Here is a 72,089-nt window from a genome sequence, read left to right on the forward strand (position 1 = left end):
GTAACAGATGCCTTAAGCTGACAAAAAGGATTGGATGTAGTTAAGACCACCGAGGAGTTAATAGACAAATTGAAAAAAAAGAAAGTGGAATCTGAAGTCCAAATACTTAAAGATGATAATACGTGAATATATGAGATCACTTTTCGGCCTTAATTAATGAAAAGGATTAAGAAATGTTTAAATGTGTGGAAACCAAGTTAAAAACGAGCACCGCCTATCATCCTTAAATGAAGAGTCAAAGTACGGAAATAGTTCCGGAACTGTAAGATATGTTGAGAGGTTGAGTTTTAAGGAAACATTGGAATAATCATTTATCAGTGATGTCAGCTTTGGAATGCCACTTTACCAAGCTTCATATAAACGCAAGTGTAGGTCCCCATTTCTATTAAAATAAAGTGGGAGAAAGAAAGCTATCAAATTCTAGTTAAATCGGCACACCAAGAGTGTAGTGATATTAATTGAAGCAGCTTGGAGTAGATAAAGAAAGAGGGCGAAATTGTATCGAGATTGAATATGAGTATAGAAATAGGACCGGCAGTGTTAATACCAGTTTCATCTTGAAAGAGACTGCATAAGTCTAAGTAGAAGGGACATGTCAATAACTAAAATTAGTAAACCATTCAAAGTATTGATAAATATAGATGAAGTTATTCATGAGTTGACGTTACCGTCACAACAGTATGCACATATAGTGTGTTTAGCCTGTTAATGTTAAAACGTTAAGTATCTGATCTGAATTAAGTGAGTGATTAGGAGCCAATGGGCTCTTGTCCAAGTTTGTTTTGTATATAGTGATCGATCTAAATTCTTGATCGTTAAAGACAAGTCATTGAAAATGAGTGTATATCTATAGTAAGTACATTTAAAATCCTCGAGTAGAAGAGTCTACTTGGAAACTAGAGTCAGATATGCTTGACAAATATCCTCACTTATTTGGTTAGATCAGATTCTGAGGACAGAATCTTTTTAAGGGGGGGAGGATATAACGACTCGTATATTTTATTATTTAAAGGTATAATTATTGAGTAATTAAATAAATAAAATATGTGTATAGGTTCTGTTAGTTTGATATTATCTTATTATTAATTATGTGAGATCGTTGGTATTTAAGGATTATTTGTATGATTGTTTGTTGAGATGTATTGCTTCGTTGTTACTTATAATAGTGGTTTTAGGACCGATTTATTTTCATAAATATTTGGAATGTCTCTAAAATTGTTTTTATAATTCTATAATTTCAATAATTATTTTTAGGACTTTATAAAATTGAGAAATCAATATTTCATAAATTATATATTTATAAATGATTTTCTGAGTGTGTTTAGTGGTAAAATCTATATTTAATTATGAAAATCTTCAAAAATCATGAAACTTATACTTTGTTAAGTTTGTATTATTTTGAGAATTTTAAAATTATTTTGGGAATTTTCGAAGTTAGTTTCACCCGCACGTCGATTCATTTAATTGGTAAAAGCGGGTACAAGTTGCGTTTTAGAAATTATTTAAAAATTTAAAAATTTATGTTTTTATAAACTTCGGGTTATTTCTAATATTTTACGACTACTTTCGTGATTTTATGAATTTGTTTTAAGAGCAGCTCGATTCTTTAATTGTGAAATATGGGTACGAGTCGGGTTTCAAAAATGTTTTAAAAATTATAAAAATTTTATTTTATTAGTTTCGGGATTTTTATAAAATTTTAAAACTAATTTGGTAATTTTTGGATTATTTTTACCCACGTAATGGTTCGTTAAAACGCGAAATGAGAAATAAAAATGCTGGTTTAACGTGGATACGTATTAACTTATGGACACGTGTTTTATTTCTACCAATTTGCCAGCTACGTGGAAGAATTGTATGGGTCGGAATAAAATTAAAACTGGGACAGATAAACACAACACACACACAAACACAGACCCACAATCTCTTTTTCCTTTCTCTCGCTTGTAATCTCTCCCTCCTCCCAGTTCTTCTTTGGGTTGCTGTTTAGTTTCTATTTTCTGATCATTTGAAAAGGTGAGCTTTGCCATCTTAATTTCTGGCTACCTCTGTGCTCGATCATGTTCTGTTCATCGCTGGGTTGTGTATACATACATATACCTGTATATATATGTGCGGGTTTGTGTGATTATTGTGTTACTACCCGATTTTCCTTGTTTTCTGGTTGAATTGCAGTTGCCTCTGTCCTTTCTTTCCGGCCGCCGTCGGGTTCTATTCCGGCGAGGTGGCTTGTGATGGTGTCTCGAGTTTTGCTGCTGTTGCTCCTTGAGTTCGACAGTGTTCTTAGATTCGATTAATTCCAGTCATGTTGTGATGTTGTCCGAAGCTTTAGTCCGAGATCTTCTGAATATTTGTGAATAAATTTGTGATGAAATTGATTCGATAATTGCTATATTATTTATTCGAATTGTTTTGGCAAATTCGAGTAAATTTTTTTATCGATTATTCAAATATTTATTTACCTTACTCGAGAATTAATCGGTGAATGTTCGTGACGGAAACCCGAATTATACGGGTACCCGCGGATTTTACCGCCGTCCGCAATGAATTTTGACGAGCGGACGGTGGACTGTGATGATTATATTCTGAGTCCTAATTTAATAAATAAATGTAAAATATGAGTAATAATTAATTATAGTATTGAATTGACGTTTGGGAAATTGTGAATGTTGGTTGTTGTGAATTATTGTGCTGAAGTGACGTCGAATTGCTCGACGGGTTATTCCGATAAATAAAGGAAGTGCTGCCCAATTTCCGGAAAACTGAACTATATAATTACGAAAACGTATCCGATGAATATCGGAATGTCGAGAGACTCTATATATATGTGTGTGTGTGTTTTATAAGAAACTTGATGGTACGATGTGATGAAATATATTTTTTTTTCTTTTCTAAATCGATAACCCTGATTTCGTAAAATAAAGAGTATGTGTATTTTCCGAAAACGAACACTGAACCGATTTTTCGAGAACGTGAACCCTAAGTGATACGTGTATTATTATATGAAGTATGTTACGAGTCGAATTTTGTTAACGTTCGGGGTAAATTGTTAGCGAGGATATGTCAAGCATAATCGAATGTCTAAATTAGGATGTTTCGACCTTGTAGGTTCTAGTCGGAATGCCCGAGAATTGGAATTGGACAAAAGATAGTTGGTGGTGAGTCGAAATGCTCAGTAAGGTCCCAATCAAAGGACTTAAGTATTGAGGTCGAATCTAGAGTGATATAGTGGTTGGACGTAAAAGCCTAAGCGGCAGAGTTGGCCCAGAATTGATCAGTAATTGTTGTAAAGCCTTATAAGGCAAGTATTTCTGAACTTTTCTTCAAGATATATATTACCAATGTTTTCGAACTGTTTTATAACATATCGCTATTATACAAAATAACTCCTATTTTATATTGTAAGAGCTTCAAACTATTTAACCTTGAACCTTGATTTTCTTGATCTTGAGCCATAAGCCTTATTCCTTGTAATCCGTCCTTTGTTGATCCTCAGACACCAAACCATACAAATATAATACGACTTCCCAAAGGTATAATGACCAAACACCAAACACTGAAAGAGAATGATTTGAAAACACATAAACTTTTATACTCCAATCATTCTTAATAACATCAAAGAACCATATCTTGAAAAATCATTACTGGTCAAATACTGACCCTTGTACAAACTAAAAACCGTTTCTTATACATACCCTGATATACCCTTGAGATATTCATGAGTTTCCTTACGTTTTTTATGCAAATGTTCAACCATCATTGATTTTGATCTTATTTTATTGAATCATATTGTTATCATATTGAACTGCTTTAGGATTGGATAGTTTTTATATATGTGGACCAGATTCGTGGTCAGACCATACTAATGGTTAAGTTAGTCCAATGTGTGCCTTGGATCCAGTAATTAGAGCAGTGCTGTTTGCTTGCTCGGGGTTAGTGCGTGACTGATCAGCAGCCTAACCTTGGTTTTTAAAACTTATAATGAATATCCAATTCTAATGATTAGTTAAAAAGAAACTTGATTCCTTTGAATCATTTCATTTGATCATTGTTTAACCTCAGTTATCGTTATCATGACTTGTTGAGCTAGTTAGCTCACTCTTGTGAATTTTTTTATATATGTTACAGTTGAAAAGGATATGGATGATAGTGAAGTTCCTTAGTCCAAAGTACGGGCTAAGGTTCCAGTTGAGTTGGATCGAGCTAGCAGAAGCTTCATGGGTTAGAGAGATAGTCAAATTGTAAGAATACTTTTATTATCAGTTGTAAGTTAAATTAAAGGGAAATTTGGTACGTTGTAATAAAAGTTAAGGTTGTGGCTTGTTTTCACACTTTAACCTGTTGCGATCATTGGTTTTATGAAGCAGGGTCAATATAAATAATATTTCTTATACAGGTTAATATAATGTGTTTGTGTTGTGGACCCCAAACTTCTGACCCGGGTTTGGAGGGCGCCACAATCTAACTCATCCAGGGTGTAATTTTCATCTTCCTCAAGTTTCAATATAACTTGCTTCTGAGGTCCTTTATTCTTTTGTTCCATAGCTTGAATAGTTGGAACTTGATCTTCTTGCTCATCTTCACTTTCTTCTCTGTCATTTACAATCAAAGCACTGGAACCATCAATAACATGTCCTTGATGTGCTTTCAATGACTTTCTTTGCAACATCTCAAGTTCATAATTTTTTAAGATACCATATAGAGCTTCCAAAGTCATTCTGTTTAAATCTCTTCCTTCTCTAATAGCTGATATTTTCTGTTTAAGATGGTCAGGAAAAGCTAGCAGGAACTTTAGGTTAACCTCCTCGGCTTCATAATATTTATCATGTAGTTGCAAGTCATTTATCAATTTGTTGAACCTCTCAAAAACTTCAGTAATTCCTTCTTTTGGTTTAGCCATAAACCCCTCTTATTGAGAAACCAGAATCCACCTTTGGTTTGACCTAACTTCCTCTGTTCCTTCACATAGAATCTCTATCTTTTCCCAGATCTGTTTGGCTGTGGCACAATTGACAATGTTATTATACAGTACATTATCAAGTGACTTTATTAAGATCAACTGTAAGCCACTGTCCAAAGATACTTTTTCCTTTTCAGGTTCAGTGTATTCTAAAGGATCTTTAGGAGCATAATATACTGGAATAACCATGTCTCCAACTGTAGATTCTTTGACTCTTACCATTAAGGTGAAAGGCCCATTCTTGAGGATCTGAATATATAGTGGATTGACCATCCTTATGAATAACATCATTTTATTTTTCCATAATGTGTATTTAGATCTATCCAAGGTAGGGATTTTGATACTGCTTAGCTTCTGTGTATTCATTCTTCCAAGAACTTTAATCTGTATGCTTTCAGATTTTACTCTGATATCACTTGTTAGGTAATGAATACAATATAGGGGGTGAATGTGTTTTGGATTATTTTAACCTTTTCGAATTGTTATGGATATGGTGAACAAATTAATCTAACTTGTAGAGATAAGATGTTTTAACAGAAATAATAAAACATGCACATGAACACACTATCTTCAAAACTCACGTAATTTTATATTAAAATCAAGTATGTCTTCCTACAAATTTCTGGGTTCTTTGTTGATAAAGAACTTAGCTTCTTTCTGAGAGAGTTATAAGAGTTTAGATCTATTTTGTTACAACTAAAATAAAGCATCCAGTGTTTACTTTATAGAATAGTAAACACAGGTTTTACACAGCATGCAATAACATGTACTAAACCCTACTTTAAGTTAACTAAAACTTTCTATTTCTGGCTTAGTGCGTCTTTGCAAATCGTGCATGTCTGTGACTTTGCTTTGTCAGTTAATCTTGGCCTTTGATCTTGTACTCTTCAAGTTGCTTTTTGTAGATTTTTCAAATCAGTGATTGATTTATTTGTTGATTGATAATCTTAGATATTTAACCGGTTTGCATTTTGTACTTTTAGTTTTACATCGAGATCTCCATTTTGAACTATAGAGAACTGACATCTCAATAATTATAATGACTTATCGAGATCTCCTAGTTCTCTACAAGTGTTTTGACTTATTGAGGTCTTCGAGTTCTTAAATGTGAACTTGACTTGTCAAGATCTCTGAGTTCTCGAATGAGCTTGACTTGTCGAGATCTCTATGTTCTTGAATGAGCTTTGCTTGTCAAGGTCTCCAAGTCTTTGCTTGTGGAATTAACTTGTCGATATCTCTAATCTTTATATTTATTTTGGCTTGTCGATATCTCTGAGTTCTCTAATGCAGAAATGACTTGTCGATATCTCCAATCTTCATATCTTCATTTGGCTTGTCGATAACTCTGAGTTCTCTAATGCAGAAATGACTTGTAGATATCTCCAATCTTCATATCTTTATTTTGGCTTATCGATATCTCTGAGACTTCTGTATAAGTTTTTCTTGACTTCTCGATAAGTCATTCTGGAGTTCACGAATGACTTCTCTATATGACTTGATCTGAGACTTGTAAATTTCTTGACTTAGAATGTTTTTCTTAAAACAGAATTATTCAACTCCAAACTTCTTCACACTTTCTCTGAGGCATGATCTTCATGATTGATAGGGAATAAATAAATCATGATTACGTAATTAAATATTGCATTAATTACATTTGATTTGGGCTATAAGGCCTAATAAGAAGATGTATGACATTCAGACCAAAAAGGTTAACACATTGATCAGGCCTGAGGGACCAGATCAGGCCTGATGGAACAAAGAAGGCCCAAAACCCTGAATATTAATTAATTTCAAAATTAATTAATAAGGAAAAAATCAGCTGTTAAGAAGAGTCCCGATAAGGACGAAAATCTCAGTAGATTAGCCTCTAAGGGACCTAAAAGGATAAGGAATCAGTTTCCTACCACTTAGGACTCCAAAGTCCATTCTAATTCTGAAACTAGACAACCAAGTCTCCTAACCCAAGTCCAATTTAAGGACTCCCAACATCTATATAAGGGGCCTCACCCCACAAATCAGAACTACGTTTTTTGACTTGATCCTTGGCAATCAGCAAGGTACGTAGGCATCTTGTTAAGGCAGATAGAGTCACGAAACACAAGAGCAGTCAAATCGAGCCTCGAAGCTCACGTTCCCTAGTAATAAATACAACAATTATTATACTTTAGTTTTTGATCCATAACATTTGGCGCCGTCTATGGGGAGCATAACAACAACCATGGCGAGAACACGGAGAACAATTAGAGCCCTTGAAGGAGGAACATGAGCGGGGACAACCCAAGTGATTTCGTCAACCGTTGAGGTACCTTCTCATTCAACTTATGCAACCACCCAAGGAGAAGCCCAGATAGGGGCAACAGAACCTCAGCCACAAGGGACGATTCCCTCGGCTACTCAAAGTACGAATCCCCAACTTCAACAATTACATACACCTGTGAATTCTCGACCCATTGGGTATGAGTATTCAACTATTGTGACTACTAACCCCCATATGAGATGCCCCTTTACCCCGAGGTTGGAGGGAGTGGACATGCTGGACGGAGTGAAGCACGAGGGCGATCACCCCCCTATATACAAGGTTTGGCTCATATCCCTGAGGATCAGGAATTTTCTGGTCCTTACACTGAGAGAGACTCCGAATGTTTGGATGATAAAGTTTCCCCAAGAAAGAGCTATGCTGGCAAAGAGCCGATGGCTGATGGTCGCCAACGTCCTAGGAGCACCCAAGGGATGAATTCCCAAGAAGTGCAGGAAAGGATCAGGGCTCATGAGGCTGAGATTCAAAGGATGAAGCGCGACTTGGAGGCACACCAGAACACCAGACCCCCACTACCTCCAAGGGGGAGGAATCCTCCCCCTATCATAGACCTGGATGGTCCAATACAGAGAAGGACTGTTGTCCCAAGGGCTGATCCAAGCAATCTTCTTCCCCTTGGAGATCCTGATGATCCTACCCCACCATTCACTGAAGAGATAATGAATGCCCATATCTCAAGGAAGTTCAAGATGCCCACTATCAAAGCTTATGATGGCACTAGAGATCCCGCCAATCATGTCTGGACATTCTCTAATGCACTATTACTGCAGCCCGTGAATGACGCTATTAAGTGTCGGGCCTTTCCTCAAACCCTGTCGGGTATGGCTCAAAGATGGTATAGTCGTTTTCCCCCGAACTCTATTGGGTCCTTCAGAGAATTAAGTCAGGCTTTTATTAAGCAGTTCATCAGTGGGAAAGTGCATGAGAAAAGTTCAGCATCCCTCATGAGCATTGTGCAGGGAGCGAAGGAATCCTTGAGAGACTACCTGAATCATTTCACGAAGGAAGCTTTAAAAGTCCCAGACCTTGATGACAAGGTAGCTATGATAGCACTATAATAGGGAACTAGGGATGAGTTCTTCAAGATGTCCTTGGCCAAGCACCCCCTTGAGAGCATGTTGCAGCTCCAAGATAGGGCCGGGAAGTACATCAAGGTAGAAGAGAGTATGAGGAAGACCGTAGTGAGCAACGAGCCCGCTGGAGGCAAGAAGCGGAAAACTGATCTGGAGTATGTCGCTAAGGACAAGTATTCTAGAACTAAGCAAAGCAACGACTCAACTCCGAAGAGGGGAGGACCTGGATAAAAATTCACTGAGTATGCTAAGCTAAATGCTCCAAGGAGCCAAATTTTGATGGAAATCGAGAAAGATCAAGATATTCGTTGGCCTAAGCCCTTGAAGGCTGATCCTACCAAGCTAGATAAGAGCAAGTATTATAGATTTCACAAGGATATTGGTCATGACACCGATGAGTGTAGACAACTGAAGATGAAATTGAATTCCTCATTAGAAAAGGAAGATTGAACAAGTGCACTGGAGATGGAGGAGATAGGAGCAATAACGTGAGAAAGAACTTTGATGATCGAAGAAGAGATCAAGATGATCAGGGGCGAAATCCCCAACCTAGGGGACCGGTGATAAATGCAATCTTTGGAGGACCGTGACCCCGAGGGCCTGTGATAAACAAAATTTTTGGAGGACCAACTGCTGCTGGATTATCCAAGAACTTCAGGAAAGCGTATACCCGAGAAGTTATGCATATTATTGGGGAAGCCTCGAAGAGGGCCAGGACAGAAGTAACAATGGCTCTCGATCATTCTGACGTAGAGGGTGTGAAATTTCCCCATGACGACACGCTGGTCATAACCCCGATAATAGGGAACAGCCCGGTGAAGAGGGTCCTTGTGGATAGTGTTGCTTCAGTGGATATCTTGCTCCATGACATCTTTTTAAGGATGAGATATAATGACTCCCAATTGACCCCAACCGACATGCCAATATATGGATTTGCGGGAGTGGAGTGCCCCGTGGAAGGGATAATCAAGTTGCCAACAACCATAGGACAGGAACCAAGGCAAGCAACACAGATATTAGACTCTGTGGTGGTAAAAGCTAGTTCAACTTATAACGCTATCATGGGAAGAACAAGGATACATGCCTTCAAGGCAGTCCCTTCTTCCTACCATTCAGTTATGAAGTTTCCCACCCGGAATGGGATTGGAGAAGAAAGAGGAGATCAAAAAATGGCTAGACGTTGTTATGTGGCCTCACTGAGGGAAAATGGAGTTGGGGGGCAGGTTCCTGCCTATTGAAGATCTGGATATTTGAGAGAATGATGAGAAAAGAGGGGAGCCGGCTGAAGACTTGGTTTCAATTCCTTTAGCTCCTGAAGATCCTGAGAAAGTTACTTTTGTTAGAGCCACACTAGAGGAGCCCCTTAGAAGGAAGTTAGTGAAATTTTTGCAAGAAAATAGTGATGTGTTTGCATGGTCGGTAGCTGATATGCCAGGCATAGACCCAAAATTAATTACTCACAAGCTGAATGTGGATCCGAGTCGGAAGACGGTGAATCAAAAGAAAAGAAGTTTTGCTCCAGAAAGGTAAGAAGCTATAAAACAGGAAGTAGAGAAGCTCTTAGAGGATGGTTTCATTGAGGAGATACAATTTCTAGAATGGTTAGCAAACCCTGTAATGGTGAAGAAAGCCAATGGAAAATGGAGGATGTGTGTGGACTTCACTGATCTGAATGATGCCTGTCCTAAGGACTATTTTCCATTACCAAGGATAGATACTTTGATAGATGCCACTGCTGGGCATGAGATGCTGAGCTTCATTAAATGGATTTAGTGGATACAATCAGATCAAGATGCACAAGGATGACATTCCAAAGGTATCATTCATCACTGACTTTGGTGTTTATTGTTATCTTGTTATGTCATTTGGTCTCAAGAATGCAGGAGCCACCTATCAAAGGTTGGTAAATAAAATTTTTAAGGATCCTATTGGCAAGACTATGGAAGTCTATGTTGATGACATGTTAGTCAAGAGTCTAGTAAAGATGGACCTTATAACCCATTTGAGGGAAGCTTTTGAGGTCCTGAGATACCATAATATGATGTTAAATCCTACGAAGTATGCTTTCGGAGTAGGGTCTGGAAAGTTTTTGGGATTAATGGTCTCCAAGAGAGGAATTGAGGCCAATCCCGATAAAATAAAGGCAATCCTAGACATGGAACCACCAAAAACTATCAAAGATGTTCAGAATCTCACAGGAAGGGTTGCTGCGCTGGGACGGTTCATCTCCAAGTCAGGGGACAAGTGCTTGTCATTTTTCAAGTCCTTAAAGAAAGTTGCAGATTTTGTACGGAATGAGGAAAGCCAGAAGGCATTCGAGGAGTTAAAGAAATATATGGCTCAGGCCCCATTGCTGGCCAAGCAGGCTTTGAATGAAGTTTTATACTTATATTTGGCCGTTTCAGAGAGTGCCTTGAGCGCTGTATTGGTTAAGGAGGAACTGAAAATCCAGAAACCCGTATACTATGTCAGTAAAATTCTGCATGGAGTTGAGTTGAATTATTCAACTATTGAGAAGTTTGCTTTAGCCTTGGTAATGGCTTCGAGAAATCCGCGTCCTTACTTCCAGGCTCATAAAATTGAGGTGCTAACAAATCAACCCCTGAGAAATATCATTCACTGTCCCAAGACTAGTGGGAGGTTGATCAAGTGGGCAATAGAGCTGGGAGAATTCGACATCAAGTATAAACCACAAACGGTAATAAAAGCCCAGGCGTTAGCTGACTTCGTGGTGGAATGTACCATACCCAACCAAGAAGTCGGGGGGCAGGAAGATACCATACCTCAAGACAAAGAAGTTAATAAGGGGGACAAAGAACATGATGATAAGGAGAAAGAATATTGGGTGCTCTATTTTGATGGAGCATCAAAAACAAATTCAAGTGGTGCAGGTTTGGTTTTATAAAGCCCTGATGGGTTCTTGATTGAGTATGCCATGAAGTTAGATTTCCCAATCACAAACAATGAGGTAGAATATGAAGCTCTGATAGCTGGCCTCGACCTAGCAGGGACACTGAGAGTCAAGAACTTGCAGGTCTGTGGAGACTCGAAGTTGGTTATATCCCAGGTTAAGGGAGAGTTTGAGGCAAGGGATGATACGATGGCTAAATATGTCCGCCTAGTAAGGGCTATAATGACCCAATTCGATGAATGCCATGTTGAGCATATTTCAAGGGAGGAAAATGCTAAGGCAGATGCCTTATCAAAGTTTGCTTCATCCGAGATAGAGGAAAGTTCAGGAAGTGCATACTTCCCCATTCTGAAGACACGGAGCATTGATGTTAAGCTTATAGATCCTATAGGTCTAGGGACGTCATGGATAGATCCTATTAAGACTCATATTCAAACCGGTTGGTTGCCTAATAATGCTACTGAAGCACGAAAGTTGGCTGTTCGAGCATTAAGATACTCCCTGATAGATGGGATTTTGTATAAAAGATCTTATGTGGTTCCTTACTTAAGATGTCTCTGGCCCGATGAGGCACACTTGGCTCTTGAAGAAGTACATGAAGGTATCTGTGGACAACACTTGGGGGGCAGAGCACTAGCTCATAAGATAACTCGTTTAGGCTTCTATTGGCCAGAAATGATGGTTGATGCCAAAGAGTATGTGAAGAAGTGTGTCCGCTTTCAGAAGCATGCACCTGTCGTTATACAACCCCCCGAGATGCTGACCTTCATCAACTCACCTATGCCCTTTGCTATGTGGGAAATGGATATACTTGGGCCTTTCCCCATGGCCACGGCACATAGGAAGTTCCTGATTGTAGCCATTGATTAGTTTACTAAGTGGATTAAAGCCAAACCCTTGGCCAAAATCACAACTAAGCAGGTTGCACAATTCCTGTGGGAAAATATCATGTGCCGGTATGGAATTCCCCGCATCCTGGTCACTGACAATGGAACACTGTTCAACAATGAGGAATTCAAGAAGTATTGTGAGGAGAATGAAATTGAATTACGATTCACCTCTGTGGCTCACCCGCAAGCCAATGGGCAAGCGGAAGTGGCGAATCGGATAATCCTGGATGGACTAAAGAAGAGGATCGAGAAGTCGAGGAATAATTGGGTGGATGAAATACTCCCAATACTATGGGCCTATAGGACTACCTGGTAGAGTCACGACTGGAGCAACTCCCTTCATGTTAGCATATGGGGCAGAAGCAGTTGTTCCTATAGAGATATCACATTCCTCCCTCAGGATACAAGCTTTCAATACTAAGGAAAATGAGGAAGGGCAAAGGTTAGCCCTGGATCTAATCAACGAAGTATGAGATGAGGCACATGCGAAGATAGTGAAATATCAGAAAAAGGCTTCATTCTATTATAACCTAAGGGTTAAGGAAAGGTTTTTTAAGCAAGGTGACTTAGTCCTGAGGAAGGTGGAAGCTTCTGGTGTAGGGCAGAAAGGGAAACTTGCCCCGAATTGGGAAGGGCCATACAAGGTCAAAAGTGTTCAGGGTAGAGGAACCTATAAGCTTGAGACTATGGATGGTTTTGAAGTTTCGAGAACTTGGCATGCACAAAACCTGAAGGTTTACTATGTGTAAAATAATTAAACCACAATTCTCACTTATCGGAATGACAAGTAGGTTTAAAAGCACCTTGAAGCTTTGCTTGTTTAGGATTTTTATATATTTAATAATAGAAGATATGTTTAGGTTTTATCAGGGTTGAACCCATCTCATGTAAGGTATCGAGAATACCAAGTTATAATAAAAAGCGTTCAACTTGATCTAGCCTATTAGATTAATACATTGTGAATGATAAAACCAAGTTATAAACTTGAGTTTGAAAACTCAGAAAAACTACGATAATGTCTGGAAAATAAAAGTGAAAATAATCAAAGTCAATTACACAAATTCAAAAACGTCTAAAGAAAATAAAAGTACATAAAGAGTTAGGCCTTAGAAGGCTCGAATTCTTCGGAGCTGCTATCTGTAGTCTCCTCGGACATCTCCTGAGTTGGCCCCTCGGAAGTCTCTTCAGAAGTCTCCGCCGAGGTCTCCTCAGAACTACCCTCGGATGGCTTAGATGCCTTAGGGGATGCTGGTTTCAGAGGCTCCTCCACCCTTGCCTTTTTAATAAGGGGATCGGCCTCTTCCTCAGAAGAAGATTCCTCCTCTTCAGAGCTGGATTCGGGCTCCTTCCTTTTTTGGCCTTGACCCTGGCTTCCTGATGATGCTTTGATCGGGGACACTGAAGTGTCCTCCTTAATAAGATCAGCGAGCTTATCTGCAACGCCTCCAATTGCTGGGACTTGCACAAGGCAAGGGAATGAAGATTGTTCAAGAACCTTAGGAAACTCGTCCTAGATAGCCTCCACAGCAGCATCCCAGCCTTCCTTATAACTGACTGGATGGATGAGGGGCATCGTGCTCTACCATGAAGTCCTTGAATTCTTGAGTATCCATCCAGCCGTCAAAGGCCTTGTCTTTCTTGGCCTTGAGAATAACAATCTCAACTCGGGCCGTTTCAAGATGGAAGTTGGGCTTTAAGAGCCTCTATCTGCTGGTTAGCCTCCTCAAGCTTCTTGTTTATGTCCTCTAGACCAACTTTCCAAGCCTTGGCTTGGTGAATTGCCCCTTGAAACTGGACGTTCGCCCACAAGAGACAAAGGAAAAGTGAGAAATGAGAAAAATTATGACAGAAAACTTTGGATACCAAAAGAAACAGACATACCGTCACCAAGGCCTGAGCTCCGAAAAGCTCGTTAGCTTCCAAGTCCTGTTGAAGGACAAGGTCATGATAGTCTACGGGGGTAATAGACTAAATTGACCACTCCATGGCTAGTTTTGTATTTCCAACGATTGAGTCCTTCCCCCGAATCCCCCAGGCAGGCTGGAAGAAGGCCCCCGGTTTTTGTTTTGTATGCAAGGGTTGGCTGGGGCCTTCCTTGTCTCCTTCCCATTCCTGGAAAAGGAACTCTGAGAAGCGATCCCCAAGGCGCGGGTCCTTGAAGACCTTCCCGGCTCTCTTCATCCTGGTCGTTTCCAGGTCTTTAGGCTTGGTAGCCTCTTCGATCTTTTTAGCAACTACAACGAATAAGTAAAGTGAATTGAGAAAATAGTAAAGTAAAAAAGTAGGAAAAATGAAGGCAACTGGAAAAAGGAAGAAAACGTACCTTTTTTAGGAACGGGAGAAAGGCCACGTTCCACAAGAACAGTCTCCCTGATTAGATCCCAAGAGTGGGATGTCCCATTATCCTGGGTAAGGAGGTTGAAGGCCCTGGTCTCCTCCTCAGATAAAACTATGTCGTTCGGGATCCCATCCACAGCTTGCCCAAATGACGAGCAAAAGAGGGTGCCCCAATCGCCGCCCTCATAAAGGACGTACAGAAACTTCTTCTTCCACCCGAAGTTATTGTCAGGGATGGACTTCCCATTCACTATGTGTGGAACATTGGGGCGTTGGTTCAAAGAAACCCACCCCGGATTCTTGTCGGGGCTGTTCTTGAACTGAAAGATTTTTCTGAACACAGCAACCGAGGTAGGGACGTTGTGCTTGGCACATTGCGACAAGTAACAAAGAATTAGCCTCCAAGAGTTTGGAGGAAGTTGGCAAGAGCTGATGCCCACATCAGCTAGCAGAACAGGGATAAAAGGATGAAAGGGGAGTCTGATACCTACCCTTAGAGTGTCCCTGTAGACGCATAGAGCGTCTTTCTTCCATTGACAGGCCCTGTCGGCCGAACCCGCAAGAACCAGCTTGAAGGGTTCCTTGATCTTGAAATAAGTACTCAACTTATCCGGCTCCTTTGGATCCCAAAAGATACTGATGTGATCATGCGCGTCCAGATGCGCGTCAGACGGGTACTCATCCCCTCGAGTGTTGATCATATCAATCAAGGAAGTGTACCTTGATCGAATGGGGAACTCATTAGACTTTTTGGCCACGTTCATCTTGGCCTAACGGGTCATTCTCTTATCAGCCATCTGAAAAAGGGCATAAAAGAAGACAATTTTAAACATAAACTATGCAAAAACGAGCAAAAGAAAAGAAGAGGGAAAGGTATTTACCTGAAGTAATGCTGTAAAAAGGGGCTGGCTTGCTAAAAGAAGGCTTTGGGGCTCAAAAACTCCGACCTACAGTTATTTCTCTGAGATCTTTAAGAGAAGAAAAGAGAAAGAGAATTCATAAATGAGAAAGTGAGAAATGAGTGACCCTAGTCACTTCTTTATATAGGCGGAAAAGGGAAGATGAAAGGGCAAAAAAGCCCATTAAGCTGAAGGCCCAAAGGAAAAGCCCCAAATTCTGGAATATTCCAGAATATCTTTGGAGTTATTCATATCTTTGGAGTTGTTAAGTTCTGGAACCTTCCAGAGTATCTTCAATAATTCTGAAAGCCCATCTCAAATCCAAAAAGGACTTAGAGAAATAAAGGCCCAAAACGAGGCCCAAATCCAAAAAGGATATGGAAAAGTGAAGGCCCAAATGAGGCCCAGGTCCAAATAGGATTTGGAAAAATAAGCCCAATAAAAGGCCAAATCCAAGTTGGATTAGGAAAAGCCCAATAAAGACCATATATCAGGATTGAGGTCGAATTTGAGGTCATGAATCCTGTTCAAATTCTTTTGAACAGGCGCCCGAAAAATGCATGTTAAAAAGACCAGGATGGAGGTCGAAGTTGAAGTCATGGATCCAGTTCGAATTCTTTCGAACAAAAGCCAGAAAAACACCTATCAAAAAGACCAGGATTCAGGTTGAAATCCTGGTCGTGGATCAAGCTCGAAATTTTTCGAGAAGGAGTCAAAAAGGGACCAAAACTTCGACCAAGATCCAGGTCGTGGGTTCGACTAGGATCCAGATCGAAACCCTAGTCGTGATTCCTAGTCGAAACATTACGAACAGGAGTCAAAAAGGGACCAAAACTTTGACCAAGATCCAGGTCGTGGGTTCGACTAGGATCTAGGTCGAAACCCTGGTTGTGATTCCTAGTCGAGACATCATGAACAGGAATCAAACAAGGACCGAAATTTCGACCAAAATCCAGGTTGAATGTTCGACTAGGATCCTGGTCGAAACCCAGGTCATGGAACCTAGTCGAAATTCTTCGACCAGGATTAAAAAGCTGGCCCAAAATTCGACTAGGATCCATGTCGAATTTTCGACTAGGATCCTGGTCGAAAAAGGGCTGAAAATTGGAAAACGTTTCTGAAAAATTGCAGAAAATTCGGAAAGTTCCAGAAATTAAGAAAAAGTTCCGGAAATTAAGGGAAGATTCCTAAAAAATACCAGAAAATTCCTAAAAAGATGGAAAAATGTAAGAAAATAATATGGAAGTTTTTAAAACAACCCTGAAGCCGCGTACAAGGCAAATCATTGTAAATGTGTAGGTCGCTCCACACTTTACACCAAACGATACCCTGTAAGGGAACGAGTGAAATTAACTTTTGCGAAATCTTTTATGGTTTCCTAAAAGTTGGGGGGAAAATGATAGGGAATAAATAAATCCTGATTACGTAATTAAATATTACATTAATTACACATGATTTGGGCTACAAGGCCCAATAAAAAGATGTATGACATTCAGACCAAAAAGGTTAACACATTGATCAGGCCTGATGGACGTCTGATGGAACAAAGAAAGCCCAAAACCCTGAATATTAATTAATTTCATAATTAATTAATAAGGGAAAAATCAGTTGTTAAGAAGAGTCCCGATAAGGACGAAAATCTCAGTAGATTAGCCTCCAAGGGACCTAAAAGGATAAGGAATTGGTTTCCTACCACTTAGGACTCCAAAGTCCATCTAATTCTGAAACTAGACAACCAAGTCTCCTAACCCAAGTCCAATTTATGGACTCCCAACATCTATATAAGGGGCCTCACCCCACAAATCAGAACTACGTTTTTTGACTTGATCATTGGCAATCAGCAAGGTACGTAGGCATCTTGTTAAGGCAGATCGAGTCACGAAACACAAGAGCAGTCAAATCGAGCCTCGAAGCTCACGTTCCCTATTAATAAATACATCATTTATTATACTTTAGTTTTTGATCCATAACAATGATCTTCTTCCAGAGTTTATTCTTAGGCTTGAGACTGTTTACTGAAAAAATACTCCAGTCTAATCTATTTACACTTTTACAGACTCAAGTGATACAATATAAAATGCAAACTTATATTATAATACAACTTACTTAGGGCTGTCAATTTGACTTAGTCTTGTATAGTACAGGCATGTCTTGTACAACAATTTCTATGACATACCTTGGGAACACAATCAATACTGTGGGGGCCTACTCACTTCTGCTCCTCAGATAATAAAAAATGGCTTGTGATTGGCTTGAATATGCATAAGGCTTTGTATTATTTTCCTCAAGTAAGGCCAGTTCTGTACATAGAATCATAAAGTTGTGAGATTGTTTCTTTTTAACTTTTAATGTGAATAAAATATTTAAATATAATCGATATGAAGCAACGCACAATCAACCTATTAGTCTTGTCATTAATTCTCATGTCTACTACTTCGGGAAAAAAATATGCCCTTACCGAGTAGTTGTGCTTCACCAGCACCAGAAACGAATCCAATAGCATAAAAAAAGGAATGAGAAAATTGGTGGCTGCAAAATTTAAGCAATAGAGAGCATGCATATCTGTAATTAATTCACAATAGCATAAGAATAAGTGTTTGATATATTATAATGGAAATTGTCAAGACACGATTTATTACTAAAACAATCCATCTCCCAAAGGTAAGAGTTAATTACGGTTAAGTTAAGTACAATACAAATATGCTTAATTAGATTTGATTTAATGATATATAATTATTATCGTGTCCAATGTTACAGACTTGAATGACTTATCTTTTACGTATCATGTCAATTATAGTTCACAGATGTGTATCAGTTCGACCACCTACCTAATTCTCAATCTAAGCAATGCAAACACTTTTGAAATAATTTAATATAAATTAAAACAACAATGGGGGCATTTAGTTCAGTGTAACTTGTTCAATTTAGCAACATTCTACTCAGATGGACATTTAATTAAACACCTTAGTGTCACAGTTTAACAAATAGAAACATTCACATAAATACAATGATTAAAAAATAAATACGTCCATATAATTTAAATGAATGATGAGAACTGTGAATTGAGAATTACCTTCAAAATTAATTTGAGTATTGAGCCATATGTGTGTTTTCCGGGCTATATTCATGTGTATGTGTGTATGAGAAAGCAAGAGAAAGAGAAAGAAGGAGAGAAAGAGATCGGATTTAAAAAGAGAAGAGGATACCTGAATAGAGAGAGGAAAAGAGAAAGAGAGAGGGGCGGGAAAATCAAAGAGATTGGATATCAAGAGAGAGGGAGTAAAAGAGAGAGATCGAGAGCGATAAAAATGATTAACGAAGATGATGAGAAAATAGATCGATGGAAAATCGGTCATGAATGAATTTTTTTAAAACCCGGGGCAGAGGCCACAATTCTATTAGCCGGATAAAAGTTAACACATTCCCATTCTCGTTCATCTAAAAGCCAAATCCCAATATCATGTTAATCCCCGTCCAAACACTCGCCAAATAAATTAAAAGTGATATATATATATATATATATGGGTTACTCTAATATAAACCAATTTTAGAATATAAACTAGAAACCAGAAACCAATTTTTTTTAAATTACTTCGAAATATAACACATATGGTATAATACCCCATATTTTATTTGGTACATTGTTGGTGCAATAACTTAGTAAATATTTATTAATTAATTTTAGAATTCAAAATTATGGATAATGTTTTATGTAGATAATAGGCTGTTAAAAATTTGAATTTTGTAAGCTATCTTTTAGTTGTTTAAAATTTGAATATGAGTCAAACCAGGTGATAAGAGTTTCATAGTTTGTTGGGCTACTTATAAACAGAGTCACCCTGTTAGTGTTTTCACACAAAAACTCATCTTAGAGCGACAGATAACAAAATGGAAAATGAGTAGTATTATATAACTTATGAGTGAGATAGAAGAGTTGGTGCATAAGAAAGGAAGCTTTGGATATACATGTGCAAGAAGGTCAGAGAAGAGCTAACTGGAGTGTCACTGTTAAAATATTGGGTTATTAAAGATTAAGAGAAGGAGAAATAGATTTTTGGGTTATTAAAGATCAAAAGGAGGAGAAAGATAGCTAGGTCGGCCAAAAACTTTCAAAATTTTCAGAGAAGTGTACATCTTGAGGAGGTTTATTTAAAATTTGATTATGTAATTTAAGATGATCATTATTTATATTGTATACTAATATTAATCATTTTATTTTCAGGTTTATAACTATTTGTACACATTTTTTTTACATATTAAATCAGGCTCTAAATTTAGGTAAGTTTTATCAAATTATTATATTATTTGTTTATGTGTTTATATATTGTGTTAGGTTATTGTTTAATGCATGTTTAATTGATTTAATTGATTAATTGTTATTTGTATTGGCTACAAGATTTTTAATTAGTAGTATTTTAATTAGTCATGTTCCTGTTATTTTTGTTTTTAATTTTTATGTCATTAAGTTGGTTTAAGAAATTATATGATTCTCAGGTTTTTTTTTACATTTTATTAAGTGGATGATATGGTACATTTTAATATTGTTAGTGTCTGGCTAGTTTTGTTAATTATTATTTATTATTTACTAGTTATGTGTGTGAGTTGTTCACAATATTATCATGTTATATTATGCTAGTTTGTTAATATGTAAAAATATTTATAAAATAAAATCTATTTTTACAAGATTTAGTTTATTGAGATTTATTAAAATTGACAAAATATGTATTTGTAGGACTAATGATATGCATAGTATTTTATTTTACAGGAGATATGTAGTCAAAATATTTTGTTAATTAAGTTAAGTAATAAACAATTGGTTGTTTGTTTATCTAAAATTATAAATTGTTTACATTTGTTAATCTTATTATATTTTCCTCATAACCTATTTGTTACTTTTTTTTACCAATATGTTATTAATTAATAAATGTGTGAGAGGTGGATTTGATAAATATTGTCGGTATGTGTTGATAGACAGAGAGCATGCTATATTTATTTTTATCATTTTCTTAAATTCTTGTTACAATTTAATGTGTTAAATTAATGTATAATTTAAGTTTGTCTACTTTTATAAAGTCATATATTTAAAGTTTTCTACACTACTTTTATAAATTAATAAAATATCTTTTATATTTTGTGAACCAGCTTGTATATTATTCAGATTATTTGTTAGTTATATGTTTATACTACTCTAGCATGAGATGGTGATAATCTGTATTAATTGTGGTAGCTGTATAAAATATTATAATTTTGTTAGCTTACTTTTTAGTGGGTTTTAGAGTTTGGCGTTTATAAATTATATTTGTGTTGATATTATAGATTGGTTTGGAGGTTGATTTGGAGCTAAGTAGTGATTTAATAATTTAGACTCATTCCAGGTACGAGTATCTTTCATTCTCCCTTCATTTAAAATATATTTTCTTCCCCTGTACTTATTGTCCCATCATATTTATCTTATCAAATTTTATTTTGTTAAGTGTATATGTACACTTGTTAATTTTTGCTCAGCCATCTTTGATCCATGTTGTTGCTTAACCACTTTTGATCTATGTTATCTATCAGTATAATTGATTTGTCACATGCAACTTTTATTTTCAATATTATTGGAAACACTTTGTAACCATTTGTTATGGGCTCTTAAACTTATCTGTGTGGGTAAATCACAGACGAGGCACATAGAGTTTTTGCAGTCTTTGGCGCTCTCGGCACTAACTCGTATCAGTGTTGTGAGTATACGAGCATGTCTCTGGGGTATGAGGCATGATTAAGATCATGATCATTTTGTTTGTTTGGGAAATGTTTTATACATTTCATTTTATCCTTCTTGTGGATAACCGGAGAAGGAACTGTTTGCACTGTGTTTTGCTTAGTGTTTACTAGCGAGCAGAGGTTTTATAAGATGCCCTTATTAGTACCCACCTTACTTGTTCTCAGCCATTTCTTTGATTTTGTTTGGATTAGTTGGTTCCTTGCTTCTAAATAATTACTGTCATATTACTCATCTTCTTGGCTAATTATTAAAATCAAATATATTCTTTTGCTTTACCTTTTAATGATATATTCGTACTGGGCATTTGGCTCACTCGTATTTATTTCTTTCCACAGGTAGTCGAGGGTAAAGCGGGGGTGTGATGAGTGCTGCCCAGATTTTAGCTTGTTATCTAGTTGAAAATAAAGTCAAGGACATGTTTTATTCCATATTATTTTGGATCTTGTTAGAGAACTTTATGTTGAAGATTTTGAACTTTTATTAGTTTAATAAATTATGTTTAGCTTGTTTTGCTTTCATTAATAAATAAGACTTAGCTTGTGTAGCATCTACTTGTTTAAGTGGGGTGTTACAACGTTGGTATCAAAGCTTAGGTTATAGTTTCTGTAGACTGTCCTTTAGGATTTGACCTGTGAGTTTTGGGTTGACTCCATACGGGTGGATTTAAGATTTTGGATATGATTTTGTGATATATGTGTCTTTGCACTCATAAAATTTTGTGCAGGATGGCAAGAGGTAGCAGTAGTCGAAATACCGGGGGGAATGATAATCAGCAGATTGTTATGGATAGGAGTACTTTTATGGAGATGTTGCGGGAAGTTCAACATGGACAGAATCCCACTGCTAACGGGCAAGATCGAGATGGTCAAACTATGTTTGATCATTTTATGAAGCAAAGACCCAATTGTTTTAAGGAGGCCAAGACTCCCATGGATGCTGAAGCTTAGATAGATCACATGGAGAAAATTTTCAGGGTCTTGGAGTGTTCAGAGGTAGAAAAGGCTCGATTTGCTACTTATCATCTTGAGGGGGATGCTAATACTTGGTGGAAGTCTGTGGTAGCGTCGCATGCACCTGGCTATGAAAATACTCTTACTTGGCAGGTATTCAAAACTCAGTTTGACCAGAGGTATTTTCCAGCCAGCATACGTGAGGAATATGTAAGGGAGTATCAGAGTATTACTCAGAGAGATGATGAGTCGGTGGCAGACTTTCAAGTCAGATTTCAGAGGTTAGCTGGTTATGCAAGATCTGTGGCTGGGTCAGAAGCGGATAAAATCATGAAGTTTAAGTGGGCATTGAAGAATTCCATCCGCAACCATATCATCTCTAACCGCTATACATCTATGGACACCTTGGTTGACAGTGCCAGAGATCAAGAGCTTCATCAGGCTGACTTTCTCAAGAAACGAGACATGCAAAATCAGAAAAGAAAAAGAGAAGATGACTTTTCCGAGCGTCGACATGGATTTCAGAAAAATGGTGGTTCTTCAGGTGGATTCAAACCAAATGATCAGAGGTATAATACTCGGAATTTTCAGCAAAAGAATGGAAATCAAGGAAATGAGCAAAAGAGGTCTTTCAACCAAACTGGAAATAAGGAAGCATCTAAGTGTGAGCATTTTGGGAAGATGCATGGAGGAAGCACTTGCTATTGGGCTACTAGAGCATGCTTCAATTGTGGAAAGAAGGGTCACACTATTCGAGACTGTCAGATGCCACCAAAAAAGCCTTGGGATCGTAAGGATCAGGGAGAGAAAAGCAACCAGAAGACTTCCGGTCGTGTGTTTTCCATCACTGCAAAAGATGCTGCAAGTACTCCAGGTACCATTTCAGGATCACTTTCTGTCGGTAATGGAAATGCTATAGTCTTATTTGATACTGGAGCTACACATTCATTTGTCTCTACATCTTATGCTAAACAATTAGACATTGCATCCACTGCACTTATATCGGATTTTTCTGTTGGCACTCCTATGGGTGTAACTATACTTGTAAATTCTCAGTATCTTGATTGTGTAGTTAGAGTAGATGATAGAGAACTACTTGTAGATCTCTTACCTATTCAGATGAGGGACTTTGATATCATACTAGGGATGGATTGGCTGGAGCGACACAAAGCTACAATTGATTGTCCAGGAAAAAGAATAATTTTTGGCGACTCCAATTCACCCGAGTTCATGTTTCAGGGTTCTAAGCCTAGTGGTTGTGGAAAATTCATTTCGGCCATCAAGGCTAAGAAGATGATTGCTCATGGATGTGAAGGATTTTTGGCTCATGTGATTGACACGTCCAAAGTGCAGCCAGACTTAGAAGATGTTCTTGTTGTTCGTGAGTTTTCAGATGTATTTCCCGACGATTTGGAGGGTCTTCCTCCAGAAAGAGAGGTGGAATTTTCTATCGATTTGTTACCAGATGCACAACCTATTTCTAAGGCACCTTATAGAATGGCTCCGTTAGAGCTACAAGAGCTGAAAGAACAGCTGGAGGAGTTACTTGATAAGGGTTTTATTAGACCCAGTGTTTCACCTTGGGGAGCACCAGTTCTATTTGTGAAGAAGAATGATGGTTCGATGAGACTCTGTATTGATTATCGAGAGTTGAACCGAATCATAGTGAATAATAGATATCCATTACCGAGGATCGATGACTTATTTGATCAGCTTCAAGGAGCAAAATACTTTTCGAAGATTGATCTATGGTCAGGTTACCATCAACTAAGAGTGAAGGCAAGTGATATTCCAAAGACAGCATTCAGGACTCGTTACGGACACTACGAGTTTCTTGTTATGTCTTTTGGATTGACAAATGCACCTGCAGTTTTCATGGACCTAATGAACAGGGTATTCAAGGATTTTCTGGACAAGTTTGTGATTGTGTTTATTGATGATATATTGGTGTATTCAAAGTCAAGGGAGGAACATGAAGAGCATCTTCAAATTGTGTTGGAAACACTACGGAATAACAAATCGTATGCAAAATACAAGAAGTGTGAATTTTGGCTTGATCAAGTTGCATTTTTGGGACATATTGTATCAGCAGATGGAATCAAGGTGGATCCAGCCAAGGTTGAGGCTATTACCAATTGGCCAAGACCTAGCACTGCGACGGAAGTGAGGAGTTTCTTGGGACTCGCAGGCTACTATCGCCGATTTGTAGAAGGCTTTTCGATAATTGCGATGCCATTGACACAGTTGACTCGAAAAAGCAACAAGTTCATATGGACCGATGAGTGTGAGACTAGTTTTCAAGAATTGAAGAAGAGACTTGTGACATCACCAGTATTGACACTACCATCAGGATTGGGAGGCTATGTGATTTATAGCGATGCTTCGAAGAAGGGACTTGGCTGTGTATTGATGCAACATGGAAAGGTGATTGCCTACGCTTCAAGATAATTAAAGCCTCACGAGGTGAATTATCCGACACATGACTTAGAGCTTGCAGCCGTCATTTTTGCATTAAAGATATGGAGACACTATTTGTATGGTGATAAGTGTGAGATCTTTACTGACCACAAGAGTTTGAAGTACATATTCACGCAGAAGGAGCTTAATATGAGGCAAAGATGATGGATTGAATTATTGAAAGACTATGTTGTGAGCATTCAGTATCATCTCGGCAAGGCTAATAAGGTTGTAGATGCTTTAAGCAGGAAAGATTTTGGAAATTTGGCCGCTTTGGTGACGCAACAACAACCTCTTCAACGTGAGATTGAGAAATTTGGTTTGGAGTTTTATCATCAGAATACAGTTGGTATGGTAGCAAGTTTACATGTCGAGCCTAGTCTTATCACTAGGATTAAGGCAGCTCAGGATGGAGATGGAGAATTGTGGTCTTTTGTCCAGAATATTGATCCTGAAAAGCAACCAGGATTTCATTTTGATGATTGTGGCGCCCTCCAAACCCGGGTCAAAAGTTTGGGGTCCACACACACATCTTAATTATAACCTGCTTATAACAATAATAAAGATAATAATAATATATGCAGTGACCCTACTTATCAACTACCACAGACCGCAACAGGTTAAAGTATGCACACAAGCCAAACACACTAATATATTACAAACCGTTCAAATCCCAACTATTTCAAACTCACACTGAGTATCAAACATTAATACAAACTTTTACAAACTTAAATTTTCCCAAAAGAAGCCTACTAACTCAGCTTCCTCAACCTGAACCCCTAGCTCTCGCGCTGGACTGGGGATCCTCGCTACCAACTGGTTCCTTTTTAACTGGAAAGAATATAAACAACATCGCACAAATGAGCTAACTAGCTCAGCAAGTCAAAATGACAAAACTGAGAATAATGATCATCAGGTGACTATGATTATGATATCAAGTGAATATTGGATTATGATTTAGAATTGGATATTATACTTTTAATTTAAAAGCCAAGGTTAGGCTGCTGATCAGTCACGCACTAACCCCGAGCAAGGCACACAACATTGCTCTAACTACTGGATCCAAGGCACACATTGGCCTAACTTGACCATTATATGGTCTGACCACGAATCTGGTCCACAATTTTATAAAAACAATCCAATTCTAACATAATAACAGAATATGCAATAATAAACAATAACCAAAATCATTAACAACAATGAGTGTTTAACAATGAAAGGTTTTCAATCTTTGTAAGGATCAAATAAGTAGTTTAAAAGCTTGAACGATGGGTAATGAAATAATTTGATAACAAAAGAATCAATATTTCAGGGTTTCAAAGATTTGGGCTCTCAAAGCATAGGATACAATGATTGAATGTACAAGTAATTCAGTTCAGTGTTTGGGATTTTGTTTGCATGTATTTATGGAATAGTATCGTATACTTGAGGTTCGAGTTTGGGTTTACAATAATCAATGGCTTAGAAAGAATATGGTTCATGGCTCAAGAACAATAACTGAAATCAGGGTTTAGGTTTCCGTGCTTCAAAGCACTTGCAATGTCAACAAGACTATCAAGAATTACAATGTCTCGAGAAAGTTCAGAACACTTGCCTGGTATTAGCTTACTACTCTGCACTGACTTCCAATCACAACCGTCTTACTCTTCAACTATTTGTTTTCCTTTCCTACGTCTTGCCTTTTCTGCTCACATATCATAAGTATCTATCAATCATCAACTCATAGAGTTCTATTCAACACATACTTCTATCTACCCTTCATTTTACCCAAATCCGATTAACGGATTGAAATCTATGCAATAACCAAGTAAACACCGAATATATAGACCGATAGTCAAACAACAGGTCACGTATAATACATAATACATCACGTAATCAATGACATATCATCTATAAAGAAGTCTCGGGTCATAACTATGCTTTCGGGTATTTAAAATGATTTTTAAAACATTTTTCGGAATTAAAACGGGTCGTTGGATCAATTTTGGGTTAATAAACAGGGTTCGGTTGGCCAATTCTGGCTCCGAAACAATTTTAGAATAATTATCGAGCCTTGAAAATAATTTAGAATAATATTTTAAAGCTCGAAACTATTTTTCAGAATTTTTAAATCATTTTTAATAATTAAATCTAATTAAATAATTAATTAAAAATCAATTAATAATTAATTAAATCAATTAATCAATTAATTTTCGAATTAATTGACTAATTAATCAATTAAAAATTAACTGAAATTAATTAACTAATTAATTCAGATTTATTTGTGAATTAAAAATAATTTTCGGAATTAAAATAATAATTTTTAGAATTTTCAGAAATTAAAAACGAATTTTTATAATAAAAATAAATAAGAAATATGATTTTTAAATATTTTATAAACAGGAATCCTAAATTTGCAAAGTCTGCAAACCTCAGGGACCTAACTACATCGTTTTCAAAAGTTGGGGTACCAAACTGTAATTTTCCAGCTCTTCGCCGGAAAACTGTCGGGTTCGCCGGAGAACACGTTCCCGGCGTCCTCACCCCACCAACACCTCCAGATCACATCTACACAACATCAGGAACACAACCATGCAATCAATTCATCCTAACAATCCCTGAGTTGGCCGGAATTTGGCCGTGAAGTTTTCCAGTTTCCGGCGAACATCGGAAAACTTCAAAACACAACTCCCTTCTCTACAGACCTCGTTGGTTCATGAAACTTATACGACAAGATTACAAATTTCACAGAGAACACAACCCACTATAACACATCATCAATCTATCACAGAATAAGAAACCCCCAAATTTCAATTAAGAACATTCATACGGGTTAAAAACCCTAATTTTGAAATTCGAAAATCAAACTCAAATTTGAACATGTTATTAAACTCCAAATCAGACGTATGACATATGAAAATCATCAGGAAAACAAGCTCTACAACATGAAATCATCAAATCATACAAACAATCATCCGAACAAAAATTCATATTTTTAATAAAATAAATTCGAAAATAAATAAATTTTTAGAAATTAAACCTTTGATTCTGCAGTGAAACAAAGCTCAGAATCTGATAGAACACCTCAAATCCTTCGTTTTGGTTACTCAAGCTTTAAAAACAGAGATCGGTAACGCCTTCGTTTTGCTGTTTGATTCTTAGAACAGTTTATGAATATAAGATTTTTCTCTGTAAAATTATATAATTATCTGTCTGCAATTGATTTTTATATGAAATAAAATACGGTAAAAGGCTATTTATAATTACGTAAAATTAGTATCCCGTTGGATCATTCCGGATATAAAATGGTACATTTATTTATAAAAACTGATCCAAACGGTATCGGTTTTTGGGATAATTATCCAAATCAGTACAGCTTGTACTGCGGTCTTGGTCTCAGCACCCAGTTACACGTACTACGAAGTGATAAATGGGATAGTTTAATAAAAAGCTCCCGTTTATCAAAAATACGGGTTTTATTAATATACCGAAACGAATATTGTATCGAAAATGTTGTGCCGGGACCCGCGCAGGACAAACCGTACGCCGGATCGAAAAAGTCGAAACATGGAAAATGCTCGGAATATTACAATTAGGTTAGGAAGGAGTTCTCGGAAGAATTTCGGGTTCCAAAAACGTAACAACGGTTGACGTCGGTTGGTTCCCGTTTTTATAAAATAGATTTTAATTACCCAGAAAAAGATTTTAGAAATTTTATATGATTCTTATAAATCCATAAACCAACATAAAAATAATTAGGAAGATATGACAATTATCTATATTTTATTTTGGACATATAAAAATTAAAATACTCAATTAATATTATTTTTGAATATTCAAGTACAGGTAACACTTAACAATTAACTCACAGAATATATACTGAACACACATAATAATTGTATAATAGCAAAAATAATTACACGATATATCCCGAATATTACATCCTTCCCCCCTTAAAAGGATTCTGTCCTCAGAATCTTCTAAGAAAATAAATGAGGGTACTTTTCTCTCATATCACTTTCTAACTCCCAGGTTGACTCTTCAACCTTTGGGTTTCTCCACAATACTCTTACTAACTTTACCACTTTATTTCTCAATACTTTCTCTCTTGCCTCTAGAATCTCTATCGGACTCTCTACATATGATAAATCTGCCTGAAGCTCTATTGGCTCATATTCTATTACATGCCTGGAGTCTGGATTATATTTCTTGAGCATCGATACATGAAAAACATTGTGAATGTGCTCCATATGCGGAGGTAACGCCAATTCGTAAGCTACTTTGCCAACGCGCTTTAGGATCTCAAAAGGTCCGACATATCTTGGGCTTAGCTTCCCTTTCTTCCCAAACCTCGTTAGTCCTTTCCACGGTGATACTTTCAATAATACCAAGCTCCCTTCTTCAAATTCCATGTCTTTCCTTGACTGGTCTGCATATCTCCTCTGACGATTTTGTGCGGCTATTAATCTCTTCTGGATAATTTCAACAACTTCCTTTGTCTGTTGCACCAATTCAGGTCCGAGTATTTTGCGTTCTCCTACTTCGTTCCAATATAATGGAGATCTACATTTGCGTCCATAAAGGGCTTCATAAGGTGGCATTCCAATGCTGGCATGATAACTGTTGTTGTAAGCAAACTCTACCAGGGGTAAATGTTCGTCCCAACTTCCTTTGAAATCAATAGCACAAACACGTAATATATCCTCGATTGTCTGGATCGTTCTTTCACTTTGGCCATCCGTTTGGGGGTAATAAGCCGTACTCATATTCAGTCTTGTTCCAAAACATTCTTGAAAACTCTTCCAGAATCTTGAATTAAACCTTGGATCTCGATCAGATACGATAGACACTGGAACTCCATGATGAACTACAATTTCTTTTAGGTACATATGGACCAACTTGTCGAGCGAAAATCTTTCATTTATAGGCAGAAAATGAGCTGACTTGGTAAGTCTATCCACTATAACCCAAATGGCATCATGATTAGCTCTTGTCCTTGGTAATCCAACTATGAAATCCATGGTAATATGTTCCCACTTCCACTCTGGAATCTCCAATGGCTGTAGCAATCCGCTTGGTCTTTGATGCTCTGCTTTAACTCTCTGACAGGTATAACATTTGCTAACCCATTCCGCAATTTCCCTCTTCATATCTGGCCACCAATAATTTTTCTTTAAATCTCTGTACATTTTGGTACTCTCTGGATGGATGGAATATCTTGAACTATGTGCTTCTTGTAAAATTTCATTCTTTAACTCCGTCACTGGTGGAATCCAGATTCTAGATGAAAATCTCAAAATGCCTTGATCATCCTTCTGCGTGCATAATTCTTCACCTATCAAATGATTTATATCTTGATCCATTACATCTTTCTGACATTTCTTTATTTTCTCCAACAACTCCGGCTGGAAAGTCATACTGTACACTTTCGCTTTCTCAGGCTCGCAAACTCTAATTTCCAATTCCAATTTCTGAAATTCCTTATATATATCTTCAGGTACTGATAATTCATTTAACTTTTCCTTCCGACTTAATGCGTCTGCCACCACGTTCGCCTTACCGGGATGATAATTAATCGAGCAATCATAATCCTTGATCAATTCTAACCATCTCCTTTGCCTCATATTAAGTTCCTTCTGGGTAAATATATATTTCAAACTTTTGTGATCTGTGAAAATCTCACACTTTTCTCCATACAAATAATGTCTCCAAATCTTCAAAGTAAAAACTATAGCTGCTATCTCCAAGTCATGAGTAGGATACTTTTGTTCGTGTGGTTTCAATTGCCTTGACGCATACTTAATCACCTTGTCGTGCTGCATAAGAACACATCCTAATCCTTTGTAGGAAGCATCGCTATAAATTACGAAATTCCCTTGATTGTCTGGAAGTGACAAAACAGGTGTTGTGATTAATCTCCGCTTCAATTCCTGAAAACTTTCTTCGCACTTGTCATTCCATACAAACTTTTCATTCTTTCGTGTAAGCTTTGTTAATGGTGTGGCAATCCTTGCGAAATTCTGAACGAATCGTCGATAATATCCTGCCAATCCCAAGAAACTTCTTACCTCAGTGGGTGTTCTCGGTCTTTCCCAATTCGTAATTGCCTCGATCTTTGCTGGGTCCACTTTGATCCCTTCGTTACTGACTATGTGTCCTAAGAACTGAACTTTTTGTAGCCAAAATTCACACTTCGACAATTTAGCATATAACTTCTTTTTCCTTAAAATCTCCAAAGTTGTCCTTAAATGTTCCGCATGATCCTCCTCCGTCTTTGAATAGATCAAAATATCGTCTAAAAATACTATAACGAACTTGTCCAAATATTCCTTGAAAATTCTGTTCATCAGGTCCATAAACGCTGCTGGGGCGTTGGTCAATCCAAAAGACATCACTAAAAACTCGTAATGTCCATACCTTGTTCTGAAAGCTGTCTTCGGTATATCTTCTGGCTTGATCTTTAGTTGATGATATCCCGATCTTAAATCAATTTTGGAGAAGTACTTGGCTCCCTTCAATTGGTCAAACAGATCATCAATTCTGGGTAACGGATACTTGTTCTTGATTGTCAGCTTGTTGAGTTCCCTATAGTCAATGCACAGTCTCATGCTTCCATCTTTCTTCTTGACAAATAATACCGGGGCTCCCCATGGGGATACGCTGGGTTTGATTACTCCTTTTTCTAACAATTCCTGCAATTGCTTTGCTAGCTCTTTCATCTCAACAGGCGCCATTCTGTACGGGGCTTTGGATACTGGTTCTGTTCCAGGTGCGAAGTCGATCGCAAATTCAATTTCTCTATCTGGAGGAAGTCCTGGCAATTCGTCGGGAAATACGTCTGGAAATTCATTCACTACTGGGATATCTTCAAGTTTTGCTGGCTCCTGACTTTTGTCAATCACGTATACTACGAAATGCTCGCATCCTTTCCGTAGTAACTTCTTGGCTTGAATCATCGTTAAGAACTTCTTTACCTGCTTCTGTCCCTTGAACGTTACTATTCTTTCGTCTGGCGTTTTCACCATTACTTTCTTATTTCGACAATCTATCTGAGCATCATGCTTAGATAACGAATCCATCCCTAATATCACATCAAATTCTCCTAACTTAAATGGTATCAAATCTACACAAAACTTACTACCAGAAATCTCAATCTCACAATTTCCACAAACTTGGTTTACAGTTACACGTTCTTGATTTGCTAATTCCACAGTCATTATTTCATTTAAGCACTCAACTGGACAGTTTAATTTACTAATAAAATCTTGTGAAATAAACGATCGAGTTGCTCCCGAGTCTATTAACACTTTGGCACATAAAGAATTCACATTAAGCGTACCTGCCACGACATCCGTATCCTGGATCGCATCCTTCATCGACATGTCAAAAAATCTAGCCCTTGAAGTCTCATTCACTGTTGGGGTAGATCCCATAATCCTCAATGCATTACTGACTGGGGCTGGTGTCTTGCAATCCCTCGCCATATGTCCTGGCTTCCCACATTTAAAGCATGTAAATCCAATGACTGGAACCTTCACTGCTGAATTCCGGATAGGCTGATCCTTATTTGCTGGCTGATTTCGGCACTCCCTTGAATAGTGCCCTTTCTGGTTGCATTTAAAACATACCACATTCAATTTGTTACAAACTCCTCCATGCTTCTTTCCACATACTTGACAATCTGGAAAAGTTAATCTCAACTGATTCGGCGGATTCATATTAGCTGGACGATTGCCCTGGCCTCCGTCTCCTGCATTTTGTCTCCTGAAATTAAAATTTCTCCCTGGCTGAAACTTGCCCTTCTTAAAATTTGGAAACTTCCCTGTTTGTGACTGACCCTCACTTCCCTCAACTTTACTTTTCTTGCTTTCCTTATCTTTCTGGAACATCTCACTCTCTGTCTCTGCGATCATAGCTTTCTGTACAACCCCGGCGTAGGTATCCAATTCAAAAATAGCTACTTTCCCCCTGATCCATGGCTTCAAGCCTTGCTGGAATCTCTTAGCTTTCTTTCTATCAGTATCAACATACGATGGCACATACCTTGACAATTTCTCAAACTTCCCTTCATAATCTGTTACCGACATATTCCCTTGCTTTAACTCTAAAAACTTCAGCTCCATTTGATCCTGAACAAACTGAGGAAAATACTTTTCTAAAAACAATTCCTTGAACCTTTCCCAACTAATAACATCTGTGCCTTCCAATGTCTTCACCATTTCCCACCAATAGGTGGCCTCATTCTTCAGATAGTAACTTGCAAACTCAACCTTCTGTTCCTCTTTCACTTTCACTAAGGCAAATGCCTTTTCTATTTCCTTTAACCAAACATTTGCTTCAATTGGCTCTAAGGAACCCTTGAATTCTGGTGGGTTTATTGCCTGAAAAGTTTTGAAAGTTACCTGGGGATTGGTCTGTCTCTGCTGTTGTTGTGCCAGGTGAACTGTTTGTTGGGCCAAGATTTGAAGAATCTGGGCTATCGCTGGGTCCATAGGTCCTGGGTTCACATTCTGGTTTATATCATTTTGATTGTTATTATTGTTGTTGTTAGTTTCTTCATTCTAGGTGTTGGTGCGGGTATTTCTTTTGGGAGGCATTTTCTGTAAAGAATCAATCAATTTATTTAGCTTTTGAATCAAATATTTGCATAAAAGAAAAGTTTTGGAAAACAAAAATATCTCTTTTTGAAAACAGTTGTAACTAAGTAAATTGCATGCTTCTTTACAGAATATAAACAGTTAGAGAAAACAGGGTACATGGTATCACAGGGTATACTGGTGCCATAAATAAGGTAAAGTAAAACAGGTGCAATAAAATAAATGACAGTGTTGGAAAGGAAAAGGTATTGATATATAGATCAAAAGTTTTACGTAGTACAAGCGTAAAGACGCTTCAAAAATAAAAGCAGAAAGGGGTACAACAACCTACTCACTAGTCAGCATCGCTAGTCTATAAATACAACTCAAAAGTCTTCTAATACACACTACACACTACTGTCCATACTACATAACCATACAACACTACTCAGCATCTTCATCTCAAAATCTCTAACTCAGCTCCAAGGAAACTCTGGTCCTGCTAGCCTCTCAAAGTCCTCCATCACCTCAGTAGCCCAGCCCAGCAGTGCATCAGGGCCCCTGCCAGGTAGTGTAGCTCCATGTAACCTAGCCTCAAGAACCCTCCGGGTCACATGAATCTCCTCTCGAAGCTCCCTCACACCACGATTAACATCTGTAGTCCTAATGATATGCTGTAACTCTCTAATCTGAGCCAACAAGGAATCACGCTCCAATAGAAGAGCCTCATACCGGTAATAAGGAACTGGGGGCAATGTAGACTGGAATGGGGCACTCGCTACTGAATGCCCAGTGGAATCTGAATCAGCTGGTGGGGGTCCTCTGACAGGTGGCCTCATGCCTGGAGGTGGAATAGCCTGCAGTGGCACGGGCTGCAACACCGGTGGAGGTAGAATAGCCAATGCTGGTGGAATCACAGGACGTGGATCCGATGCTGGTGCTCCAACTGAAGGCTCTGAGTGATCAGCTGATACGGGAATAAAAGAGTCGGCCATCTCTGCTATCTGAAATTATATCGTAAAATAAGAATCTCGTTCCATAACGCAAACTATACTAATACCTGATATACCGAAGCACTCAACCTCTCAACGTTCTCTTATCCTATGCCTTACTTCTAATCTTAACCCTCTACCCATTCCCGTTATCCTAGGCTTGTGTCAGTGACTTATAACCTGTAGCTCTAATACCAAACCTGTGGCGCTCTCCAAACCCGGGTCAGAAGTTTGGGGTCCACACACACATCTTAATTATAACCTGCTTATAACAATAATAAAGATAATAATAATATATGCAGTGACCCTACTTATCAACTACCACGGACCGCAACAGGTTAAAGTATGCACACAAGCCAAACACACTAATATATTACAAACCGTTCAAATCCCAACTATTTCAAACTCACACTGAGTATCAAACATTAATACAAACTTTTACAAACTTAAATTTTCCCAAAAGAAGCCTACTAACTCAGCTTCCTCAACCTGAACCCCTAGCTCTCGCGCTGGACTGGGGATCCTCGCTACCAACTGGTTCCTTTTTAACTGGAAAGAATATAAACAACATCGCACAAATTAGCTAACTAGCTCAGCAAGTCAAAATGACAAAACTGAGAATAATGATCATCAGGTGACTATGATTATGATATCAAGTGAACATTGGATTATGATTTAGAATTGGATATTATACTTTTAATTTAAAAGTCAAGGTTAGGCTGCTGATTAGTCACGCACTAACCCCGAGCAAGGCACACATCATTGCTCTAACTACTGGATCCAAGGCACACATTGGCCTAACTTGACCATTATATGGTCTGACCACGAATCTGGTCCACAATTTTATAAAAACAATCCAATTTTAACATAATAACAAAATATGCAATAATAAACAATAACCAAAATCATTAACAACAATGAGTGTTTAACAATGAAAGGTTTTCAATCTTTGTAAGGATCAAATAAGTAGTTTAAAAGCTTGAACGATGGGTAATGAAAGAATTTGATAATAAAAGAATCAATATTTCAGGGTTTCAAAGATTTGGGCTCTCAAAGCATATGATACAATGATTGAATGTACAAGTAATTCAGTTCAGTGTTTGGGATTTTGTTTGCATGTATTTATGGAATAGTATCGTATACTTGAGGTTCGAGTTTGGGTTTACAATAATCAATGGCTTAGAAAGAATATGGTTCATGGCTCAAGAATAATAACTGAAATCAGGGTTTAGGTTTCCGTGCTTCAAAGCACTTGCAATGTCAACAAGACTATCAAGAATTACAATGTCTCGAGAAAGTTCAGAACACTTGCCTGGTATTAGCTTACTACTCTGCACTGACTTCCAATCACAACCGTCTTACTCTTCAACTATCTGTTTTCCTTTCCTACATCTTGCCTTTTCTGCTCACATATCATAAGTATCTATCAATCATCAACTCATAGAGTTCTATTCAACACATACTTCTATCTACCCTTCGTTTTACCCAAATCCGATTAACGGATTGAAATCTATGCAATAAACAAGTAAACACCGAATATATAGACCGATAGTCAAACAACAGGTCACGTATAACACATAATACATCACGTAATCAATGACATATCATCTATAAAGAAGTCTCGGGTCATAACTATGCTTTCGGGTATTTAAAATGATTTTTAAAACATTTTTCAGAATTAAAACGGGTCGTTGGATCAATTTCGGGTTAATAAACAGGGTTCAGTTGGCTAATTCTGGCTCCGAAACAATTTTAGAATAATTATCGAGCCTTGAAAATAATTTAGAATAATATTTTAAAACTCGAAACTATTTTTCAGAATTTTTAAATCATTTTTAATAATTAAATCTAATTAAATAATTAATTAAAAATCAATTAATAATTAATTAAATCAATTAATCAATTAATTTTCGAATTAATTGACTAATTAATCAATTAAAAATTAACTAAAATTAATTAACTAATTAATTCAGATTTATTTGTGAATTAAAAATAATTTTCGGAATTAAAATAATAATTTTTAGAATTTTCAGAAATTAAAAACGAATTTTTATAATAAAAATAAATAAGAAATATGATTTTTAAACATTTTATAAACAGGAATCCTAAATTTGCAAAGTCTGCAAACCTCAGGGACCTAACTGCATCGTTTTCAAAAGTTGGGGTACCAAACTGTAATTTTTCAGCTCTTCGCCGGAAAACAGTCGGGTTCGCCGGAGAACACGTTCCCGGCGTCCTCACCCCACCAACACCTCCAGATCACATCTACATAACATCAGGAACACAACCATGCAATCAATTCATCCTAACAATCCCTGAGTTGGCCGGAATTTGGCCGTGAAGTTTTCCAGTTTCCGGCGAACATCGGAAAACTTCAAAACACAACTCCCTTCTCTACAGACCTCGTTGGTTCATGAAACTTATACGACTAGATTGCAAATTTCACAGAGAACATAACCCACTATAACACATCATCAATCTATCACAGAATAAGAAACCCCCAAATTTCAATTGAGAACATTCATACGGGTTCTGAACCCTAATTTTGAAATTCGAAAATCAAACTCAAATTTGAACATGTTATTGAACTCCAAATCAGACGTATGACATATGAAAATCATCAGGAAAACAAGCTCTACAACATGCAATCATCAAATTATACAAACAATCATCCGAACAAAAATTCATATTTTTAATAAAATAAATTCGAAAATAAATAAATTTTTAGAAATTAAACCTTTGATTCTGCAGTGAAACAAAGTTCAGAATCTGATAGAACACCTCAAATCCTTCATTTTGGTTACCAAAGCTTTAAAAACAGAGATCGGTAACGCCTTCGTTTTGCTGTTTGATTCTTAGAATAGTTTATGAATATAAGATTTTTCTCTGTAAAATTATATAATTATCTGTCTGCAATTGATTTTTATACGAAATAAAATACGGTAAAAGGCTATTTATAATTACGGAAAATTAGTATCCCGTTGGATCATTCCGGATATAAAATGGTACATTTATTTATAAAAACTGATCCAAACGGTATCGGTTTTCGGGATAATTATCCAAATCAGTACAGCTTGTACTGCGGTCTTGGTCTCAGCACCCAGTTACACGTACTACGAAGTGATAATTGGGATAGTTTAATAAAAAGCTCCCGTTTATCAAAAATACGGGTTTTATTAATATACCGAAACGAATATTGTATCGAAAATGTTGTGCCGGGACCCGCGCAGGACAAACCGTACGCCGGATCGAAAAAGTCGAAACATGGAAAATGCTCGGATTATTACAATTAGGTTAGGAAGGAGTTCTCGGAAGAATTTCGGGTTCCAAAAACGTAACAACGGTTGACGTCGGTTGGTTCCCGTTTTTATAAAATAGATTTTAATTACCCGGAAAAAGATTTTAGAAATTTCATATGATTCTTATAAATCCATAAACCAACATAAAAATAATTAGGAAGATATGACAATTATCTATATTTTATTTTGGACATATAAAAATTAAAATACTCAATTAATATTATTTTTGAATATTCAAGTACAGGTAACACTTAACAATTAACTCACAGAATATATACTGAACACACATAATAATTGTATAATAGCAAAAATAATTACACGATATATCCCGGATATTACAATGATCATAGCATTCTATGGATGTATAATCGTCTATGTGTGCCTGCTAACAAGGAACTCAGGGAGGAATTGATGGAAGAGGCCCATAGATCACCATTTTCTATTCATCCAGGTGAGACAAAGATGTATCGAGATTTAAAGGAACACTTTTGGTGGAGCGACATGAAACGAGATATTGCCGATTTTGTTTCGAAGTGTTTGACTTGTCAACAGGTGAAGATTGAGCACTAGAGGCCAAGTGGCTTATTACAACCATTGGAGTTACCTACTTGGAAGTGGGAGAATATTTGCATGGATTTAGTCATAGGACTGCCTAAGACTTTTAAGAAACATGATGCGATATGGGTGATTGTAGACAGACTCACTAAATCTGCTCACTTTTTGGCAATCCGTGAGAATATGAACTTGGAGAGCTTAGCGCTATTATACAGAAATGAGATTGTTAGACTACACGGGATTCCAGTTTCGATCGTGTCCGACAGAGATCCCAGATTCACTTCAAGATTTTGGAAAGGATTTCAAAAGGCATGGGGCACCAAGTTGAACTATAGCACAACTTTTCATCCACAGTCGGATGGGCAGTCAGAGAGGACAATTCAGACCTTGGAGGACATGTTGCGAGCATGTGCATTAGAGTGGTATGGAAATTGGGATGACTATTTGCCTTTGGTTGAATTTGCTTATAATAACAGTTGGCAGAGCAGCATTGGTATGGCTCCTTTTGAGGCACTATATGGGCGCAAGTGTAGAACACCTATTTGTTGGAATGAAGTAGGAGAGAAGCTTTTAGAAGGTCCCGATCTAGTCCAAGTCACTACAGATAAGGTAGCAGTTGCTCGAGAAAGACTTGAACAAGCTCGATCTAGGCAGAAGAGTTATGCTGATAAGGGTAGGCGAGAATATGAATTTAAAGTAGGAGATAAGGTCTTCCTTAAGGTATCTCCTCAGAGAGGCATTCAACGATTTGGTCAGAAGGGTAAGCTAAGTCCGAGGTATATAGGACCTTTTGAGATTCTTGAGAGGGTTGGAGCTGTGGCATATAGAGTTGCTTTACCGCCATAATTGTCACGGGTGCACAATGTGTTTTATGCATCGGTTATGAGGAAGTATGTATATCATCCTAATCATGTTGCTCAGTATCCCTTAGATGCATTTCGTGAAGATTTGTCTGGTGAAGAAGAAGCTGAAGCTATATTGGCGAGGGAGGAGAGAGTGTTACGCAAGAACACGATCCCTTTTGTTAAAGTTTTATGGAAAAATCATGATATTCGGGAAGCTACTTGGGAAACCGAGGATTTAGTTCGCGCAAGATATCCGTACCTCTTCGAATCAGGTACTTCACGAGAATTTCGAGGACGAAATTATTTTAAGGAGGGAAGAATATAATACCCCATATTTTATTTGGTATATTGTTGGTGCAATAACTTAGTAAATATTTATTAATTAATTTTAGAATTCAAAATTATGGATAATGTTTTATGTAGATAATAGGCTGTTAAAATTTTGAATTTTGTAAGCTATCTTTTAGTTGTTTAAAATTTGAATATGAGTCAAACCAGGTGATAAGAGTTTCATAGTTTGTTGGGCTACTTATAAACAGAGTCACCCTGTTAGTGTTTTCACACAAAAACTCATCTTAGAGCGACAGATAACAAAATGGAAAATGAGTAGTATTATATAACTTATGAGTGAGATAGAAGATTTGGTGCATAAGAAAGGAAGCTTTGGATCTACATGTGCAAGAAGGTCAGAGAAGAGCTAACTGGAGTGTCACTGTTAAAATATTGGGTTATTAAAGATTAAGAGAAGGAGAAATAGATTTTTGGGTTATTAAAGATCAAAAGGAGGAGAAAGATAGCTAGGTGGGCCAAAAACTTTCAAAATTTTCAGAGAAGTGTACATCTTGAGGAGGTTTATTTAAAATTTGATTATGTAATTTAAGATGATCATTATTTATATTGTATACTAATATTAATCATTTTATTTTCAGGTTTATAACTATTTGTACACATTTTTTTTACATATTAAATCAGGCTCTAAATTCAGGTAAGTTTTATCAAATTATTATATTATTTGTTTATGTGTTTATATATTGTGTTAGGTTATTGTTTAATGCATGTTTAATTGATTTAATTGATTAATTGTTATTTGTATTGGCTACAAGATGTTTAATTAGTAGTATTTTAATTAGTCATGTTCCTGTTGTTTTTGTTTTTAATTTTTATGTCATTAAGTTGGTTAAAGAAATTATATGATTCTCAGGTTTTTTTTTACATTTTATTAAGTGGATGATATGGTACATTTTAATATTGATAGTGTCTGGCTAGTTTTGTTAATTATTATTTACTAGTTATGTGTGTGAGTTGTTCACAATATTATCATGTTATATTATGCTAGTTTGTTAATATGTAAAAATATTTGTAAAATAAAATCTATTTTTACAAGATTTAGTTTACTGAGATTTATTAAAATTGACAAAATATGTATTTGTAGGACTAATGATATGCATAGTATTTTATTTTACAGGAGATATGTAGTCAAAATTTTTTGTTAATTAAGTTAAGTAATTAACAATTGGTTGTTTGTTTATCTAAAATTATAAATTGTTTACATTTGTTAATCTTATTATATTTTCCTCATAACCTATTTGTTACTTTTTTTTTACCAATATGTTATTAATTAATAAATGTGTGAGAGGTGGATTTGATAAATATTGTCGGTATGTGTTGATAGACAGAGAGCATGCTATATTTATTTTTATCATTTTCTTAAATTGTTGTTACAATTTAATGTGTTAAATTAATGTATAATTTAAGTTTGTTTACTTTTATAAAGTCATATATTTAAAGTTTTCTACACTACTTTTATAAATTAATAAAATATCTTTTATATTTTGTGAACCAGCTTGTATATTATTCAGATTATTTGTTAGTTATATGTTTGTACTACTCTAGCATGAGATGGTGATAATCTGTATTAGTTGTGGTAGCTATATAAAATATTATAATTTTGTTAGCTTACTTTTTAGTGGGTTTTAGAGTTTGGCGTTTATAAATTATATTTGTGTTGATATTATAGATTGGTTTGGAGGTTGATTTGGAGCTAAGTAGTGATTTAATAATTTAGACTCATTCCAGGTACGAGTATCTTTCATTCTCCCTTCATTTAAAATATATTTTCTTCCCCTGTACTTATTGTCCCATCATATTTATCTTATCAAATTTTATTTTGTTAAGTGTATATGTACACTTGTTAATTTTTGCTCAGCCATCTTTGATCCATGTTGTTGCTTAACCACTTTTGATCTATGTTATCTATCAGTATAATTGATTTGTCACATGCAACTTTTATTTTCAATATTATTGGAAACACTTTGTAACCATTTGTTATGGGCTCTTAAACTTATCTGTGTGGGTAAATCACAGACGAGGCACATAGAGTTTTTGCAGTCTTTGGTGCTCTCGGCACTGACTCGTATCAGTGTTGTGAGTATACGAGCATGTCTCTAGGGTATGAGGCATGATTAAGATCATGATCATTTTGTTTGTTTGGGAAATGTTTTATACATTTCATTTTATCCTTCTTGTGGATAACCGGAGAAGGAACTGTTTGCACTGTGCTTTGCTTAGTATTTACTAGCGAGCAGAGGTTTTATAAGATGCCCTTATTAGTACCCACCTTACTTGTTCTCAGCCATTTCTTTGATTTTGTTTGAATTAGCTGGTTCCTTGCTTCTAAATAATTACTGTCATATTACTCATCTTCTTGGCTAATTATTAAAATCAAATATATTCTTTTGCTTTACCTTTTAATGATATATTCGTACTGGGCATTTGGCTCACTCGTATTTATTTTCTTTCCACAGGTAGTCGGGGGTAAAGTGGGGGTGTGATGAGTGCTGCCCAGATTTTAGCTTATTATCTAGTTGAAAATAAAGTCAAGGAAATGTTTTATTCCATATTATTTTGGATCTTGTTAGAGAACTTTATGTTGAAGATTTTGAACTTTTATTAGTTTAATAAATTATGTTTAGCTTGTTTTGCTTTCATTAATAAATAAGACTTAGCTTGTGTAGCATCTACTTGTTTAAGTGGGGTGTTACATATGGTATGTAAATCGATCATTGGGAGATGAAAAAATACAGTGATGTTGTATTTTTTAAAAAAACTTATCCTTTGACGGGAAAAATCAAATTAAAAATGGAGGGAAAAAGATGTGATTGTGTGTGAGGGTGCAGATTAATTGGATGTTGTGCTTTTTAGGGGGGCCATTAGATTAGATTGATGTAATGACTTAGATTAGTTTCTAGTTTTTATTTTAAGTTTAGTTTCTATTTAATCATTTACACACACACACATATATATAGGCTTTTGTTCAAGTACAAATTGCCCTTAAAATAAAAAGTAACCCCTCTTTGTAGAACTAACCACCCACCCCACTTTCACTTCTCTGATCCTTCTCTATTTCAAAACCACCCAATCTCAAAACCACGCCCCGGAACCTACCCAACCGCTACTACCGCCATCATCCCCCACTACCTCCATCATCCCCACCACCGTCATCACCCCGATCGATTCCCTTCAATTTTTTCATGTAATTTCTCTTTTAATAATCTATAAACTTTTCTTTTTTTGATGATCTTTCTCTTCCCCACCTTTCTCTCATTCTCTTCCCCACCTCTTTCTACACATAATAATTATTGTATTAATAGTTATAGTTTTTTTATCGCAAGGAACCGGCAGCCGCTATCCTTCAGATGCGCACTGGGTAAATCCCACGGGCTCACACAATAGCCTGCAAACCACGTGAACCAAGGTAAACCGCATTTAAGCGACATGGTCTGACTCCCTTGCGGGCGTATTAATAGTTATAGTTAGTTATTTTTGTTTGTATTATGGGTATTGGTCAGCGATGGTGGTGAACTAATTGGAGGTGGTGATAACGGCGAGATATGAGGTAGTAGTATAATAACTGTGTATAATATATAATGACTATATATCAATTTTTAGTGATTTTTAAATATAAATATGTGATTTAAATAGCACTTATTAGTGATTAGTGTAAGATAATCTAATAATTTCAGCGTTAATCCAATATTTCAGTAATATCAAAACCTCACAATTGAACCTACTCACCCGCTACTACCGCCTTCACACTCCATTACCACCATCACCCCCTTTGTCCATCGCCATCCTATCGATTTCCTTCAATATCCCCACCATTTCTCTTCATTTTCTATGAACTTTCTTTTTTTGATTACATCTCTCTTCCCCACCTCTCTCTCTTTTCCCCACGTCTCCACACACATAGTAATTATTATGTTAATAGTTATAGTTAGTGATCTCTGTTTGAGATTATGGTTGTTGTGTGGTGTATCTCGTATATACTATATGATAATCTTTATAATACAAGTTGGTGATTTGTGTTATACAAATTAATGATTATCATCGTACTATTTAGTGATTAAAGTGTAGATCTGGTGATTTGTTTCATAAATTTGTTATTTATATTCATATATCATGTTCAAATTTCAAATCTGTAAATTTATTTAAAATTGGTGGTTGTTGTTGGTAATTTTCAATAATTTTATATTTTATATAACTCCCCATCTTATTTCACAGTAATCGTTCAAAACTTTACGCATCAACACCTTTGCGGCCTGTACATTCAACTCCGATCTTCATCATCATTTCATATTTTTCAAGTTAATGATTTTCGTAATAAATAACAAATATTGAAGATAGATCAGAAATTTTGGTGTTAAGTCATGGTGGAGGACGAAGGTAGATCAGAGATGATGGCAGATATAGATTAAAGATGATTGGATCGATTGACTAGTTGTAATGGAACATGAAGATGTGATCAGAGATGAAGCATGAGTTTATGTTGGTTATATGTACTGTTGTTGTATGTATATCAAGCGTATTGGAACTGATTTAATGGGCTCGGCCGTCCTTATTAAAATGGATTAGGTTAGTTTCAAGTCTACATTATACTAAAAGAGAGTACAACTGATGTCATCCTTGTGATGTGTCAAACTCTCATTAAATAGCTGATATCATCAAATCTTATGTGTCAAACTCACATTAATTTGATGATGTCATCTTTGACTAACATATTCCCCTAATTAATTATACTTTCAATGTATCCCTTTCATTTATAACCTCTACTCATTCTCTCTCTTTCTCATTTCTCATTTTCCCTCATCATTTTTAAAGTCTCCACTAATTCTGTCTTCCTCTAATTTAAATATTCAAAAATTTATTATATATTTTTATAAATAATAAAAAATTTATAATAAAAAATATTATAATATTTTTCATACTCTTTTTAAGCGCATATATTTATAATTTTATTATATTTCTCAACATTATAACATGATATAAATATAATAAATATTGAAATTAAACTATTTTAAAATATATTTTGATAAAAAATATAATATAATCGGGCATGTGCCCGGGATCTAATCTAGTTTTTATTATAAGGTTGTTTCTATTTAAACAGCCCATATATATATAAATAATTGGTGTATGATTTGGTAATTAAAAGTAACAGAGTTATAAATTATATTCTAATAGGTTTCTTCAAAAAAAATGTTACATTTATCTAAAAATTTTATCCTTATTAACATTTACGAAATTTTAATCTTTCAAAATTTATTTTTAAAAAATTAAATAAATAATGAATTAATTTTTTGATTGTTAATAACCAAGCCCGCATTCATACTCGGCGTGTTTGTTCTAGTGATATGATTAAGTGGATCGGTGGATTCGACTGAATTGGTATTTCGGAAAATTTAATCTTCAAACTAGGCATTCAGGATAACTAGAGATTTTTGCCTGCGTTACACGCGCTCAATTAATTTTTAATATTTAAAAAATAGTTTAAAGTGAATAATTTTTACTTAAATATTTTGTTAGTATTATATAATTAATTCAACTGACAGAGGTGTTAATATCTCGCACGTTAAACTTTCAAAAGGTAAAAAAATATAAATAAATATAAGTTATTTAAAAATATGTTAATTTATAACCACTATGTTATGTCTGATGTATACAATTTGCAAAATATAAACATTAGTGCATTATAATTATTTTGATGTAACCTTACACTGACAACTCGTAATTTAAATATTATAAAATTAATTCTTCAAAAAAAATTTATAAAATTAAAATATTTCTTTTCTCGACACAATTTGCTCTAAAATATTTAAAATTACTTAAAATTATTTTAATTGTCAAAATATTTGAGTTAAAATATTTGAGTTATGGCATACTATTGAGAATATCTCTTATTTATTAAGAGAATATAACTTGTCACTAATAATTGTCAAAAAAAAGAAAAAAAAAGTAATAAAAGTTTCAAAATTTAAGATTCATATTAATGATACCATGTATTTTTAAACTTAAATACCAATATATTTAGAAATATAAATATATAAATTTTAATGCCAAAGATTATGAAATTTTTAGAAATTATGAATGTACTTTTACAAAATCCAAAAAGCATAATTTAACATTAACATTTTTCTTCTAAAAAAATATATTCGCAAGGTGATTATATAATGAAATTATAAAAACCGACAACCATCATTTATCTATACTAAATATTAGAGTACAATAGTCATTTTGCTTGTTGAATATATAAAAGTCAATTGGACAAAAAAAATTATATATGCCATTATACATAATTTAATTTATTTTAACTCAAGTTTAATTAAATACTGGCATTGAAATTATTTTGCTATATAAAATATATAATATTTTTTCTTCAAATAATTGGAAAATTGGTTACTGTAATTGATGTGCATAAAAATTTATTTTAGAGCTATAAAGATTTAAATATTTTAAAAATGGTTAAACGGAAAAATGTAATGATAAAATATAAGTAAATTCAAACATTATATGTGATGACCTCAACCCCGGGGTCAGGAGTTGACGTCACCAAATACGACAAACCAAAATATAAACTACAAGATTATTAATATTATTATTAATACGACCCCAAACCAAGATCTGATCCAGGTTCAAGTATGATTCGAGTTACTCATTATTACAAACCACTTATTAAAACCTAACTCACTTGTTAGTCCCTTAACAATATAGCAAGAATTACAGAAGGGGGGTTGAATGGAATTCTTGAACCTTTTTCTTGAAATAAAAATGTTCAACTCGAATATAGATATAATGTTTTGATTAGCACAATGCGGAATAGAAACTTAATTGAATCGAAACATAAGTAATTAAAAAACAAGAGTCTTTAAAAACTTTCTGGTGGATTTAAACAATTCCACCAGAGATATATATAATACATCGAGAGGACTCTGTGTGCAGGAATGCTCACAGCTGCTTACAAATTGAACTACTGAGAATACATGAAATGCTAATGATTCTGCTTACAAAGATTTCTCTGTTTTTGTGTTTCTCAGCTATCTCAGTTATTTTTCTATTTGCTACTCTCTTGGTTTATATAATACCAAGATTACAAAGTCAAAAAGACTGAACAAATATAAAAACTATCAGTCTTAAGCTTTGCTGTTTTTTGTCCTCTATTACCCAGTTAATGGGCTTCCACAGTGTGTTTGTATACATCTTGACGGCTGTGTGTCAGCTTTCACTGTTCAACTGTTGTTTGAATTCTTCATATGATCATCCGTCGACTTTCAGAACATCCGTTGATGGTTTAATTGATCATCCGTCGACTGCTATATTAAACATCCGCTGATAGTCATTTGATCATCCGTCGATGGCTTTGTTAATCATCCGTCGGCAGCTATTTTGGCACTTGATTCTATTTCACTTATGCAGAATTACAAGACATCATTTATGTACAATTAATCAACCTATTCTGCATATCTAGTTAAAGTCAACATGACTTATATGCTACTACAGATTCTAGACAAAGGTGCATATATAACTGTGCTACAAACTTATTATTACATAAGCTACTCACTCGATGGATAATAAGTTAATCATCCGTCGGGACTATAATGAGTTATCCGTCGGGACTATAATTCTTATCCGTCGAGTGCTACATAATTTCACTAAGTAAATTCTACTTAGATGTTTTGTTTATGTAATCATCAAGTACACAACATATGCACAACAATCTCCCCCAATTTATGTCTACTGGAATTGTAGCCATAAATTAAGAGATACTTGATAATAACAAAACATCTTGAACATACATCTTTAAAGATAAGTAGATAAACTGAAAGTGCTTCAATTAAACAAAATGTACAAGGTTTGGCTCACAGTCAATTGAAGATGCTCCTCTAGCCTGAGCAGATTTTTATAGTTTCTTGAAGGTCTGGATCTTCTTCCAAGCTTTCTGTTATTTTCCTCAATTTGATTCTAGAGCTGCCTGTGGAATTCCAGTTCATCAGATTCTGAGAGATCTAGATTTTCTTGCATTTCCAAGAGAGTCTCATTGCTAGAGATACTCAGTTGGTCTTCTAATCTGAAGAATCTTCTCACACCCTTGTCATCCATGAACTCCATCAGCCAGTAGGGCCTTAGATGCACTCTTCTCCCTGTATATGGGATAATTAGTGTCTTTGAGAGTGCATCCTTAGCTCTAACACTCCTTAGCTCTTTAATCTTCTTCAATACTAGTCTTCTTGCAGTTACATTGAACTCAAAGTTTTTCTTGAAGGATGAATAGACTTTAATCAGCACAGCTTGGCTTTCTTGAAGAATCCTGTGAAGTGGCCACTGAATCTCCCTTCCTCCTTTGTACTTGAACACCAACCTTTTAGGTAGGTTTCTGTATGCATCAATTGCCCTTATTTCATCCAGTTCATCCAGATAAAGATTTAGATCTGAAAATTCTTTGATGTCATACAAGTACAAGTAGTCTCCCCTGTTGACCTTGGGTTGAGCTTTAACTACTGACTTGGATTTTAGAGATGACAGCTTCACTTTCTTGACTGCCCTTGACTTTCTCCTTTTTGGCTTGCTAAGGATTGGTAAGTTGAAGTCAGGAATTGGTATGTTATCCCACTCTATTGGCTCATCCTTTGGCACAATAGGTTCATCATGTATGTTCCTGTAGGGATCCACCACCCTTATATCTTCAAATACCACAGAGGGCTTTGATGCTTGAGTTGTAGCTGGTGTGGATTCCTTAGGAAATTGATCTTCCAATTCCTTAACAACATCCAGTTTCCTTTTTGTTCTTCTAGCCAATTCTTTCTTCCTTGGGGATTTCTTCTCCTTTTTGAAGCTGAATCAGCTGGATCTTTATAGAAGACAATAGATCTTGACAGAAGCTTCTTTTCATCAGGCTTGGGTGTCTCATACACAGTGTCCATAGGGTTCTTCCAAGATGATTTTAGATAATTTGCCCTTGGTTTAAGAATTGTTTCAGCCTTTGTAGACTTGATGCATGAAGATTGTCCTTTTTCCAGATAGTTCATGCTCATCTCATTCACACTAATTGGCTTGACATGAGAGTGATTATGGCTGACTTAACTGGCTCCTTGACTAGTTCAAACTTTTTCTGTATCTCCTCATCAATCTTATTCCAGTTGATCAAACTCAACTTTCCTTTTTCAGCAACTTTCAAATTTGCTGCTGCTGCTTTAATTAGATCTATACCATCTGCAACTGTTGGCTTGGAGACAGTAATTGAAGGTACAATTACTTTGCTGATTTGTATTTGAAGTTTCTCCCCCTCAGTTGGTCCTTTCTCCCCCTTACTTGATTCTCTCTCCCCCTTTTTGTTATCATCAAGTTGAGGAGTTAGGCCTTGTGCTTTAGCCAGTTGCATGAGAAGATTTGTCTGAGTCTGTTGATTTTGAAGAAGGATAGCCACTGAATTCTCAATAACTTGAACTCTGTCTTCCAGCTTGGCTAGCTTCTTTTCAGAATCTGATTCTCTCCTTAGTCTCAGTAATAGATTTTGCATGGTACCATATGGCATTACTGAATCCAGCTTCTCAGAATTATAAGTTTTCAAGTCAGCTATATCTCTTTTTAGTTCATCCACACTCAGATTCTATCTTAAGTGCTGGATCTTCATGAGATGTAGAGAGTCTAGGTGAGCTTGGAGAATAGCCTTGGTACCAGCATCTGAAGTTTCCTGAAGGGCCTTTTGAATTGCCATCACTTGCTTGACCAAAGATACACCAAATTGTCCTGGTGTAGATTCCTTTGTCCATGCCCATCCAGGTAAATTTAAAACAGAACTTGGGCCTTCATCTCCCCCTAAGTTCATGCTTCCATCCAGAGAAACAGAGTCATCATCATTAGAATTTACTCCAAAATCTTCAGATGGCTCACCAGCTTGAGAAGGCATCCTATTGAAAGCAGCTTTATCTCTTTGAAGAGATTCTGAGGTGTGTACTAAATTCAAAGTCTGTTCTGCCTCCACATTGCCCTGAGCAGCCAACAATTGATAGGTTGACACAGGATGAGTAAAAGTGTCAGCATCCAAGGAAATGTTATCAATTTCAGCTTTATAATGTTGCTGAAATTGTCTTTCCTTTTCAGCATCATCCACAATCATTGACTCACTAGCAATGGCTGGATCCACCCTTATTTCTCCTGTACCTGCCTTTCTCTCATAATCTATCTTTTGTTGCATCAGGGTCTCACCCTGGCTCCCCACCCTAACACACTCACCTTCACCTACTAAGGTGGGACTCCTTTCATTCACTTTTGCCAATCCTGAATAAATGGATTGCTGAGATTCACTCTTTTCCTCTCCTTTTACCTGGGAGCAACCCAGCCTCTCACTCAATGCACTCTCCTCTCTCAGTCCTAAGAGTGACTGTATTACCACTAAATCTTCTGCACTAGAAATAATTGAAGTTTGAAGTTGTGCAGAGACACTCGACGGATTAGTGATATCCATCGGGTGAGTGGTAAAGCTATCCGACGGATAACTGCTGTTAAGCTTATCCGTCGGGATATAATCACTACTCGACGGATGAGCAATATCCATCGAGAGAGTAGAAATGAATGAGGTGGGAAGAGAAACTATTGTTGACTCTGTGTTGATTGAAGTTATTTGAGGCACATATGTCACAATAGTATCTGAAAGAATTGGCAAGTGAGCCAACAAATCATCTAAAAGATGATGCTCACTTGCACTAGATTTTGGCTTCCCCAACAGAGTTAAAGAAGGGGATTCAGGAATTGAAGTGTTTATCATATCCACTTCCAGAGAGTTTGTTGGTGAGTATGGTATTTCAGAGGCTTCTATTATAAGAGATTTTGGCTGTGACTCCACATTTATTAGAGCCACATCAAAGTGAATTTTAGAAAGTGCAGGGACTGTGTCTTTAGCACCAGTTTGCACTGTGTGTGTGCCCTGTGCATCTCCAATGGTTTTGGATTTCTTCTTTCTTGTGTAAGTTTGGGGTGAGCTTGTGTCCCTAACCCTTTTGGCCTGTGCTCTTGGCTGAGAGCTTTGTTCAATAGCCACATCCTTTTGGGAGGATGCAGCTAGAAGTGAGCTTTAGTCCTTTTTAAGCACTGCAGTTTGTTGGGAAACTGCAGTGTGGCTAGGCTGGGATTAACTCAACTCTCCAACCTTATCCTTGGGATTTCTTTGATGTTCACCCCTTCCCTCACCTAACTGACCCTCCTTCACACTCCCCTCTTTGGCTTTGGTAGATTTTTCAACTGGTACCTTTTGAGAGATACCAGAGGGGGTTTTCTTTGACTTGGATTTAGAAATTACAGTTGTTTTGGCATCTTTGGTAGGCAACTGTTTGGTCATTGTCACAGTTGCCATATCTATTCCCGAACTCAAAGAAATTGAGGAGATTGGAATAGTCGAGGGTATGGATGAACTTACCTCACTTACTTGAGGTGTCTGCATGACAGGAAAGTAGAACATTCGCACATCCCTATGATGGTTGGCTCTGTTCAAATCTGCAATGATTCTTCTCTCTTGAACCCAACAAGCTAATTTGTTGTTTGGGTTCTCAAGTACAATCTCTTGACAAATATGGTTAGCCAATATCATAAAAAATCTAGCATAATATACATTCTTTCCCCTTTTGGCTAACTCACCTAGTTTAAAACCTAACTCATACAAGACAAGGTGTAATAACCCCAATTTTTGGAAATTTTTGAAACCCTTATGAATAGTGATTTTGCAGATTATGCTGAATGAGAAAACTTTTCATGCCACACTATGTAGGGGTTCTGTTATTGATCTTCTGGGATATTATTAGTACTCTATGTGGTATATAAGTGTATGTAAAGATCGTCAGAATCCAATTCCGAACACTTTGATTTTTCCCAGAAATCCACTAGATACGGAAAGAATTGAGTATAAGGTAACAGGATAAAAGGATTTAAATTAAAGGATTATAAGAGAGGATCATAAAAGGATTATAATGTATTGAGAAAGGTTAAGGAAACCCAAGTAATAAGATCCCGGGTATGATCCCTCAAATGATAAACGAAAATGAAAGTTAAGCGAACCGTATAACAGATCAGCGGTCATTAGGCAAACAATTAGGAGGTTAATCAAGGAGGTTAGGGATGATGAGGTCACCCAACCAATGAGAAGAGGGCAAGTAAGAGATGATGACATAATAAGGTGATGTAAGCATGACATAGGGAAGGAGGAGGTGTGGTTGGTTTATAACCACATAAATATAAGGTTATTAAGGTAATTAACCAAAAACAAAACAAAAAATAACCAAGCTAAGCCAAACAAATCAAAAAACACAAAATAATTTCATTCTCATCATCTTGCTCTCGGCTTTTCATCTTTTTCAAAGGAAGAAAAATCAAAAATCAAGTTCCAAGCATTGTTAAATCACAAGGTAATTATCTAAGGTTCCTTGTACATAGATATGGATATCCTATAAGTTTAAACTTCTAATTCCTTCACAATCTCTTCCAATAAATTAAGGAAGAAGATGGTGAATAGTAACCTTCAAGAAATAACTTTGGTTTTCTTGATTTTTATGAAAGTTCAAGGTAGCTTAAGCATAGATCAAGGCTTCCATGGGCATTCCAAGGATCTTTCATTGATTAAGAAGCTTCAAGAAGGTATAAACTCCAAACCCTAGCTTTAGTTTTGAGTATTTAGGAATGGTTATGAGTAATATAGTATATGTGAAGCATGAAGCTTGTTTGTTTAGAGTTTGGGTTGGAGTGGTAGTGGTATGAATGTTGAATCTTGTTGATTTGTTAAAGGAATTAAGTATAGTTTAAGTTCATGATGAGAATAACATAAATTGGAAGAACTTGAGGTTTTGGGACTGTTGTAGTGTGTTTTGGATGAATGTTGATTGTATGAATGAATTGGGATTGATTGGTGGTTGAATTGGAATGGTATAAAATTGGGAAATCGCGTAAACATAGCCGTGGTAATGTCCGATTTACTTTAGACTGCTTTTGTTCATAACATTAGGACCCGAGAACTCCCTGCTACGTTTTGACCATTGCCATGTTTAAATAGTTCATGTTACAAGCTTCGTTTTGATATGTGGTTCGTTTGATTCCGATGAACGGTTTAGGAGAAACGGCCGTTTTAAGTAACGACGTTTCGCGACCGAACCATTACCCCTCGCCTTACTTTGAAACCTTGGTTAAGGACTTTAAATGACTATTTGGGGTATGAAACATTTATGTAAAGTGGATTAGGCAGTTGGTAAGGTACTCGCGAAAGAATCGCTTTAAAATTCTTAATGGTTAATTTATTAAAAATGGTGGAGCCGAGGGTACTCGAGCTACTTAAGTAAATCGTTAAGCGCGAAAGCGAACGTTAGGACTCTAAATGGTTAAAGTCTAGTTTCTTAAGCGACCGGGGTTTAATTCGGACTTATGTTGTTGTTCATAGGTTATCGGACCCACTCTAAGCTTAAGTCTATCCGGGAGCACTCAGACAAGTTTTCTACCCGTTATACTGTTGTTGTGATGTATATGTGTATATGCATGATCTTGCGATAAATGCATATTTGTTATTAGCAAATTCTTGCGATATATTGTAGCATGTGATATGGTACATATGCATGCATGTTTCGTATTCTTTCCATATATATCTGTAGGTTCAGTTGATAATACCTATGCTAGAGAATAGCGGTAATTTGCATAGACCCTTAGTATAGGGACCCAAAGGTGAAAACATTTTCTAAAACTGGGAGTCGAGGATCCCGAGTAGATTTTATATATATATATTTATATATATATGGTTATAGTTTTCAAAACTATTAATTGAATAAGGTTTATTCGATAACTTTATTTTATTAATGAATATTATCTTGAATATTCATTCGAGGACTTATGACTCCTGTATATTATTTATTGAATATTACTTGGATATTCATTTGAGGATGTATGACTCCTTTATTTTATTTAATGAATATTATTTATAATATTCATTCGAGGTATTATGACTCCGCTTATTATTTAATAATATTCTTTATTTTATTAAAGAATAATGTTTCGATAATCAAACTTATTTTTGATTATTCAAATAAAGATTATACTTTCGTATAAGTATATCTTTGGTTATTTAATATCCATTTCAAGTATGAGTTTTAAAACTTCTACTTCAATTATTTTTATAAAGATTATTATTTATGGGAATATTATTTAAATAATAATATTCAGATATTTTCTAAATATATTGGGACCGATTTATTTTAATAAATCAGCAGTACTCCAAACATTCTTAAAAATGTTTTCGAGTCTTCAAAATGATTTTTAAAGTTAGAGTGGACCCCAAAACTCATTTTTTTTATATTTAAGATCTTCCTTTCAAAGGGGATTTAAATACTCGCTTAAAACCTGGGGGATCCAGCTCTGTGGTGCATTTTACATTCGCAACGTGGTTGCTGTTTTGAGAAAACAAATGAATTGATTACTTACCCAACGTTCGGGAAGTAAGTCCATCTAATTGAGTCGGCATAAGCGACAGGCCGGGGTACGGTCTATCAAAGTGTAAGTGGCTGGGTGACAGTCCATCAACGCGTAAGAGGCCGGGTGGCGGTCCAGCACAAGGTCCTTATGTGGCCAGGGTGATGACCGGTGGGGGATTCATCCATCTACTAGTAGAAAAGGTTATTTAATGGGTATCTTTGCCTGATCAGCAAGATATCGGGTTTATGCCAAAATTCTTTTCTTTCCAAATTCATTGGATATTACAACTCTGTTCATATTTTACATGACAGAGATTTTCAGGAAATGTATGAGATATATATATATATATATATGGATATATATATATCAGGACTTAATGAAGTATCTCGTAACTTCATTATTTATAATGATATTTCAAAGATTGAATCTATTCAAGTATTATCTTGTAGTCTCATCTATGTGATAAACTTTTGAACTAATTATAACTTGAACGGTGGTAGTTCAAGTAGTATTTGGAAAAGATATAAGTATATTTGAGTATCTTGTAACTTCATCTTTTAAACTTATATCTAGTAAATGATTATCTTATGCATGACAAAGATTTTCAGAAAAACGTTGAGACAAGGTTAGATATATGAGATCACCTTGCAACGATATTTTTATACAGTTATAAACTGGAACTTTGTGTATATTATGCATGGAAGAGGACTTCCAAGATTTTGAAAAGTATATATACTAAATATTTTGCGACTTGTTCGCGTTAAGATATCAACTTGGTTCATTTCTTCTTGACCAAGACTTTCATGAGTACTATGAGAATGCTCATATATTGTAAATCACTATACATATTATTTTGGTGGGCTTGTTGCTCACCCTTGCTTTCTTCTTTCATCACACAACATCAGATAGACAAGATGAACAGGACCAAGCTCCCAATTCGCGAGCGGATAGGAAATGTTCCGCAGTTTCCTATAGGCGTTGATGTCGCTGTAGCTGAGGTAGGAACTACCAATAGGCTAGGCTTTCAACTTTTGAAGTACCAGATTATGTATATTTATGAATTGTAATAATGGCAAAGAAATGTAAATTTATTCAGAAACCTTTTTAAGGTGTATTGGCATATAATTGTGGAATAAAACGACTTGTGATTATTTTTGGATATTCATCTTTGAGACTATAACTTGTGGTGTGTGTGTTTATTGTGGGGTCACAGTACAGAGTAGTTGATTGTTTATTAAGATTGGGTGTTATTAAGGGAAATGGAACTCGTGACAACCCAGATCCCCGACCCCGGATTTGGGGGTGTTACAGAAGTGGTATCAGAGCTAAGCGTTATAAACCTCAGAGATGATGCGACGTTAAGATAATAAGTTCACTAAGATAATAAGAACTCTTGCCAAGTTCATAGTCGGGCTACCTAACGTAGTACTGACAGTTAAAACCCTTATGGAAACCCTTATAAATATCGTGATAGAAGCGTAGTTTGTTATCGTATATGGTAGCGGGACTCCGAACCCTGAGGTTGAGGAGCAACAATGCGATGATGTTTTATTACTTATTGGAGATCAGATTATGGATCCGATAGAGCGTCCCAACGCGGGATCGGATGATATTGATATTGAGGATGTTGTCCTAGAAGGGACAGTTGCTGAGGAGGATCCCATGGAGGATCCTGACAAGAATGAATAAAGGACCACTAATGAATTGATGACCATGGTTAGGTCAACTACCAGAGGTAGGATTGGTCGATCACTACCGGAGGTTCGTTCAAGTTTGTAAAGATAGTAGCCCCTTTGACGCGGCTTACTCGTAAGACTAAGAAGTTTGAATGGACAGAGAAATACGAGAAAAGATTTTAACAACTAAAGCAAAGGTTGGTGGCGGCCCATATGTTGGGGTTGCCAGATGAAAAAGGAGATTTTGTGAATTGTAGTGACGCTTCGCATAAGGAATTAGGGTGCTTCTTATACAGCACAGCTAAGTAATCGCGTACGCGTCAAGACAATTAAGGGAATATAAAATTTGATATCCCCACCCATGAGCTTGGGCTCGTGGCAATAGTTTTGCCCTAAATATTGGAGGCACTACTTGTATGGAGAGAAGTGCGAGATTTACACAAGCCATAAGTGTTCTAGTGCATTTTCACGTAGAAAGAGCGCAACATACGCCAGAGGAGGCGGTTAGAGCTAATCAAGGATTATGATTATGAGATTCTTTATCATTCGGGGAAAGCCAATGTGGTGGCTGATGCCCTTAGTAAAAAGGAGAGACTCAAGATGATAATGTCTTTGAGAGAGTTTATAAGAGGTTTTGAGAAAATGGAAATAGAAGTGAAGGTAATCGGAGCCGGTACCGAAAAGTTGTTTGAGATTGCAATATAGCCCGAATTATTGGAAAAGAACAGATTGTGCCAGAAAAAGTGATGAATGAAGGCAGAGAGCCAACAAATAGATAAGAGATTAATACCGAGAAAGATGATAAGGGAATAATGAGGTATTCCTACAGAATTTGGTTTCCAAATGTTCAAGAGCTTAAAGATGAGATCTTAGATAAAAGCTAGTTTGAGGAATAAGATTTAGAGCAAACCCTGAACGTGATAGTCAGGGAGGTCGCCATCAAGATAGAAGGAACCCATAACATGATGAAGTGGAAAATGAGGGTTTAAAATATGTAGGATGACCCCGATTATGGGGAGGAGGAGGGAATGTTCAGACTAAGGAAACAGAAGTCGAGTAAGGAAAGGAGACCCAAGACGGTACTCCTATACGAAAATTTATGGACCTTTCTAGACAGAACTTAGACTATTATCCCCAACCACCAACTTGAGGAAACAATGCGGTAGGAAATTCTTTCATGACCTTTAAGTCGCTAAGCTCTCAGAGTTCCAAGGAACAGGTTGACCCAGTCGAGGCAAGAGCCCGGCTAAAGGAAATATAGGAATCATTTGAGATTCTAAATGATTGACGAATCACAAAAGACTGTTTTTGTCACTTACCCTCCTAAGAGAGAGACCACCCGCTGGTGAAAGGCCAAGGAAGGCACGGAGCAAGAGATTATAATAAACTGATTTAAGTTCAGTCAATTGTTTTCAGGAAAGTACTTCCCAAGGTTATGGAGATAGTGTAAAAGCTTTAGAGCCAGAACAAAGGCAGACGAGTATGATGAATTGTGAATCTAAGTTGTAAAAGTTATCAAGATTCGTTCTAAGGGCACAAATCCAGAATGACGGGATGTTTGAAATCAATGCTTATGTTGTGTTGGTTCATGAAATAATGACAAGAGAAAGGAAAATAGAAAGAAACTGAAGTGGAAAGGAATATAAAGGCAATAGAGTTTGAGGTATGATAAGGGAGTTAGGTATGAGGAAACCCTAAAGACTCGTAGCAATAGAAATAAAAAAGTATGTAATCGTCAGGATGAGGGTAATTTACCATGAGTTAAAATTGAGGGTTGAAGGCATAAGAGATATATATATTGTACCCCCTTTAAGTTGGGAGGATTCGAGGAAACCTTGAGATAGTTCGAAGGATAAATAATGAGACACGAATAGACTGAGGAGACAAGGAAGTAAGAAATTAGGAAAATTGGATGAAGGAAGTGACCTTCAAGAATGTGAAGTGTAAGACCGGTGGCTTGATACCCAGAAAGGGAGACGCCATGTATGAAAGATATCCCAACATTGAGATGACTGTTGAGATAAACAACAAAAGTAAATAAGGAATTATTAAGAAGAAGTTCACATTGAACACGACCAATATCTTCCAGAACATCCTTGTTATCGTTACCAAATTAGGCAAGAAAAGCGGATAACCGTTGTTATCTTTTGGAGGCCATATTGATTGACCCCATTTTGAATACATATGTTATTGTGAAATTAGACATGTACTATCGAGGTGGGAATGATTGAATAAGACACCCTTATCAGGGATATATGACTTGATTTATCCATGGAAGGATGCATGTACCTTTTAAAGGTGGAATTAAGGATAGAATATCGGTAACTTAAAACGAATCCTAGGGGAATGCATAAAGGCTGGCATTTCACCCTTAATAGGGATAGTATGAGTTTTGACAGTATGAATTGGAAAGGATTAAGGTAATAACAACCTTTAAGAATCAGTGGAGAAATTTTTTCAGAAGTATATACACAATGGTTCTAGTATTAGTAAATGGTATTTTGGTATGCCCTGTATATAGGGAATACAGGAGGAACGATTGAAGGATAACCTTAGAGGTTTTACAAGGAGAAAGGAAATATTCGAAATTCTCAAGAATAAAAATGTTGATAAAGGAAATATGACATAATTATAATGATGCCAAGTGGGGCACGTGTTAAACCACGAGAAAGTATGGATCGAATCAGTAGAGGTTGAAATTGTTCAGGGCAATTAGGACCTAAGATAAAAGATGTTCTAAGTATGATTGAGAGTCAGTCGTGACAGTGATTAACCTCTAAAGATTGAGGCAATAACTTATGGAAAAATGGTGATATTTTTTTTTATTTACTCATCAGATATTAAAGAAAAGCATTTTCACATAAGCAGTGATTGAAATGAGGTAGAAAATTTATTTGGAGGTGGTTAAAATGACATTGACTGTAAGGAAATTTTACTATCAGGAAAGGCCAAAGAGGTGGCCGACACTTTAAGTGTAAGAGGACAATTACAGGCGCTCGTGCCAGAGGAATACAGTGATAATGGTTGAAGCCGTAAAGGTTGTATTATGGTTTGAAAGATTGACATTCCTTCTGATGACTGTGCAATACCCAACCGTAATAGTAGTTTGGTAAAGGTTTAATTCGTGTAATCGCCATGAGCAGGCTATCTATCTCAGAAGATACTATCTTGAGATAAGCCAGGACCATGTTTCCAAAAAGGACTAGATGAACCTTTGAGTTAAGTCTTCTATTGAAGGCATATGATTAAGAATGGTATTAACCTGCTATCGTTGCTTTGATTGAAACTCTTCTGTAATTTTATCTGCTTCATGTCATGAATGTACATCAGGATCTGGAGTGTTCTTCATGAATTATGATTGGTGGTTATGTTAACTCCTTAGAAGTATTCTATACGACATGTATAGACTCCGTATGGTTAGATATTAAAATTTCATGGAAAGTGAATGATGACAGTAGGTCAGTGGTGGACCATAGTAATGCAGCAATGATTCTGCGAGTAATGAGCTGATTACAACCGTGAGAGTTGTATTGGAATGGATGTTGAGGTTGAGTACCACTAATCGGGTCGTGGTAGTGTATAAGTTATCATTGATAGACTAATTAAGTAGAGTATCTACCTATTGAATATTTATTCCCTCTTATCAATAGAGAGTCGTATTACTATACGAGGAAGGTTGCGGTGCAAGCACAGAATTCTAGTATCGATGATGTATAAAATGAGACTCCAGATTCGATTTTCGATGTCGAGGGAGTTTCAAAGGTGATTGAGTATAAGCTCGAGGAAGAGCATGGGTCCATAGAATGATGGACGGAATAGCAAAAATATTTAGGCATGTGAAATACGATGCTATAATAATTGATGTTGATATAAATACATATATGTTTTGTTCTCCTATGGCAAACCTCTATAGTTCAGAGGTAGGTTCCAAGCCAGATATTTGGTGGCAGTATATTTTTTTATATATACAATTCTCTTCAATTCGTTTTTTTCTCTCATTTTCATTTCATGTAAGTTGAGAAGAACAACCCTTCCAGAAGGGGAGGTATTGCCGAATGACTATCAATATGTGTGATAGAAGCCTAGTAGGATACCACATGTTGTTTAATTGCTTGTCAAGTACTAAAGGCTGGCCACCTTCTGTACTAACTATGCGATATAACAAGTGTTCATGATCATAGTGATCTCTCAATAAATTCTTTTACTTCTATATGAAGGATTAAGCTTTCGAAGATAGAAACAGCTGAAAAAGGAGTAGTAAAATTTTGGTGGTATTCGGAATGGAAACACATTCGTGATACTAAGGGTGACGTGGTTATTAAAAGGTTATAGAACACTAACGAAACAAAAGTATAACCAGTATAATATTAGGAACGGAAGGTAGTAGCGATTACGAACTAGAAAAGAATGGGTATTGAGAAGCAAAAGCTCTAATGCTAAAAGCTATAATGAGAGTCTGTGCAATAGACTTGAAAGAAATTGGAATGATCACTTAACACGGATTGAGTTTTCTTACGACAATAGATCATATGTCATTATCGAGTTGTCGCCTTATGAGATTCTTGAGGGAAGACAATGTCGATCTCCCTTATGTTAGGATGAAGTTGTAGAGCGCAAGATGCTCGGACCCGCAGTAGTCCAAAGGACCAAGGATATACTAGATCTAATCAGAGGACGGCTGGTAGTAACCCAAGATGGACATAAGAAGTATGTTGATTTGACACGAAAGGACAAAGAATAGAAAGTAGGGGACCTAGTGTTGTTAAAGGTATCCCCTTGGAAACCCTTGGAAATGATTGATGAGGTTCGGAAAGAAAGGAAAGCTAAGTCTACAATTTGTTGGACCCTTGGATATATTAAGACGTTTTGGGAAGTTAGCATATGAGCTAGCCCTACCCCCGAACATGTTGCAAATCATAACGTGTTCCACGTATCAATGTTAAGGAGTATAATTCGGATGCCAGATAAATAGGGGCATATGAGCGCATAGATATGCAACCCGACGTAACCTATATGGAGCAACCAGGAAGGGTTATAGAGTAAAAAGGAACAAGTGCTTAGGAGAAGGGTTATCAAACTATTCAGAGTTTGATGGAAGAACCACAATGTAGGAAAATTTACTCGAGAGTTAGAAAGTGCAATGTTAATAAAGTATCCCTATTCATTTTCTATCTGATTCCGGGACGGAATCCTTTTAAGGAGGGGAGACTGTAATAACCCCAATTTTTGGAAATTTTTGAAACCCTTATGAATAGTGATTTTGCAGATTATGCTGAATGAGAAAACTTTTCATGCCACACTATGTAGGGGTTCTGTTATTGATCTTCTGGGATATTATTAGTACTCTATGTGGTATATAAGTGTATGTAAAGATCATCAGAATCCAATTCCGAACACTTTGATTTTTCCCGGAAATCCACTAGATACGGAAAGAATTGAGTATAAGGTAACAAGATAAAAAGGATTTAAATTAAAGGATTATAAGAGAGGATCATAAAAGGATTATAATGTATTGAGAAAGGTTAAGGAAACCCAAGTAATAAGATCCCGGGTATGATCCCTCAAACGATAAACGAAAACAAAAGTTAAGCGAACCGTATAACAGATCAGCGGTCATTAGGCAAACAATTAGGAGGTTAATCAAGGAGGTTAGGGATGATGAGGTCACCCAACCAATGAGAAGAGGGCAAGTAAGAGATGATGACACAATAAGGTGATGTAAGCATGACATAGGGAAGGAGGAGGTGTGGTTGGTTTATAACCACACAAATATAAGGTTATTAAGGCAATTAATCAAAAACAAAACAAAAAACAACCAAGCTAAGCCAAACAAATCAAAAAACACAAAATCATTTCATTCTCATCATCTTGCTCTCAGCTTTTCATCTTTTTCAAAGGAAGAAAAATGAAAAATCATGTTCCAAGCATTGTTAAATCACAAGGTAATTATCTAAGGTTCCTTGTACATAGATATGGATATCCTATAAGTTTAAACTTCTAATTCCTTCACAATCTCTTCCAATAAATTAAGGAAGAAGATGGTGAATAGTAACCTTCAAGAAATAACTTTGGTTTTCTTGATTTTTATGAAAGTTCAAGGTAGCTTAAGCATAGATCAAGGCTTCCATGGGCATTCCAAGGATCTTTCATTGATTAAGAAGCTTCAAGAAGGTATAAACTCCAAACCCTAGCTTTAGTTTTGAGTATTTAGGAATGGTTATGAGTAATATAGTATATGTGAAGCATGAAGCTTGTTTGTTTAGAGTTTGGGTTGGAGTGGTAGTGGTATGAATGTTGAATCTTGTTGATTTGTTAAAGGAGTTAAGTATAGTTTAAGTTCATGATGAGAATAACATAAATTTGAAGAACTTGAGGTGTTGGGACTTTTGTAGTGTGTTTTGGATGAATGTTGATTGTATGAATGAATTGGGATTGATTGGTGGTTGAATTGGAATGGTATAAAATTGGGAAATCGCGTAAACATAGCCGTCGTAATGTCCGATTTACTTTAGACTGCTTTTGTTCATAACATTAGGACCCGAGAACTCCCTGCTAGGTTTTGACCATTGCCATGTTTAAATAGTTCATGTTACAAGCTTCGTTTTGATATGTGGTTCGTTTGATTCCGATGAACGGTTTAGGAGAAACGGCCGTTTTAATTAAGGACGTTTCGCGACCGAACCATTACCCCTCGCCTTACTTTGAAACCTTGGTTAAGGACTTTAAATGACTATTTGGGGTATGAAACATTTATGTAAAGTGGATTAGGCAGTTGGTAAGGTACTCGCGACAGAATCGCTTTAAAATTCTTAATGGTTAATTTATTAAAAATGGTGGAGCCGAGGGTACTCGAGTGACTTAAGTAAATCGTTAAGCGCGAAAGCGAACGTTAGGACTCTAAATGGTTAAAGTCTAGTTTCTTAAGCGACCGGGGTTTAATTCCGACTTATGTTGTTGTTCATAGGTTATCGGACCCACTCTAAGCTTAAGTCTATCCGGGAGCACTCAGACAAGTTTTCTACCCGTTATACTGTTGTTGTGATGTATATGTGTATATGCATGATCTTGCGATAAATGCATATTTGTTATTAGCAAATTCTTGTGATATATTGTAGCATGTGATATGGTACATATGCATGCCTATTTCGTATTCTTGCCATATATATCTGTTGGTTCAGTTGATAATACCTATGCTAAAGAATAGCGGTAATTTGCATATACCCTTAGTATAGGCACCCAAAGGTGAAAACATTTTCTAAAGCCGGGAGTCGAGGATCCCGAGTAGATTTTATATATATATATATATATATATTTATATATATATGGTTATAGTTTTCAAAACTATTAATCGAATAAAGTTTATTCGATAACTTTATTTTATTAATGAATATTATCTTGAATATTCATTCGAGGACTTATGACTCCTGTATATTATTTATTGAATATTACTTGGATATTTATTTGAGGATGTATGACTCCTTTATTTTATTTAATGAATATTATTTATAATATTCATTTGAGGTATTATGACTCCGCTTATTATTTAATAATATTCTTTATTTTATTAAAGAATAATGTTTCGATAATCAAACTTATTTTCGATTATTTAAATAAAGATTATACTTTCGTATAATTATATCTTTGGTTATCTAATATCCATTTCAAGTATGAGTTTTAAAACTTCTACTTCAATTATTTTTATAAAGATTATTATTTATGGGAATATTATTTAAATAATAATATTCAGATATTTTCTAAATATATTGGGACTGATTTATTTTAATAAATCAGCAGTACTCCAAACATTCTTAAAAATGTTTTCGAGTCTTCAAAATGATTTTTAAAGTTAGAGTGGACCCCAAAACTCATTTTTTTATATTTAAGATCTTCCTTTCAAAGGGGATTTAAATACTCGCTCAAAACCTGGGGGATCCAGCTCTGTGGTGTATTTTACATTCGCAATGTGGTTGCTGTTTTGAGAAAACAAATGAATTGATTACTTACCCAACGTTCGGGAAGTAAGTCCATCTAATTGAGTCGGCATAAGCGACAGGCCGGGGTACGGTCTATCAAAGTGTAAGTGGCTGGGTGGCAGTCCATCAACGCGTAAGAGGCCGGGTGGCGGTCCAGCACAAGGTCCTTATGTGGCCAGGGTGATGACCGATGGGGGATTCATCCATCTACTAGTAGAAAAGGTTACTTAATGGGTATCTTTGCCTGATCAGCAAGATATCGGGTTTATGCCAAAATTCTTTTCTTTCCAAATTCATTGGATATTACAACTCTGTTCATATTTTATATGACAGAGATTTTCAGGAAATGTATGAGATATATATATATATATATATGGATATATATATCAGGACTTAATGAAGTATCTCGTAACTTCATTATTTATAATGATATTTCAAAGATTGAATCTATTCAAGTATTATCTTGTAGTCTCATCTATGTGATGAACTTTTGAACTAATTATAACTTGAACGGTGGTAGTTCAAGTAGTATTTGGAAAAGATATAAGTATATTTGAGTATCTTGTAACTTCATCTTTTAAACTTATATCTAGTAAATGATTATCTTATGCATGACAAAGATTTTCAGAAAAAACGTTGAGACAAGGTTAGATATATGAGATCACCTTGCAACGATATTTTTATACAGTTATAAACTGGAACTCTGTGTATATTATGCATGGAAGAGGACTTCCAAGATTTTGAAAAGTATATATACTGAAAATTTTGCGACTTGGTCGCTTTAAGATATCAACTTGGTTCATTTCTTCTTGACCAAGACTTTTATGAGTACTATGAGAATGCTCATATATTGTAAATCACTATACATATTATTTTGGTGGGCTTGTTGCTCACCCTTGCTTTCTTCTTTCATCACACAACATCAGATAGACAAGATGAACATGACCAAGCTCCCAATTCACGAGCGGATAGGAAACGTTCCGCAGTTTCCTATAGGCGTTGATGTCGCTGTAGCTGAGGTAGGAACTACCAATAGGCTAGGCTTTCAACTTTTGATGTACCAGATTATGTATATTTATGAATTGTAATAATGGCAAAGAAATGTAAATTTATTCAGAAACCTTTTTAAGGTGTATTGGCATATAATTGTGGAATAAAATGACTTGTGATTATTTTTGGATATTAATCTTTGAGACTATAACTTGTGGTGTGTGTGTTTATTGTGGGGTCACAGTACAGAGTAGTTGATTGTTTATTAAGATTGGGTGTTATTAAGGGAAATGGAACTCGTGACAACCCAGATCCCCGACCCCGGATTTGGGGGTGTTACACAAGGTCACTGAAATTGTAAAATTTATCTGTAACTAGCATGTATAGCATGTTAAGCATGGAAATGTTCACAGAATCAAAATTACTGATTTTTCCAGAGAAAACTTTAGTCACAACATCACACATGAAACTCCATTACTTCCTAAGACCTAATCTTCTAATATCACTTAGCTTAGTAGTAGGAAGTGCATAATGCATGGAATTAAGCATATTGATAATATCAGTATCATTGTGTGGTGAAGTTACATTATCATCAGGAATTTTGAAACATGCTTTTATCACATCACTATTGATACAGAACTCATTACCTTTGATAGTTAGAGTGATGGTTTTGTCAGTAGAGTTGTAGATTGCAGTGGTCCACATCTCTTCAACAACTTCACAGAAAATTGTGGGTGATTCAAGCATGGCATAACTTAACTTGCAGTTCTTCACGAAGTCCATCATCTTGTGATAGTTTTCTGATTGCTGAATATCCTTGTTGACCAAAGCAGTGAAGTTGTTCTTCTCATAAATGAACCCAGTCTGAGACATAATCTTTACTACAGGTGCCATTGTTAAAGAATGAAAGCTTGAAGAGAAAGAGAATATTTGCTTGAGAGAGAATGAAATAAAAGCAGTTGAATTTGAGAATGATAACAGAAAATAATTAGAATGAAATAAGCTTTTATACTATCTCAAAAACAACGGATGAACATAATAAAGAAAAGTAAATTACCCAATAGAAATTGCCTAAAATAGTTGTTTTAAAAATAAACTGTAAAAATTCCACCCATTATCTGTCGTGTAATGCTTACAAACTGTAAGTATACTCGATGGATAATGTTCAGGAAATTAACGGTTAAGATTTAGACAATTCGACGGATAAGAATAAACTATTATCCGTCGAGTTTTAAAAGATTCCAGAAAAGTAATTGATTTTTATTTGCAAATAGTATATAGACAGATGACTCAACTCGATGGATAATGGTCATCCGTCGAAATGCAAATTTTGACTTAGCCAAAATTTCATTCATGACTAAAAATCAGCTAAATTTCTGGCTACATTTCAACTTGCAAAATAACTCAGATAAATTCAAGAGTAATTAAGCATACCTAACTCACTTACCAACCTTGAAAAGGTGGAATCATCCAGTGGCTTGGTAAAGATATCTGCAAGTTGCTTCTCACTTGGAACAAAATGTAACTCTACAGTACCATTCATTACATGTTCCCCTATGAAATGGTACTTGATGTCTATGTGCTTTGTCCTTGAATGTTGCACTGGATTTTTAGTGATGGCAATTGTACTTGTGTTATCACAGAAAATAGGAATCCTCTCAACTTGCAAACCATAGTCTAGCAATTGATTTTTCATCCATAGAATCTGTGCACAGCAACTACCAGCAGCAATATATTCAGCTTCAGCTGTAGAAGTAGAAACTGAATTTTGCTTTTTACTGAACCAGGACACAAGCACGTTTCCTAGAAATTGACAAGTTCCTGTTGTGCTCTTTCTGTCAATTCTGCAACCTGCATAGTCTGCATCTGAATAACCAGTTAGATCAAAACCAGAATCTCTAGGATACCAAATGCCAAGTTTTGGTGTTCCCTTGAGATATCTGAAAATTCTCTTAATAGCTATCAAGTGAGACTCTCTAGGATCAGCCTGAAATCTAGCACATAAATATGTAGCAAACATTATATCTGGCCTACTAGCTGTTAAGTACAGAAGTGAGCTAACCATGCCTCTATAGCTTGAAATATCCACAGACTTTTCAGTAGTGTTTAATTCAAGCTTAGTTGCAGTGGCCATGGGAGTTTTTGCAGATGTGCAATCCATTAGATCAAACTTCTTTAAAAGATCAAAAATATATTTAGTTTGACTAATGAATATTCCATCACTAACTTTCTTAACTTGTAAACCAAGAAAGTAAGTTAGTTCTCCCATCATACTCATTTCGTACTTACTTTGCATCAGTTTGGCAAACTTTTTACAAAGTTTCTCATCTGTAGAGCCAAAAATAATATCATCTACATAAATTTGAACAAGTATGCTTTTATCTACAGTACCTCTTGTGAAGTGATTTTCCAAAAGGAACTTTGATAAAGTGTCATACCAGGCTCTAGGTGCTTGCTTCAGTCCATAAAGTGCTTTCAGTAGATCATAGACATACTCTGGAAAATTTGGATCTTCAAAGCCAGGAGGTTGACTAACATACACTTATTCCTCCAAATCTCCATTCAGAAAGGCACTTTTGACATCCATTTGATAGACCTTGAAATTGGCATGGGCTGCATAGGCTAAGAAGATTCTGATGGCTTCAAGTCTTGCAACAGGAGCAAATGTTTCATCAAAATCTATTCCTTCTTGCTGGAAATAGCCTTTAGCAACCAATGTGGCTTTGTTCCTTACTACTATGCCATTTTCATCCATCTTGTTTCTGAATACCCATTTGGTGTCTATTGGATTCTTTCCTTTAGGCTTGGGTACCAGCTTCCATACTTTATTCCTTTCAAATTGGTTTAGCTCCTCCTGTATAGCTAAAATCCAATCAGGATCTAACAAGGCTTCTTCTACCTTCTTTGGTTCTTCCTTTGACAGAAAGCTGCTGTATAGACATTCTTCTTGAGTTGCTCTCCTGGTTTGAACTCTAGAAGAAACATCACTAATAATCAGTTCAAAGGGGTGATCTTTTGTCCATTTCCTTGGTTGAGGTAGATTAGCTCTAGATGAAGAGACCTCAATGTTGTCTTGATGTGTGATTGAGTTTTGATTGCTAGAAACTCCCCCTGAGTTTGAGGATCTTTGATTTGAGAAAGGGTTACTTTCTATGAGTGATCTACCTTGACTTCCTGCTCCTTTAGATAACCCGACGGATGGTGAATTTTGAGTACCGACGGATGAGGCAGGTTGTCTTCTGACGGATAACACAGATTGCCTTCCAACGGATGAAGCATTATGTAACTCGACGGATGTTGAGTTTTGTGCTTCATTGGTGGTAGATTTTTCTGCATTATCCTTAGACACTATTTCTTGATCACTCTCATCATCACTTTCATCATTGACCATCTCAACATTGTCGAATTTGAGGCTCTCATGGTAATCTCCATCTTTCAGTCCTTCAATTTTTTTATCATCAAACACAACATGTATAGATTCTACAACAATGTTGGTTCTTAGATTATAGACTCTATATGCTTTACCAACAGCATATCCAACAAAAATTCCTTCATCTACTTTAGCATCAAACTTCCCATTTTGATCAGTTTGATTTCTCAGAATATAACATTTACAGCCAAAGACATGAAGAAAGTTTAGAGTTGGCTTCTTGTTCTTGAACAATTGATAAAGAGTCATGCATCTTGCTTGATTAATCAGAGAGATGTTCTGAGTGTAGCATGTAGTGTTTACAGCTTCAGCCCAGAAATATGTTGGCAATTTTGATTCTTCAAGCATTATCTTTGCAGCTTCAATAAGTGATCTGTTCTTCCTTTCCACTACTCCATTCTGTTGTGGAGTCCTTGTTGCTGAGAACTCATGTAAGATTCCATTTTCCTCACAAAATGCTCTCATGACATAGTTCTTGAACTCAGTTCCATTGTCACTCCTGATTCTTCTAACTTTGAAATCAGGATGATTACAATTACTAGGCAAAATCTTTTCTTTGAAATTGACAATACATTGACTGGTCCAAACAGATCAATGTGAAGCAGTTGCAGAGGCTCTTCAATTGCTGAATCAAGTTTCTTCCTGAATGATGCTTTGATCTGCTTCCCTTTTTGGCAGGCATCACACAGTCCATCCTTTGTAAACTCCACTAGAGGAATGCCTTTTACTAGTTCTTTCTTTACCAGCTCATTCATGGTCTTGAAGTTTAAATGGGATAGCTTCTTGTACCATAGCCAACTTTCATCTTGACTTGCTTTAGTGAGAAGACAAGTTACAGATTCTGTTTTAGTTGAGTTGAAGTCGGCTAGGTACACATTTCCTCTTCTCACACCAGTGAGAACCACTTTGTTGTTTTGATTATTAGTCACAACACAGGCTTCTTTGTTGAAGGTTACTGAGTTGCCTTTATCACAAAGCTGGCTGATACACAAAAGATTGAGTTTGAGACCATCCACTAAGGCAACCTCTTCAATGATGACATTATCCTTTGAAATCAAGCCATATCCCACAGTATAACCCTTGCTGTCATCTCCAAAAGTAATACTTGGGCCAGCTCTCTCCTTAAACTCTGTGAGCAGGGTAGAATCACCAGTCATGTGTCTTGAACAACCACTATCCAAGTACCAAAAATTCCTTTTGTTTCCCTGCACACATCAAAATCAAATCAAGTTGATTTTGGTACCCAAGTTTCCTTGGGTCCTGCCTTGTTAGCTTTCTTCTTCTGTTTCTTAGGTCTTAACTCATTTGACTTAGGAATTTCAGATTCTTCCTTAGTCATTTGGGTTGGTCCTTTGAAACCATTTAATGCAACAGAATTATCATGCATATTATGGCTAACAAGAAATAACATGCTTAGTGCAAACATGTTATTCCAGTAAGGCATGCTAAATGGCATTTGAGGCATATTCTATGTAGCATAATATGGATTAGGTGCAAATGGCATATTAGCAAACTGTGCATTCATACTCTGTGTAGGCATAGCATTAACAGGCATGGGAGGCATGGCATTTATGTTGGGAAATTGAGACTGAACAGACATGGGAGTAGGCATGGCAGATTTGTAGTTAACAGACAAATGATTTACACTACCACACTTGACACATATTTTTCTAGGAGCATATTTATCAAGTGTGTAGTTATTGTGTTTGTTAATCCCTACTTTACCATTTATATTGTTTTTCCTTTTAGTCTCTGTTTTTACCTCAATTTTCTCAAGTCTGTCACTTAACTGTTTGACAGTCATGTGACCAATATTAGCCTTTTTCCCTTTCTTAGCTTGACTTGACTCTCCTGAAACAAAGTTCTTATAAACAGACCCTATTTTTCATTTAGCTTGATTAATTTGGCTTTGCTAATGGGTTTGCTTACAGCCGACGGATGATGATTTTCATCATTCGACGGATAACACTTTTTATTATCCGACGGATAGTCCTCATCATCCGTCGAGTCTACATCTGTCAACAACCCATCTACCAAAATAGGTTCTAGTTTCTCTTTATTCTTCTTCCAGGCTTCATCACAAAAAGACTCAATTCCTTGAACTTTGGTGATTTGAGCATGAACATCACTGGATTTTTTCCATGCTTTAATCACCTCTTGTTCACGCTTGAGCTGTTTCTTCAAAATTTCTTCCTTTTTCAAGGACTCAGTTAATTCCTCCTTGGCAATCTTACACTCAATTTTAAGTTTCTCAAACTCAACAAACTGTGACTCAAGCACATTATTCCTCTCACTTAAAAACAAGATGTTTTCTTTGATTTTAGCATTTTCTTTAGTGAGGGACTTAAGTGTAACACACAAATGATACAATTCTGTAGACATGTCATTTATGGCATCATTACACTCAGCTTTAGATAAATGTGCAAGGTTTGTAGTGATTTCCTGATTGCTTGAGGAACTTATCTCTGTTTCATCAGACTTGGTCATTAGGGCTAGATTGACATAACTGACATCTTCATCTTCATCCAAACCATCTGCTGCCCAGTCATTCTCTTGTGTAATAAAAGCCCTTTCCTTTTGTTTGAGTAGATCAAAGTATTTTTGCTTATAATCCACAGACTCAAACCTTTTCTTACTGGAATCTGACTTTCTACACTCATTTGCAAAATGCCCTGCCAAGCCACATTTGAAACATTTGAATTTTGACTTATCCACCATGTTTCTATTTGGCTTGGCTGCTCCAAAGTTCTTCTTGAACTTGAGCTTGGCAAATCTCCTTGAAAGAAATGCTAGGTGCTCATCAATGTCCTCCAAGTCATCTTGGCTCAATGATTCTTCACTTTCTGCAGCTAGCCCCTTACCCTTATTCTCACAGACCTTTAAAGTTGATTCTACAGCTTCCATCTTCACTTCCTTCTCCTTTTCCAGATCAGCAACTAGTGCAATGGATCCTCCTTTCTTCTTTCCTCTCTCCATTCTTTCATCCTGCTCTATCTCAAGCTCATAGGTCTTCAGAATGCCATACAGTCTCTCCAAAGTAAACTCCTTATAATCTTGTGAGTTTCTCAATGAGACTGTCATTGGTTTTCATTCCTTTGGAAGAGATCTGAGAAATTTCAGATTGGAGTCTTTAGTCTGATAGACTCTTCCATGCAACTTAAGAGCATTTAGTAGTTTTTGGAATCTACTAAAAATGTCAGTGAGTGACTCACTTTCTTTATTGTGAAAATGCTCATATTTCTGAATCAGGAGCTGCATTTTATTTTCTCTTACTTGCTCAGTGCCATCACAAATTATCTGTATTGTGTCCCAAACTTCCTTGGCAGTTTTGCAGTTGATGATGTTATCAATCGTGTCTGCATCAACACCATTGAACAGAATGTTCATGGCCTTTTTATCTTTCCTGACTTGTTCAATGTCAGGATCAGACCATTCATGCCTTGGCTTTGGAATAGATGGCTCGTTTCCCGTTGCAGCTCTCATTGGAACATGAGGGCCTCTTTCTATGCAGTCCACATAGGCCTCATCTTGAGAAAGCATATGAAGATGCATCTTTACCTTCCAATGATGGTAATTATCTTTATCAAGAAAAGGAATCTTGACTCTAACATCTTTCTTGTTCATCTTGCTGAATTGTTTTGATCTTTAAACTCTTTGTAGATTAAGAGCTTGCTCTGATACCAATTGTTAGTCCCTTAACAATATAGTAAGAATTACAGAAGGGGGGTTGAATGGAATTCTTGAACCTTTTTCTCGAAATAAAAATGTTCAACTCGAATATAGATATAATGTTTTGATTAGCACATTGCGGAATAGAAACTTAATTGAATCAAAACATAAGTAATTAAAAAACAAGAGTCTTTAAAAACTTTCTGGTGGATTTAAACAATTCCACCAGAGATATATATAATATATCGAGAGGACTCTGTGTGCAGGAATGCTCACAACTGCTTACAAATTGAACTACTGAGAATACAGGAAATGCTAATGATTCTGCTTACAAAGATTTCTCTGTTTTTGTGTTTCTCAGCTATCTCAGTTATTTTTCTATTTTCTACTCTCTTGGTTTATATAATACCAAGATTACAAAGTCAAAAAGACTGGACAAATATAAAAACTATCAGTCTTAAGCTTTGCTACTTTTCGTCCTCTATTACCCAGTTAATGGGCTTCCACAGTGTGTTTGTATACATCTCGACGGCTGTGTGTCAGCTTTCACTGTTCAACTGCTGTTTGAATTCTTCATATGATCATCCGTCGACTTTCAGAACATCCATTGATGGTTTAATTGATAATCCGTCAACTGCTATATTAAACATCCGTTGATAGTCATTTGATCATCCGTCGATGGCTTTGTTAATCATCTGTCAGCAGCTATTTTGGCACTTGACTCTATTTCACTTATGCAGAATTACAAGATATCATTTATGTACAATTAATC

The 72,089-nt window shown here is 36.2% G+C and overlaps 1 protein-coding gene across 1 annotated transcript; it reads left to right on the forward strand.

Annotated features, from left to right (window-relative positions):
• The first annotated feature begins 22,110 nt into the window (after nucleotides 1-22,110).
• LOC141701291 (uncharacterized) lies at nucleotides 22,111-37,977 on the forward strand. The gene is made up of 4 exons (XM_074504974.1): nucleotides 22,111-23,753; nucleotides 23,997-24,528; nucleotides 24,766-25,065; nucleotides 37,801-37,977. The coding sequence occupies exons 1-4, from the start codon at nucleotides 22,111-22,113 to the stop codon at nucleotides 37,975-37,977; spliced, it is 2,652 nt and encodes an 883-aa protein (XP_074361075.1).
• The last annotated feature ends 34,112 nt before the right edge of the window (nucleotides 37,978-72,089 follow it).

The sequence above is a fragment of the Apium graveolens genome, chromosome 2 (genome assembly GCF_009905375.1).
Source record: "Apium graveolens cultivar Ventura chromosome 2, ASM990537v1, whole genome shotgun sequence".
Lineage (NCBI taxonomy): Eukaryota > Viridiplantae > Streptophyta > Magnoliopsida > Apiales > Apiaceae > Apium > Apium graveolens.

What these genes read in the sequence shown, in the direction of transcription:
- LOC141701291 (XM_074504974.1), top strand. Translation starts at nt 22,111, where the DNA reads ATGGAGAAAATTTTCAGGGTCTTGGAGTGTTCAGAGGTAGAAAAGGCT. An exon ending in TATTGATGCAACATGGAAAG is followed by an intron (nt 24,529 to 24,765) that starts GTGATTGCCTAC and finishes GTGAGCATTCAG; the next exon opens with TATCATCTCGGCAAGGCTAA. An exon ending in GTGGCGCCCTCCAAACCCGG is followed by an intron (nt 25,066 to 37,800) that starts GTCAAAAGTTTG and finishes CCTGCTAACAAG; the next exon opens with GAACTCAGGGAGGAATTGAT.